Raw genomic sequence first — 67,367 nt, 5'->3', positions numbered from 1 at the left:
CAGAGAGTCTGATTTTTTAATCGGTGATCATTGTCATTTGTAAGAGAGTGCCATTGTTTCTGTAAAAAAGAGAGAGAGAGAGAGAGAGTGCCATTGTAAACGACCTTTTTTAGAAGTTTTTTTAAATCTCTCCGACCTTGCTCTGACGAGGCGCGATGCGGCACGTTTGTCTTGTCCTGCCACCTTCACCGTCGTCCTACGTAAACTAAGGGCTTTCACGGTGCTCCAGCCTGGAGCGTTCTTCATGCGTCCACGTAAGCTGCCTAATGGCGTGGAGGAAAAAAGTGTGGGCCCTTGTCCCTTAATTAAGGTCTTCGTAGCAAGGATGCGAGGAACTCACTTCAAAAAGCTAAAACAAACCCATACAGGTGCAGAGCAATTCATAAAAAAGGAAGCAACAACATAGGTCCCGGTGAAAGTAATGTTAGGTTGGGGTTTCTGTCAAAGCATTTTGCACTATGAGAGAAATATATTCGATGTGCATTTATCCTATGTGGCATATGAGGTAACTCAAATGAGATGCTTGCACTGCTACAGCCCTAACACATGCGTCGCTTCGGGAACTGCGGGCTCATGGAGTAGTAGAGTAGTGTACATTTGTGTTGGGTATGTGTGAAAACATCAGCTAGCTCAGTTGTGTAATTCTTGATTCAACTCCCATCCACTTCACAGCAACGGCAGACGCAACGCACAGCTTGGGCAACACCAACACACACTGCTCTAGGTTGGTGGAACTGTGAAAGCACGCGCGCGTGTGCCCGAAAAGAGCCGCATCAAAAGGTAAAGAAATCGAGCGAAAATGCAGTCACCATGCGTCCATGCCCCATCAAAAGGTAAAAAAAAAATCGAGCAAAAATGCAGTCACCATGCCCATGCCCATGCCCCGCTCTGATAACTGACCCGCTTTGCCTGCTCTTCCACGCCCCAAAGCTGGCCGCGTGCGTGCTCACAAAGTCACAGCCGGTCGGTCACGAGGTTCACAGACAATGGCCGGGCAAGGCAAAGCACGGAGCCGACTCGCCGTGTGGCCCCCCACCCGCCGTACGTCCCGTGCCGTTCACATCACACGGGAGGGATGGTCAGAGATCGTCCGTGCCGAGACATTACTGCGGCCGACGCACATCGCGGCACATGCATGCATAACCGTATGGACGTGTGGTGTACCTAGCGGAGACGAATGAAGGGAACGGGCTGTGAGCTGGTGTGATCGAGGCGGTGATGCAATCCAGAAACGGTTCATAGAGTGGGATGGAAGCTGGAAAGGTACACGCAGAGATTGCTTATTCATCACCATGAATGCTTGCAAAACGGTCTACACTCATAAGTTGTTCCTCCTACCACTCTCTTTGACGAAAATGCTGTGTTATCTGTGTTCTTTAGAGTAGGTACAATAAAAGACTATAAACTAGCTATAAACATATTTTAAATAGATAAAAGAAAAGAGGAAAAAACAGCGGGCTACAGATCTATAGCCAGCTACAGCACGGACTTCAAGACGTAATATGTGTATGACAAGTGTGATCATGTATCGTCCTCGAGCTCGAGGTCTGAATTTATTCATAATAGTACTCCTACCGACTTCAGCTTTAGTGATGAATAAATTTACTTTGTCGAAATCCCTATAATGAGTAGCATTTGCTGCTGCCGAATAAATCAATTTTAATAGTACAGTAAGCAACTATTGTATGAATTGGCTATAGATGATTTAGAGCTAGTAGTTGGCTATACTATTAAACTTGCTCTTAGCCCGAGTTCCAACTCATTTTCATAGTTTTCGGTGCGTATGTTTCCTAAACTAGTAAACATTATATTTTTTGTAAAAAAACTAAGAGAAGTTGTTTTAAGAAAATATATTAATTCATTTTTTTTATAATTAATACTTAATTAATTATGTGTTAATTTTATTTATCTCTTGTACGTGTGAAGAGAAGAGATTCCTAACCCTAAAAAAACACAAGAAGTTTGTTGTGGATAAATTTGTACCGGAACGCCTCGTCCAGTCTGCCACTACAACGATCCGCACCCTGCAGTGCAGACTCGATGGATTCAGCGGGTGGTCAGAGCTCTCACCCAAACGAGAAAATGGCCATTATACCATCGTCAAAAGGAGGCTTCACTCAAATACCATTCTATAATTAGGATTCGTCTAAATACCACTCTCAACTGGGAGTAGCTTGCTAAAATGTTATTTTCTTCCTTACTAGTAAATCAAAAGCATTTTATCCCTTTTCTCCTAATTTTAATGACCAAACTGCCCCTGGTTGTCCTAGATGTTTTATCCAGATACTTGTTTGCCGCGAGAGGACTGCCGCAGTGGGGTCACATGAGGGGAAGGCGGTGGCTAGGTCTGCGGCGCCAGAGGAGGGCCGCCGCGCGAGGGGAGGGCGGCGAGCCAGTGACCTGGTCGCCGCCAAGGGAGGGACTGTTGGAATTAATGAATGGACCTTAGCCCACTCGAAAATTAATTCTTTGGAAAATCACAAAAGCCCACCTCATGGGATGGCATGCATGTGGAGTTTAGTACCACCTTGCTTATTCTAGGAGAGGGGGACCTCCTTAAAAGGGAGGATGCCCTCCTAGCCACTTGAAGCATGTGTGGTGGAGAGAAGAGGGGAAACAAACGCGCGCGCTCGCTCGCCTCGCCTGGGCAGGGCAGGCGGCGCGCGTGCACGATGTACGCGTCGAATGGTCCGAAAAATTGGCTTCTCACCCTTGCGCAGATGCAGCCTCCTTTTCCAGTTTTGTTTTGCTGCAAATTCGGATTCGTTTTTGTTTTGGAAACGTTCCGAAAAATTCGGAAAAATTGGCTTCTCACCCTTGCACAGATGCAGCCTCCTTTTGCAGTTTTGTTTTGCTGCAAATTCGGATTCGTTTTTGTTTTGGAAACATTCCGAAAAATTCGGTGCGTGCAAACGGCGTGGAGTCCGGATAAGTTACGCGCGACTTATCCGGTTCGGTTACGCGCAGTAGAGATCGTGCGGGTGCCCTGATCAAGCGACCCTTCTCTATATAAACCGACCTGCCGTCTTCACGGAACACACGTGAAATCAATCTAGGGTTTGCCTCCTACTCTGTACTACACCGTCGCTCGTATACTACTCCATCTCGCTCGCCGGCGTGCACCGGCGATCGGGAGAGCAGGTCTCCGGAACCTCTGCCTTCGACGTCCTGCACCGGGAGAAGGCGGCAATAAGGTTTTTGGGAAGCGCTTCGCGCGACTGCTCCTTGTTCGTTCGCGACGGCTCGCCTTCCTCTTCGCTCGCGTGTTTCGTGCCTGCGTAGACGTCTGCGAAAAGTTTCGACCAAGCAGCCGGTCTTTCCGTCACCTCGGTACGTGTTCAATATGTTGCGCATATTTGATCTGTTCATGTTATACTGTGTAGTTTATATGTGTAGATCTAATGATGCGTTCATGCTAGTTTTCATCTGTAATGTCATGATTTATTTATGGAATAGATTAAATCATTATATGCCTATAATCTCAACAATCCAAAAACCTTATTATAGGCACTGTGATTTTACTATGGCTGGTTTTGCCGATGCACTGAGGCCGGATAAATTCACCGGTGTGCATTTTAAGAGATGGCAGATCAGGGTCACTCTGTGGCTGACAGCTATGAAATGCTTCTGGGTGAGTACTGGCAAACCTGAAGGAGTTCTTACTGCTGAACAGCAGAAGCAATTCGAGGAAGCCACTACTCTCTTTGTGGGATGCATTCTTAGCGTTCTTGGCGATCGTCTGGTCGAGGTGTATATGCATATGACCGACGCTAAGGAGTTGTGGGATGCACTGAATACTAAATTTGGTGCTACTGATGCTAGCAATGATCTGTATATCATGGAGCAGTTTCATGAACTGACAACCGTTCTGTAGTCGAACAGGCTCATGAGATACAAACCATGGCTAAGGAACTCGAACTCCTTAAGTGTGTCTTACCCGACAAATTTGTGGCCGGGTGCATTATTGCGAAATTACCTCCATCTTGGAGAAGTTTCGGTACTGCACTCAAACACAAGAGACAGGAATACTCCGTTGAGGGGTTGATAGCGTCTCTTGATGTTGAGGAGAAAGCTCGGGAAAAGGATGCCGCGTCTAAGGGCGATGGTGGGCAGTCCAGTGCCAATGTTGTGCACAAGGCCCAGAACAAGAGCAAGGGAAAATACAAAGCTCAGCAGACCACCAACTTCAAGAAGCAGAAGAAGAACAACAACAATCCTAATCAGGATGAGAGGACTTGCTTTGTGTGTGGCCAAGTTGGTCATCTGGCTAGGGAGTGTCCACAGCGCAAGGGGATGAAGGCACCTGTAGGGCAGACTTCTAAGTCTGCTAATGTGACTATTGGCAACACTGGAGATGGAAGCGGGTATGGTAATCTACCTACTGTTTTTTCAGTTAATCAGTCTACTAATTGGTGGGTTGACACTGAGGCCAGTGTACATGTTTGTGCTGACATCTCATTGTTTTCTTCTTATCAGGTCGCACGGGGTTCCACCGTCCTAATGGGGAATGGGTCACATGCTTCTGTTCATGGTGTTGGCACGGTAGATCTGAAGTTTACTTCGGGAAAGATCGTGCAGCTGAAGAACATGCAGCATGTCCCTTCTATCGACAGGAATCTTGTTAGTGGCTCCCGTCTGACTAGAGACGGATTTAAGTTGGTTTTTGAGTCTAATAAAGTAGTCGTGTCTAAACATGGATATTTTATTGGTAAAGGTTATGAGTGCGGAGGCCTGTTCCGCTTTTCCCTTTCCGATTTCTGCAATAAGTCTGTGAACCATATTTGTGGCAGTGTGGATAATGAGGCTAATGTTTGGCACTCACGTTTATGTCATATTAATTTTGGCTTGATGTCTCGGCTTTCCAGCATGTGTTTAATTCCTAAGTTTTCCATTGTCAAAGGTTCTAAGCGCCATAGTTGTGTGCAATCGAAGCAACCTCGCAAGCCTCACAAGGCTGTCGAGGAGAGAAACTTGGCACCACTAGAACTCCTACATTCAGATCTTTCTGAAATGAATGGGGTATTGACGAAGGGTGGAAAACGATATTTCATGACGTTGATTGATGATGCTACTAAATTTTGCTATGTGTATTTGTTGAAAACGAAAGACGAGGCTCTAGACTATTTTAAAATTTATAAGGCAGAAGTTGAAAATCAACTTGACAGAAAGATAAAAAGGCTTAGGTCTGATCGTGGTGGAGAGTTTTTCTCGAATGAGTTTGACTTATTCTGTGAGGAATATGGCATCATACATGAGAGGACGCCTCCCTATTCTCCCGAGTCTAATGGGATTGCTGAAAGGAAGAACCGCACACTGACTGACTTGGTGAATGCCATGTTGGACACCGCGGGACTGCCTAAGGCATGGTGGGGGGAGGCATTGTTGACCTCAAATCATGTGTTAAACAGAGTTCCTAACAGAAATAAGGACAAAACACCATATGAGATATGGATTGGGAGAAAACCATCACTTTCTTATTTGCGCACATGGGGGTGCTTGGCGAAAGTCAATGTACCAATAATGAAAACGCGCAAACTTGGACCCAAGACTGTGGACTGTGTCTTTCTGGGATATGCTCATCATAGCATTGCCTATAGATTTTTAATAGTTAAATCCGAGGTACCGGACATGCATGTTGGTACAATTATGAAATCTCGTGATGCTACCTTCTTTGAGAGCTTTTTCCCATGAAGGATACACATAGTGGTTCAAACCAACCCTCTGAAATAATTCCCAGTTCAATCACACCACCAGAGCAAACTGAACATACACATGAACATGTCTCTGAGGAGGATGTCAGTGAAGCTCCTCGAAGGAGTAAGAGACAAAGGACGGCTAAGTCTTTTGGTGATGATTTCACTGTGTGCCTCGTGGATGACATTCCTAAGTCAATTTCAGAAGCATATGCATCTCCTGATGCAGACTACTGGAAGGAGGCTGTCCGTAGTGAAATGGATTCCATTATCGCTAACGGGACTTGGGAGGTGACAGAGCGACCCTATGGGTGTAAACATGTGGGGTGCAAGTGGGTGTTCAAGAAGAAGCTTAGGCCTGACGGTACTATTGAAAAGTACAAGGCTCGGCTTGTTGCTAAGTGCTATACTCAGAAAGAAGGCGAAGATTTCTTTGACACTTACTCACCTGTTGCTAGATTGACCACAATTCGTGTGCTACTTTCCCTAGCAGCCTCACATGGTCTTCTCGTTCATCAAATGGACGTTAAGATAGCTTTTCTTAATGGAGAGCTGGATGAGGAGATCTATATGGATCAACCTGATGGGTTTGTAGTTGAAGGTCAAGAAGGCAAAGTGTGCAAATTGTTGAAGTCTTTGTATGGTCTGAAACAAGCTCCTAAGCAATGGCACGAGAAATTTGACAAAACATTGACATCTGCAGGCTTTGCAGTCAATGAGGCAGATAAATGTGTGTACTATCGCCATGGTGGGGGTGAGGGAGTTATTTTGTGCTTGTATGTTGACGACATACTGATATTTGGGACAAACCTTGAGGTGATAAATGAGGTTAAATTATTCTTGTCTCAAAATTTTGATATGAAGGATTTGGGAGTAGCTGATGTTATCTTAAACATTAAGTTAATTAGAGGTGAGAATGGGATTACACTCTTGCAGTCTCATTATGTGGAGAAGATTTTGAATCGCTTTGGCTACATTGATAGTAAGCCTTCTCCAACACCTTATGATCCTAGCTTGTTGCTTCGCAAGAACAAGAGAATTGCTAGGAATCAACTGGAATACTCCCAAATCATTGGCTCGTTGATGTACCTGGCTAGTGCAACTAGGCCTGATATCTCCTTTGCTGTGAGCAAGTTGAGCCGATTTACCTCTAATCCAGGAGATGATCACTGGCATGTGCTTGAGCGAGTAATGTGCTATCTGAAAGGTACTGTGGAATTGGGGCTTCACTATACTGGGTATCCTGCGGTACTGGAGGGTTATAGTGATTCTAACTGGATCTCTGATGTGGATGAGATCAAAGCCACTAGTGGATATATCTTCACATTGGGTGGTGGTGCTGTTTCATGGAGGTCTTGCAAACAGACCATTTTGACGAGGTCAACCATGGAAGCAGAGCTGACGACACTGGATACTGCTACTGTTGAGGCAGAATGGCTGCGTGATCTATTAATGGATCTGCCTATTGTTGAAAAACCGGTGCCGGCTATCCTTATGAACTGTGACAATCAAACGGTAATTGTCAAAATGAATAGTTCTAAGGATAATATGAAATCGTCTAGACATGTGAAAAGACGATTGAAGTCTGTCAGGAAATTAAGAAACTCCGGAGTTATAACGTTGGATTACATCCAAACAGCGAGAAACCTGGCAGATCCCTTTACGAAGGGGCTATCATGAAATGTGATAGACAATGCATCGAAGGAGATGGGTTTGAGACCTATGTGAGTTATACTATGCTGGTAACCCAGTCTATGTGATCGGAGATCCCGTGAATTAGACCCTGGGAAGAACAAATCATTAGTAAACTAGAGGAGAGTACCAATATATACCCTCTCCAAGTGAAGATGCATGTACTCTCGTGAGCTGCAAGGCAGATTGGCTATGCCTTAATGAGTTCTGTTGGCTTTAATTAGCGAAGATGTTGTCCTGCAGAGCATTCTTGAAAGAACTCACCTTTGTGAGCTTGACTGTTGGTCGCAGTCTATGAAGATTTTGGGTGAATCTTCTAGGAAGCTTACTAAAGACCTAGGAGTATGACTTATACGCTCCACCCGAGGGGTAGTCTACAAACGGTCTAGTACCAGATAAGACTTTGAGTGAAACTTGCTTGCACAAGACTTGCAATTCAAGGCGTAGTCCATTGTTCAAGTTGTGAGTAAGTGTAGCTTGGAGTTCTAGGTGGATGTTCAACCTTAATCGGTCTCCATCGAACCGCTGGTATATAAACAGTACATTGGAAAAGGCAAATCTCAGTGGGATTTTGAGATTTGGTGGGGGATTGTTGGAATTAATGAATGGGCCTTAGCCCACTCGAAGATTAATTCTTTGGAAAATCACAAAAGCCCACCTCATGGGATGGCATGCATGTGGAGTTTAGTACCACCTTGCTTATTCTAGGAGAGGGGGACCTCCTTAAAAGGGAGGATGCCCTCCTAGCCACTTGAAGCATGTGTGGTGGAGAGAAGAGGGGAAACACACGCGCGCGCTCGCTCGCCTCGCCTGGGCTGGGCTGGGCAGGGCAGGGCAGGCGGCGCGCGTGCACGACATACGCGTCGAATGGTCCGAAAAATTGGCTTCTCACCCTTGCGCAGATGCAGCCTCCTTTTGCAGTTTTGTTTTGCTGCAAATTCGGATTCGTTTTTGTTTTGGAAACGTTCCGAAAAATTCGGTGCGTGCAAACGGCGTGGAGTCCGGATAAGTTACGCACGACTTATCCGGTTCGGTTACGCGCAGTAGAGATCGTGCAGGCGCCCTGATCAAGCGACCCTTCTCTATATAAACCGACCTGCCGTCTTCACGGAACACACGTGAAATCAATCTAGGGTTTGCCTCCTACTCTGTACTACACCGTCGCTCGTAGACTACTCCATCTCGCTCGCCGGCGTGCACCGGCGATCGGGAGAGCAGGTCTCCGGAACCTCTGCCTTCGACGTCCTGCACCGGGAAAAGGCGGCAATACGGTTTTTGGGAAGCGCTTCGCGCGACTGCTCCTTGTTCGTTCGCGATGGCTCGTCTTCCTCTTCGCTCGCGTGTTTCGTGCCTTCGTAGACGTCTGCGAAAAGTTTCTACCAAGCAGCCGGTCTTTCCGTCACCTCGGTACGTGTTCAATATGTTGCGCATATTTGATCTGTTCATGTTATACTGTGTAGTTTATATGTGTAGATCTAATGATGCGTTCATGCTAGTTTTCATCTGTAATGTCATGATTTATTTATGGAATAGATTAAATCATTATATGCCTATAATCTCAACAGGGACGCGACGCGGCTCGGTGGCGCGAGGGGAGGCCCGCGACACGGCGCGACGGCGCGAGGGGAGGGCAGGACGACGCGGCGGCGTGAGGGGAGGGCCACGCGATGGGGCGAGGGGACGATGGCGGCTGCGGCTGCGCCCAGATACGATCCGTTCCCCTCGTTAATTTTGATGAGGCGTAATTTCATCAACTAATGTAAAAAAGAGGACTAAATTCTTTTAATTTTGGTGAAAATGATTTGGGATGGTATTAGAGTGGGTTGGTTCCAGTTGAAAATGGTATTAGGACGAATCTCGGCATTTCAGCGAAGCCTTGTTTTAATGATGGTATAATCGCCATTTTCTCCACCCAAACACCCCCTCACACTGAACAGTGCCCCACATTGGGCCGAGCCGCACTTTCAGGCTGACGGCCTTCAACCCGGCCACGCTAGAGGGGAGTGAGAGGTCCCGACTCCCGAGCCAACGCGCCGTCGCCGTCTCCAACTGTTCTCTGTTTTTCTCCATTCCACACTGCAATTCCCAGTTCACACAACGAGACACGGCGCACCGCACCGCACACGTAAAAACCGAAGATATTGTTTTGCCATTTTCTCTGCTGACGATGACGATGCTCACGAGTTGATCTGTTTTGCGGTCGATACGGCCAAGCAGTTTTGTGACAGTCGCGTGACCTCGTAGGCTACTACTTGGCAACAAGAAGCTAACCATGCTTTTAACAAAAGCAAGCGTTGTATTCTAGCTCTCGCATCGAGACACCGTCCGTTTGCCATCATCCACCAACCTGCCCATGCACGCACGGGCACGGCGCACAGCGAAGCGGACACATCTACACAGCCAGTCCACCACGGCACCCAGCACTCCAGCAGCCAGCCACTGACGTTAGCCAAAGGAAGCACACAATCCTGCAGCACATAAGCACATGCACCCGTGATTAGGCGAATAGCTAACTGTATTACTATAACATTTCCGAACGCTGTCAGCGGGTATAATATTCACAGGCCTTTCTTAATTAAAACGGTTGATGGAGCAATGGGAGGAGTTCATTATCTCCATATCTAATGGAGATAATAGTCACAGGCACTGAGGCACAGCACAAATTGGCTGGACCCATGGGATTAGCATGCAGCGTCGCGGTTAAACAATTCACAAGGTGGTAACTGTTGTTGACCACCACCACTACCAGTAGGGGCTTGTTGGCCGGTTACCACCTTTTCACAGTCACTGCACTGCAAAGTGAGCATCTTTTTTGGTCCTGAAAACGGTCATGTGGTGGTGGAGAGGCTAAAAAACCAGAGATAAAATGAGAGCAACGCCATGTGCTTCACCCTCTTCCTTCTTCTATCTCGCTCGCCTTCCCTTCGCTGAAGCATCCGTCCATCTGTTCGCTTTGTCCTCTTGCAATCATTCACTCTCCTTGCTCGATTCTATAAACACGCAGTGAGGCTCCGATCCGCCATCGGCTCACCGCCATTGCTGAGGAACACAGCTTTCTCTTTTTTTTCCCACGATGTGGCGCCATGGCGAGAGATGTGTGATCCTTGCTGTCGCCGCCGTGGCTCTTGTCGCGGCGGCGACGGCGACGGCGGCGGCGGCCGTTGGGGGTGAGAGGAGGACGTACATCGTGCACATGTCGCGGTCGGCGAAGCCGAACGATTTCGTGGAGCACGGCGAGTGGTACGCGGCGTCGCTGCAGTCGGTGTCCGACGCGGCCACCGTGCTGTACACCTACGACACCCTCGTCCATGGCTACTCGGCGCGGCTGACGCGCGCGGAGGCCGAGGCGCTGGAGTCGCAGCCCGGGGTGCTCCTCGTCAACCCGGAGGTGCGGTACGAGCTGCACACGACGCGGACGCCGGAGTTCCTGGGGCTGGACCGCACGGACGCGCTGTTCCCGCAGTCGAACACCGGCAGCGACGTCATCGTCGGGGTGCTCGACACCGGCGTGTGGCCGGAGAGGCCGAGCTACGACGACGCCGGGCTCGGCCCCGTGCCGGCGGGATGGAAGGGGAAGTGCGAGGAAGGCAACGACTTCAACGCCTCCGCCTGCAACAAGAAGCTCATCGGCGCGAGGTTCTTCTTGACCGGGTACGAGGCGGCGAAGGGCCCCGTCGACACGTCGAAGGAGTCGCGGTCGCCGAGGGACAACGACGGGCACGGCACGCACACCTCCAGCACGGCGGCGGGATCCGCCGTGCGCGGCGCCGACCTGCTCGGGTACGCCGCCGGGACGGCCAAGGGCATGGCGCCGCACGCGCGCGTTGCGACGTACAAGGTTTGCTGGGTCGGCGGGTGCTTCAGCTCCGACATCCTCAAGGCCATGGAGGTGGCGGTGAACGACGGCGTGGACGTGCTCTCGCTCTCGCTCGGCGGCGGCACCGCGGACTACTACCGCGACAGCATCGCTGTGGGCGCTTACAGCGCCATGGAAAGGGGGATCTTCGTGTCCTGCTCGGCGGGGAACGCCGGGCCAGGCTCGGCCACGCTGTCGAACGGCGCGCCATGGATCACCACCGTCGGGGCCGGGACACTCGACCGCGACTTCCCCGCCCACGTCGTCCTCGGCAACGGCAAGAACTACTCCGGCGTCTCCCTTTACAGCGGCAAACAGCTGCCCACCACGCCGGTCCCATTCATCTATGCCGGGAACGCGTCGAACAGCAGCATGGGCGCGCTCTGCATGTCCGGCAGCCTAATCCCGGAGAAGGTCGCCGGCAAGATCGTCCTCTGCGACCGTGGCACCAATGCCAGGGTCCAGAAGGGCTTCGTCGTCAAGGACGCCGGTGGCGCCGGCATGGTGCTCGCGAACACCGCCGCGAACGGCGAGGAGCTCGTCGCTGACGCGCACGTCCTCCCGGGCGCCGGTGTCGGGCAGAAGGCCGGCGACACCATGAGAGCGTACGCATTGTCCGATCCGAACCCGACGGCCTCCATAGTGTTCGCCGGAACACAGGTTGGCATCCAGCCATCTCCCGTCGTGGCCGCGTTCTCGTCCAGGGGGCCGAACACCGTGACGCCCGGCATCCTCAAGCCGGACCTGATCGCGCCCGGCGTCAACATCCTCGCGGCGTGGTCCGGATCCGTCGGCCCCTCGGGGCTCGCCGGCGACAGCCGCCGCGTCGGATTCAACATCATCTCCGGGACGTCCATGTCGTGCCCGCACGTGAGCGGGCTGGCGGCGTTGCTCCGCGCGGCGCACCAGGACTGGAGCCCGGCGGCGATCCGCTCGGCGCTGATGACCACGTCGTACAACGGCTACCCCAACGGCAACGGCATCCTCGACGTGGCCACCGGCCTCCCGGCGACGCCGCTCGACGTCGGCGCCGGCCACGTCGACCCCAGCAAGGCGGTGGATCCGGGCCTCGTCTACGACATCGCCGCCGCCGACTACGTCGACTTCCTCTGCGCCATCAACTACGGGCCGATGCAGATCGCCGCGCTCACCAAGCACACGACGGACGCCTGCAGCGGCAACCGCACGTACGCGGTGACCGCGCTCAACTACCCGTCGTTCTCGGTCACGTTCCCGGCGACCGGCGGCACGGAGAAGCACACCCGCACGGTGACCAACGTCGGCCAGCCCGGAACATACAAGGTGACAGCCAGCGCCGCCGCAGGCAGCACGCCGGTCACGGTGTCCGTCGAGCCGTCGACGCTGACGTTCACCAAGTCCGGCGAGAAGCAGAGCTACACGGTGAGCTTCGCGGCGGCCGCGATGCCGTCCGGCACGAACGGGTTCGGCCGCCTCGTCTGGTCCAGCGACCACCACGTCGTCTCCAGCCCGATCGCCGTGACATGGACCTGACCGTCGTCGCGCTCATAGCTAGATCTTCTGGATGATCCATCAATGGCGGGCGCAAGAGATTATCCGGGATAATTAGCGTGTAATCTGCCGATTAGTGTGGCGAAGTATCGTTTCAATTTCTTAGCTCCAGCCTTGTTTAGTTGTTCGAACTGTGGCATAGCGAGGAAGTGAGTGAGTGAGTGAGAGTGATCCGAGTTAGCTCCACTCCTAACAGGAGTCCAAAAAAATTAAAGGATAATGAATGGACCAGCAAAGCAAGTGGTTGCTCGTAGTAGTACAGATCAATCTCCGGTGATTTATATCTGCATTCCGTACACCATTAACGACTGCCAACAAATTGTCCGTTCCGTTCCCGTTCATCATCTGCGCCTCGAAACCGCGGAGAATCAAAGTTGTATACTCCATTTTAGCTGACAGTGGTCAGTCTTAGGTTGGACACAAAAGCATTGGATACTGTAATTAGGCACGAACTCCATACAGCACTCAGCGGCACTTTTGTCGGTCTTTGCAGGATGTTTAACTGACCAAAGCCTGAACCATGAACAAAATACGAATACTAGTACGGAGTAGTACAAAACCAAACTTGACCCCAGACAGTATCATCGTCGCATGCATGCGGCCATGAGTGAGTGAGAGCGACCTATCACTATCATCATCAACAACAACAAAAGGGAAAGGGAAACAAAAAAGGAGAAAATCTCCTCCCAACTCGCCTACAAATCTCACATTAAAACCTGCTAGAAACGCGGCAATTGATTGATGAGACGAAATCCCTACACCTTTTCTTCGCTGGATCATGGGCGAGTGTACCTTGTCCTTGCGATTACAGCATGTACAAAAGTAGACTATTAGTCAGCTATAAACATATTTTAATGAGATAAAAGATAAAAAAGAAGAGCAGCAGGCTACTCTTTCTGTATTCGTAAAGGAAGTCGTTCGTAAAGAAAGTCGTTTAGGACAATGTTTAAGTCAAACACTGGGAATATAAATCATGAATAACTCTCAAGTTATTGAGTTTGAAAATGTAAAAATTATATGAATAGATTGGTCTTGAAAAATACTTTCATAAAAGTATACATATATCACTTTAAAATAAATATTTTTATAGAAATAAAAAGTTAAAGTTGTGTTTTGAAGACCGTGTCGCTGTCCTAAACGATTTCCTTTACGAGTACGGAGAGAGTACAAATCTGTAGCCATCTGCAGCGTGGACTAGAAGATGCAATGTGTGTATAGCAGGTGGGACCATATATTAATAGTACAGTAAGCAACTATTGTATGAATTAGGGTATGTTCAGATTGTAGCCAAAATAAACCTTACCAAATTTTGACATTGGCAAGATGGTATTGCTAAAATTTTGGCAAGATTTCTTTATATTTACTAAATTTAGCAACAAACTAAACATAGATATTTTTTTGGTAACTTTGCTAATGAAAATGGTATGGTTGAAAATAGCATAAAAGTGAACAGTCCCTTAGTTATTACTCCTAAATAAATTAACTATAGATAAATTGGAACCAGTAGTGTGCTGTACTATTAAACTTGCTCTCGGCACCACCTGCTTGCCTGGATAGTACTCCTACACAGCTGCGGCCACCCCCTACCTAGTACACACATGTGAGTCCCTTTTCGCTGGTAGCATCCGTGGCAATCTGGCATGATGGACGTCAGGTTTTGAGCTTTTTTTTTTTTTGGTTTCAGGTTTTGAGCTCCCACATGCTCGTGGCGACCTCTTCACATGCATGTCCGTGCGGGCGCCGCGGTCCCAGGTTGGATGATGGATGGACCGTGGACGGACGGATCATAGATATTTCGCCGCTTTTCCTCGCCCAGCCCAAACGCGTGATTTGTGGTCAGTGGCTTTAGCATCGCTCGTTTTCGGTATCGGTTCCATTCATTCGACACTGTATCGGTTTCATTCACTCGACGCTGTCTGTGTGATCAGTTAATACTCCCTCACTAAAAAAAACCAATCAATCCATTCAGATTCATTATACTAGATTATATCTTATCTTAAATTTAGATTTAGTTTTTTTACAACGGAAGAAGTAGCAGAGAGTGAAAACGACATGAGAATAAAAATGGAGTTCTTAAAAAGAAGATTGAGATGTTTTTTTTTTGGTCTGGTTATGTTTGGGAAGAAACGCTATCATCGGATAGGTATATACTCTTGTAAACAAAAGTTGATATAGATGTTGGCATTTTTGGACGGTACAAGCGTTACGCATTGATGTGCATTGTGCACCCTGCATCCCAGCGCACGCAACAGTGGTGATATCATGCTTGGTGTGGCGCGGTGCAGCAGTGATAATCTGTGTCCTCGTACCATAGGGATTTGTTTTTCTTTTTACCTTTTGAGAACATCAAATAGCACAAATTTCTGCTTAAAAATGTTCGAAATGCTGGAGTTTTTTATCAGGTTCATTCGGACGGCATTTCTGCATGAAGTGAATCGGCCATCTCGTCGTTGAAGTCACGATAATGGCTACGAGGAGGCTATCCACTTTGATATTCTCCCCTGTGTATGGCCACAATCTAGGACAGCCAGAGCACACTCACCCACAAGCCATTAAAAGGTCCTCCTATGCCACCGTGCCGGCTACAGGAAGGAGACGGATGTGCGACGCCGCTGTGCTGTGCTGTGCTGTGCCCTGACCTGACTAGCCGTTGGACAACAGTACACTGTGCTGCTACTACTACTTTGGACCATCCGATCCGCATCTACTGCTGGTTTGGTTTGAGGGCTAAATTAAACTTACCAATATTTGGTAATTTTAATAGTGTTTAGTGTCTATTTGGTTTAAAGCCAAATTTTAGCATGCCAAAAAAATAGGCCATTTCAATAGTGAACTTAGGCTATTTTAGCTTCAATTTAAACACAACTTTATTTTACTAAAATTAGTCATACTAAAACTTACCAAAATTTAACATTGATAAAATTTAATAAGGGTTGACCACGAACCAAACCAACCCCTAGCGACGAACAATGCTGCCGCCCACAGTAAGCTGCGGTCAAAAGCTGATCCGGGGGGATCCCACTCTCCTCGAGCGGTCGGCACTGGCACCGATTGCCGCGCATGTCGCGCCGTGCTCGCGACGGGGCATGTCTTGGCGGGCGCCACCAGACCGATCCCTGACCCACCTCCCAGCTTCCCACCCATCCGAACCGAGCTTGAGAGCAAGTTTTACAGCAACTACTTCGTCCGTTTCGTAATGTAAATCTTTCTAGCATTATCATTATCTATATTAATATAAATATTAATAAATCTAAACATATATATGTGTCTAGATTTGTTAACATCTATATAAATATAAGCAATGCTAGAAAGTTTTACATTATAAAACGGAGAGAGTATTGATTATTAACTTACATTAGTGTTAATAAATGTATAATAAATTAATTATAAGGTTGATTCTATTTCTTCCCTCCTCTTTTTCTTTCAGGATAAATTCAATGTAAATATTTTAAAGCATGTGTATAGCTAGTCTTTTATAAGAACAAACATTGCTCACTTTTCTTTATCTTTTTCATCCATGTAAGGCCGAGTTTAGTTCCAAATTTTTTTTCAAACTTTCAACTTTTCTATCACATCAACATTTTTCTACACACACAAACTTCCAATTTTTCCGTCACGTTATTTTAATTTTAATTAAACTTTTAATTTTAGCGTGAACTAAACATACCCAAAAATAGTACGTAGTAGGTGGTTTACAGCGGAAATTTAATACGGGTGAGCGCAGCAGCCAGCACGGGATAGGGTGGCGCCACCGTTTTGACCTGTGTAACCGTTATTCGTCTTTGCTTTTGTCTCAAAGCAACGGGAACCGCCGGGGCGGTGGGCAGTGTCACGCTAAAATGAATGCTGCCACGGCCTGTTGCTGGTTGCTTGGTTGTGGCCTTGTGGGTGGGGTGCTCACGCTACTGTGAAATTTAGGTGAGCACTGCAACGAATTTCTGATCTGATCGTGGATTCGTGTGTTCTGAAAGAGGGGGTGAGCAGAGCAGGGAAAGAGATCACAATGCTTAGGGGCTGTTTGGTTTCCAGGGACTTATTCCAAGTCCCTGTCACATCGGATGTTTCGAGACTAATTTAGAGTATTAAACATACACTAATTACAAAACCCATTTTATAACATTGGACTAATTCGTGAGACGAATCTTTTGAGTCTAATTACGTTATAATTTTAACAATGTGATGCTACAGTAAACTTTTGATAATTATAGATTAATTAGGCTTAAAAAATTCGTCTCACGGATTAGCTCTCATTTACGAAATTAGTTTTTTTATTAGTCTATGTTTAATACTCTAAATTAGCGTCCAAACATCCGATGTGACATGATCTAAAAAATTTTAGCCCCATCTAAACACCCCTGAGTGTCTCAGTCGCTGTCCATTTTAACACTACATACTCTGTACAGTTGTTGTTTGTACTATCAAGTATATCAACCAAAAGTAGTTGCAGTACAGCTCAGAGAAGCAAATGTGTCAAATGAACAGACCCTATCAACCTAAATCCTTGATGCTACAAACAAAAATAGGTGTACTATACGTGGAAAACAGACAAGATTCATCACATCTCTGTTTCCTTTCGCATCATAGTGTGGACTAACTAATGAACTTCCACAAAATAAAACAGAACAAAACAAGCAGACTGCAGACAGATAGAGGAGCATCCATGAGCTCAGCATCACAGCAGAACGGGCTGGTTTGAGCCACGCATGGTCCACAACAGGCCAAGCCCGGCTGGTTAGCAGGATTTGCCTTCATGCGTCCATCACTTGTTGGCCCGTAAGAATAGTTAACTCCAGTTCTTAACTCCGGACGATCGATACATCATGATCTGCTCACTGCTATAGTATGCCTAGCAGTAACAAGCAAGGTTCATTCTGGCACGCTAAGATGGCGTGATGACACATTGACACTTATAGGAGTGCGAGCTAGTTTTGCACAACATAACAATTTTGTGTTTCCAGAAGCACAAGGGATAGTTTAAACTAGCATAATATCCCAGGTGACAGCACATCTCGACAATGTTAGGTATAGTTATATTTCTTGCACAATAATATCCCAGTTGTTTGTAACAACTCACACAGAAAGCAGTGAAGACATATGAAAAATTTTCTACTGTTTACCTTGCTTGTCAGCACATGTACATACTGTGCAGTGCCTAGCTTCAGCACAGGGTCAAATGAGCAATTGTCCCTTGTTATTTTGATGTCACCTTCTGCTCTATGAATTATAATCCTGCACTGAAATTTGAGCTCAATAATTTCCTTGCATAATTCTTAAATTCTTCATCTTGAGGTTCAACCGTTCAACAAATTCTCCAACTTTTCATGGACAAGGGTTCAGTTCTTCATGCTCCACTGATCATTTGTACAACATAGATGATATAGTGGATTTGTTATTCTGCAGTATGGCATGAAGACATGAATTGAGAACATCATCATTCCTAACTGACAAGTTCTTGCAGGATGCTTGCACCTAATAGCTCATTTGGATCAGCTAGTGCATATTGATCTCTTTATGATGACAAAGTCTCAATCTGATATTGCAGCAAGTAGTCACCTAGCTGGTTAGCAGTCAGCAGTTGAGCACTTTAAGCACAAACCTTGTGATCAGCAGACCACTGGTATGTACGTTGCCAATACGTTGTACAGAAGAGTTTGATGATGATACCATGGCCAAGCCTTAAGGTCTATTCTGGATGCAATTGGATCATGTCCAATCCCTTTCAACAGGGAAGTTGACTAAAATCCCTGTTGATCCGAATGGAATGGATGAATTGCAATTCCTTCCAATCCAAACAAGCCTTGATTGGACCTCCACTCATCCTCCTGCCGGGGACACACATATGTGAATAGCAAACATCTCAATGTGTTGCAGCACATTGGGACTCAATTCACATCACACCGGGCATCGACGACATCAGAAACCTACAACTTTTTCAGCGGCCAACGAACATCCCAGCAGCTCACCATCGCTCCTTTATTCTTCTTTGTTTGTGGGGTATTTGGAATCATTGTCATGATGTAATCTTCAGAAACCAGGAGCCCTCCTTTCAACGATTACTTCGGCGCTGCATAGATGACGCCACTCTCTGGGTCGAACGCCTGAAAATTCAAGACAGACAGGTTGCTTCCGCTTGGAAGCATGTACTCTCTTCCCCCCTACTTGTTTCTTCCTGATTAACTGTAATGGCAGTGTCGCTGCACTCTGCTGATCCATCTCCCTTTGTATCAGACTTGCTTGTTTATTTAATGGAAATTCAGGTGGGGAACCTCTCCCCTCCGGTGATCGTTCCAAAAAAAAAAAAGTGTTGCAGCACATCAAAATTTATGAACCCTGAAATTAGCAGCAAAATGTTTAGGAGTAGCATAAATAATGGACTAGTGCACAAAAAATAACAAATGAAGAAATAAAGTGCATAACATATTGAACATTGATATAATTTTAATGGCGTGTATGAAAACATATGACCGTGGATCAAGTGCTCATACCATTATAAGATATGAATGGTCAATCAAACAAAGGTTCCTGAATCAGGATGTTCATTTTCTCAACAAGAAAGTCAAGCACATCTTTCCTTCCTTCTTTCAAAAGCAGCTGCCTTAGCTTGCCAAATGTTGAACCGGGAGGTCTGATACCCTTCTCTATCATATCTTCAAGCAAAACACAAGCTTGACTAACCTCACGCTTGTCACACAACCCATTGATCAGTACAGAGAACGTGTGCATGCTTGGGAGAAACTGCTTCAACCTCATATACTTCCATACCTTGAGTGCCATCTCTACCTTGTCATTCTCACAGAACATTTTTATCATCATGGTGTAAGTATCACAGTCCGGTTGGCAACACTTAATCATGCGGCGGAATACCTTGTATGCTTCGTCATCCCTTCCAAGGCTAATCAGATGATTAAGGATGATGTTCCAGGTCCTTGAGTTTGTAGTGATTCCATGGCCCTCCATATCATTAAGGACTCTAAAGGCATTCTCAAATTTTTTCGCTTTGCAGAAGGCAGAGACAAGTGCATTGTAGACAACAATATCTGGCACAATCCCATCCTTCTCCATATCCAAAAATGTTGCCACAGCATCCTCGATCCTCATCTCAACGCCATAAGTATGCACTAAGACACTGTATATGTAAGTTGTCGGTTGGCATCCCCTGGAGGTCATGTCCTGCACCACACGGACAGCTTCCTCAACGCGGCCTGTCTTGCAGAGTGAGTCGACCATGATGCCATAGGTGACAATGTCCGGCTCACAACCAGCGTCAAGCATCTCACTATAGACCTCTCGCATCTTTGGGAGGTTAGGCGCTCTCCCCCATCCCTCAAGCAAGATGCTATAGGTCTTGGCATCGGGGCTGAACCGGCTATTCATCTTGTCAAAGATCTCCTGTGCTTTGCGCACGTTCTTTGACTTGCACAGCGCGCCAAGCAGGCTATTGAACGCGGCAAGGTTAGGTACCACGCCATACTTCTCCATGACGTTGAAGGTGTAAACTGCCTCATCAACCTTCTGCGCCCGGGCATACTTCCTCATGATGATGCCGAACGTCTCGACATTGACCGCGCCCTCCCGGCGCATGACAGCCACGACGTCCCACATGAGCTGGTACTGGCGGATCTTGGCGAGGGACGCGACCACCGTGTGGTACGACCGGACGGTGTGCGCGCAGCCGCCGCGTTTCTGCCTGCGCGCCCACTCGAAGAACCGGTACGCGAGCATCCCGGCGTTGTCGAGGCGCTCCAGGACGCGCTCGGCGACGTCGGGCGTGACGCGGACGCCGCTGTGGTCGAGCTCGTGCTCGACCGCTGAGGCCTTCCGGCAGGAGATGATCAGCTTGAACAGGCGCTTAGCAGGGTCAGCGGTGTCCACCAGGGCGTCACCGCCGCCTACACCGCTGCTAAGCATTCTAACAAACACCTTGCGTGCATCAAACAAGGTGGGGCGAACGCCTCCCATACCGCGATTACTTCCAACTTCCAACAGGCGGCAACGGGAAGGGTGGAGAGGTTGACGGCGACGGCGACCGTGAATGCTTAGATGGCGATGGTGCCGATGCTAGGGAGGAAGGGAGACGACGCGGCGAGCGACGGCGGCGGGAGGACGATGCGAGTTGCGAGTGGAGGCAGTTGGATTTTCCAGAGGCCCACGTAGACGAATCAGCTGGGACAAGCTAAATGGGCCGGAAAATGGGCCCAACTCCGGCTAAAACCTCAAAAAAAAAAATTCGAGGAGGGCGAGAGGTATCATCCAGTTGCACACCGAAAATGGCGGCGGCGGCGGAGAGCAAGGCGGGGAAATCGCCGGAGGAGCTCCTCTGCGCGGCGGCGGAGTCCGGTGACGCGGAGGCCATCACCGGGCTCCTCGCCGAAGGCGCCGACCCGACCCACTTCGATGCCTCCGGGTTGACCCCGCTGATGCACGCGGCCACCGGTGGCCACGCCGCCGTCGTGCAGCTTCTCCTCGACGCCGGCGCGCCATGGAACGCGCTCTCCCCCACGGGGATATCCGCGGGAGACCTCGCCTCCGATTCCGCCACCTTCGACCTCCTCCTCGACCACGCCCTCCGCTCCGAGCTCGTCCTCGGCACCGTCGCTCGCCGCCAAGCGGGGCCCGCGGACTCCCCCGCCGAGAGCTACCTCGAATCCAGGGTTTCATTCAGCGAGGAGAGGGTGATGGACGCGGATAGCAAGGCCGTGATGATGGAGTGGGAGCGGCCGCTGATGGAGGCGCACGCGCGGGCGGTGTGCTCCGGCGGCAAGGTGCTCAACGTGGGATTCGGGATGGGGCTCGTGGACACGGCGATCCAGAGGTACGAGCCCGAGGAGCACACCATCGTCGAGGCCCACCCGGAGGTGTACGCCCGGATGCTCAAGCTCGGCTGGGGCGAGAAGAAGAATGTCAAGGTCGTGTTCGGACGGTGGCAGGACGTGCTCCCGCAGCTCGGCTCTTATGATGGTATAACGAAAATCTTTCTCATTTTCTTAAGTTCAGCATTGCAATGTGTGAGCTCGGAGCCATTGCTTTGATTGCTCGTTTGGGCTGTTGGGGAACGCGGATAGATAGTTGAGACTGTTCTGTCAAATGTTGTTGGTGTTATTAGGATGAGTTGTCCAGGTTTAATCACAAATTCATAGTCCTGTCAGGGTTTATTTTCATAGTAGCATTTCAATGGTCTTGGTTTATGGGTTAGGAGTTGTAGCTAGAGCAACAATGTTCAAACGTGAAAGCTAGAAGCTGGTAGGATTCCTATGTAAATTTGTTGTGTGCATGCGCGCTAGTAGCTTGCAATTTATGCATGTGTGATAGCTCTTTTAATCTAGTAGTTGTGCATTGTGGACCGTCAGAGTTGTCGGTCTCTTGTTTTGAAGGGATTGCAAAGCAGGTTAGTGCATTAGTTTTGTTTTAGTAATTTGTTTCTTATGCAAGTTAGTATTCCCTCTGTTATATAAGTTGTGATATGGTTTTCACCGTTGAACAATGAACCATCAATTTCTTTTAGAGTGCATTATCAACAACTACAAAATTAGCATAATGTGAAATAACTGTCAAATATGAATCCAATGGTACCACTTGTATGTGTCTAAACATATGCCTCTAGGCTAATTCTAAGGCTCCGTTTAAAAGAGCTGAATTGATGAGCTTATATGTGGCACACAAAATGAGAACAGTCATCAGCATAAGATCAATTAAGTATTAGCTGTTGTTCTGTAAAAAAAGTATTACCTATTGCAAACTTGAAAAATGGATTTATTTTATTTTTAAAAGAAAGCTATATAGAAAATATTTGCAAAAAACACGTTGCTAGTTCATAAAGCATGCTAACGAAAAGCAAGGAAGTAGCTAAACCAACTAGCTGTTTAGAAATTAGAATGGAGCCTTATATCTATGAACAGAGGGTGCAAGAACAAAATGTGTTTTACAAGTTAAATAAATAAAGAAAAATGCTTTAAAAATGAGCCTAAAAAAATTCTAATCAGGTGATTATGTATTTTATGATTGCTGGGAATATGATATTTTTAAAGAGTTTATATCTAGATAGTTTTTTAGACCTCAGAAGTTAGTACATCTTTAGAGACTTCGCATTGGCAAAAGGAATTTCTGTTTATATTTTTATACCCAATATAATTGCAATACCATGTAAAAGAATTTCTCTTCGATTCATAAACATTTTAATATTTTATACTGTAGTCTGGAGTTAAATAAATTTTGAAATGGGGCCTTGTTTTTTTTTTTAACTGAGTGTAGTTATTATATTTTTAATATATGCCTATTTAAATTGCAATTGTGTTAGAATGACTATAACTAGTTGATATTTCAGTTGCTGATAAAAGCTTGTGGTACCGTTTGAGTAGTGTAGCAATCTATTCAAAGTTGGTGAGTACCTCTCATGGTCTCCTGGGAGGAAAATATCAAATATCTACTAGATGATACTTATGCATCTTCCCTTTTTTTTAAAAAAAAAAGAAATTGAGTGCATGCAAAAGGTGCATAGTGTCTTTTCATTGTCTTTTTCATCAGCAAAGCTTGCTAATCCTGAAAGTTGTAACCATAATTGTCAATGAAGACAATTTAAAGTTATCACTGCACTTTATGGCAATTCATTGAACTGTGAGCACTCAAATTGACAGCAGTGCGTGCCTCTGTACAATACAAGGTTAGCTATGTCAAACCATGTGCTGTTAACCATGCCTGACTCTGACCTGCACTCACGCAGGCTCATGTGACACACGCCCAAGCTTACTTTTCTTGGAGCTTTTTTTGACAATATCATGGTAAAGCAAGAAAGGAGTTTGCAAGTGACTGGGAAATTGCATTTTGCTATGTCTGTTGAAAAGGATCTGCAACTTGCTTACAGGATTTCTACCTTTTGGATTCGTCTCAGATTTCTGCAGCCAGTGATAAATATGATGCTATACTCAATAAAATCATTGCATTGGATAATTCAGTCCTCCTTATTCATTACTATCCAAAAATGTTTGTTCATGTTTATTTCATTACAAAACAGCATGGTAATCAACTTTGTGGTGGGCCACTATTATTAGTATTTTTGCCTTTTGGGGGAGTTTGATAAGCTGGTACACTTTTCAAATAGCATTTTAGTATATATTGATATGTAAACTCTAAAGTATTTGATCCCATTTGTGTTGATTGGTGAGTGAAAGTAATCTATAGAGAAATTGCTTAAACTATTTCTGTTGATTACTTAAGCTACTGAGATATTGCCAAGCGCCCAAATCTCGTCTAACGCCTTGTGATTCCTACAATGCGCAGGTATATTCTTCGACACCTATGGAGAATACTACGAGGATATGAGAGAGTTCCACCAACATCTTCCTAAGCTATTGAAGCCTGGAGGGATCTACTCGTATTTCAATGGCCTCTGTGGCGATAATGCCTTCTTCCACGTTGTGTATTGCCAGCTCGTAGCGTTAGAGTTGGCAAATCTTGGCTACTCGACACAGTTCATCCCGCTCCCAGTCAAAGATTGTCTTTCAGAGGAAATATGGAATGGGGTGAAGCAGAAATACTGGCAACTGGATACTTACCACCTCCCAGTTTGCCAAGCAGAATCAGAACCGGAGCAATAATCCAATGGATTGTCAGCAAATTGTGCTAAGCGTCAATGGCCAGCAAATTGTGCTAAGCGTCAATGGCTGGCTGCTTTGGCTGCTGCTACGTTTGTTCAAGCGTGTTTCTGAATTCCATACACCATCTCCGGAGCTGGAACTTCCATCGGGCATGTGACGTTTCCACTGCAATCGACTACTAATCTACTCCTGTAGATGCTTATCGGCTGTGGCCTGTAGCCAATGAAAGAGAACTTTCACCGAAACTTTGTTTTCTTGGCAGTGATGTTACAATCAGAGTTTGTTAGGTCTGCGAATGCTGCTGTTTTTTTTCTTTTTTTCGTTCCAAGCCGCCCGTGTCGTTGTTCTGGAAAGGCTGGAACAAAACCTAGCTTTCCCAGTTTTTTTTTCTCAATGTTCTGGACGCGGTTCTCTTCTTTTCTGCAGCAAACAAGGATAGTTCGAACTCGTTACTCCTACATTCCTTTGACCTTTTTTTGTTTGTATGGAGCGACACGGAGTTAACGCAGTCACGTATCTCACCAAACAGTCGCACCTCCATCGATCCCGTGAAATATGGCAGCAGTGTGCTAGTGCACCATCCACCGTAGCAAGTTTTTTCTCATGTGTGATAGTTCTAGGCCTTTCTAGAAACGTCCCTTTCCGTGTGGAGTGGTCCATGGAAAAAATGCCGACCTGGGCGTCGTGTACGAGCACCACTTTGGTCGCTTGCTTAGCCCGGAGAGTATCCGTGTCGCTGCACTCGGTCTTGTACTCGTGTTCATTGAATACTGCCGCTACTTGCAGATCTTGGTCGTGAACTTGTACCAAAATTACTCTTGTACATATTACAAAAATTAAAAAGAAGTACGAGTACGAGTACGACTACCACTACTACCAGTACAAGTACTAACAATAACCCAAGTTGTTCACCGATTCTTCTGCCGGCGGCAGCGGCACGCGAGGCCGGCGATGTGAATTCGCCGGGACGCACGCCGGCGGGCGGCGGGGACACCGCCGCCGGCGTCACGGGCGGCGCGGCGTGACGTCAGCGTTGGTGTTCAGCGAGCTCTGCCGCTTTTGCCTTTCTGGAAGCATCGGCGGGGGCGACAGCTGTCCAACGCTGGGGGCTAACCGGCGAAGCACGTAAATATCTGCCGCCACTCGCATGGCTGCCTGCCTGCCTATCAGGTTTTCAGGCGGCGGGAAGTCTACTTATCATCATATACAGCTGTTCGGCTAAAATTAAAGAAAAAGGAAGGAAAACCACGTCTGCTCCGGAATCTAAGGCTAGTGGAGGAGCAAGTGTATATTGCAAGTAATCAAGTCGAATCCCCGTACATTATTAACAACATGCTAATCTATTACTCATATCTTAAAAAAAGTTAAAAGCATGCTAATGTGTACACACTATTTCATCCGTCATCACACCTCCTAGATACAACTTCCTTATCGTGCTACTTGTGCGGCTGCGCTTTATCTTTTCATACGAATGATGTGTCGACGTTATCTCTTTAAAATTGATTTATCATCTAACTATGCTGTTGTCATGTACTACTACACTAGAATATTTTACTTATATTTTTAGAACGGTGATACTCTCGTGAAGTATACTCTGTATTTATATTATATTTGTATTATAGCATTAGAGGAAAATAAAAAAGAAATATACGTATAGCGGCAACCACCTATCACCCAACTAACTACACCTGTCTGAAACCAACAATTTTCTAAATTTCTAAAATACGAATCCAACGGCAAATATTCAAAAGCCTAAGAACAGCAAGTCAAATCGACCAATCCTATAAAGCGACACATCACCGGATAACCACCGTAGACTCCCCCCCTCTTCCCTCCGCCCGTTTCCACTCGTCCTCCTCTTCTTCCTCCAAACGCGCTTTCCCCACGCTTCGTGTACATAACCTAACCTACTCCTCGTCTTCTTCCTCCAAATCAAATTCCAATTCCAATTCCATTTTCTCGATCAAACACAGCACACAGGATTGGACGCCGAGACGAGGAGGAAGAAGAAGCGAGCGAAGCTTGTGTTGGATCGGAGTGGGGAGGAGATGTTGAGGGCGGTGGCGAGGTGCTGCGGGCACTGGCCGCCGGGGGCGGCGGCGGCGGACGGGATGCTGTGGCAGACGGAGCTGAGGCCGCACGCGGCGGGGGAGTTCTCGATGGCGGCGGCGCAGGCGAACCTGGCCATGGAGGACCAGGCGCAGGTGCTCGCCTCCCCCGCCGCCACGCTCGTCGGCGTGTATGACGGGCACGGCGGCGCCGACGCCTCCCGCTTCCTCCGCTCCCGCCTCTTCCCCCATGTCCAACGTACGCCATCTCTCTCTCTTTCTCTCGGGGTCTCTGCCCTTCTTGCGTTTCGTGGTTTACTGATTTTGCGATCGTTTTGACAGGATTCGAGAAGGAGCAAGGGGGGATGAGCACGGAGGTGATCCGGAGGGCGTTCGGCGCGGCGGAGGAGGAGTTCCTGCAGCAGGTGAGGCAGGCATGGCGGCAGCGGCCGAAGATGGCGGCCGTGGGCTCCTGCTGCCTGCTCGGGGCTATCTCCGGAGACACGCTCTACGTGGCCAACCTCGGCGACTCCCGCGCCGTGCTCGGCCGCCGCGTGGTCGGGGGCGGGGTGGCCGTCGCCGAGCGGCTCACCGACGAGCATAACGCGGCCTCCGAGGAGGTCCGGCGGGAGCTCACCGCGCTCAACCCGGACGATGCGCAGATCGTGGTGCACGCCAGGGGTGCGTGGAGGGTGAAGGGGATCATTCAGGTGAGAGTTTGATGAGAAAATACTACTTCTGTTTACTTAATTAATTTGATGCATGTATGCCAGGATTTGGTGGTGAAAATCGCCGTTTGTGGATTAGATTTACAGCTTTCTGTGGTAGAGTGATTTTGTGTATTTTGCAGCTTCTCATATGATGTATCAGAGCTTCATAGGAATTGAATTCAGAAATCCCTGAGCTTACTCCCGAAGGAGTTAAAATGAATTGGTCATTTCTGTCAATTACTCAACCGTTATAACTTGATTGGTGCAGCCTAGATTGTGTTAGACTAATTGTTTGGGTCTTTAGAGATCTTGCTTTGTAGATTTCACAACTTAAAAGTCGTTCTACACGTTTCCAGGACTTGGACCAGTTCAGCATGCAGTTGTTTTAGAAGATGCTCTGAGCTTGTGACTACTATTTTGTCATTGTTTTAGAACGAGCAAAAATGACCAAGTTTTAGTATTTTTGTTTTCACAATTTTTAGTGGCAACTGTGCATAGTATGACAGCTACTCTTGCATATCTTAGGAAAACTAATGAAAAATAACGAGTTATATTGTTTTCATAGTTTACTTTTCACAATTTATAGTAGCAAGTGTGAAAGTATGACAGCTACTTTTATTGTATCTTAGCAGAAGTAATGAACTTGGACATGGTTTGAAATTTTGATCAGGCTTTATCTTTCGGTTCACTTATCTAATTATCTTAAGATAACATAAGTTTTTTATTCTGAAGTTTCTCCCATCTTGCCAAATTCTAGAGACATGGGCTAATATTTGACTCTTCTACTGTCAGGTATCGAGAACCATTGGTGATGTTTACTTGAAGAAACAAGAGTATAGCATGGATCCCGTGTTTCGTAACGTTGGTCCCCCTATTCCTTTGAAGCGGCCAGCTCTTAGCGCAGAACCATCGATTCAAGTTCGCAAGCTCAAACCAAATGATCTGTTCCTGATATTTGCTTCAGATGGTCTCTGGGAGCATCTCAGTGACGACGCTGCGGTGCAGATTGTCTTCAAGAATCCAAGGACGGTAAGTTCAGATAACATCTACAGCATTCGATCATTCCATCACCGGGAGTATATATTCCCCGTGAATGAACGAGGAGTACTTACACAATGAGATAACACCAAGTTCGTGTGAATATTCATGCAGGGTATAGCAAACAGATTGGTGAAGGCCGCTTTAAAGGAAGCCACGAGGAAGAGGGAGGTCAGCTTCCGTGATCTGAAGACGATAGAGAAGGGAGTGAGGCGCCATTTCCACGACGACATCAGCGTCATCGTCGTCTACCTTGACCGCCACCGCGGTCGCCGTCACACAAGGGTCGTCGACTCGAGCAGCAACTGCACCAACGCCCCCGTCGACATCTACTCCTCCAACTCCGGCCAATCCGTGGAGACTCTTCAAGCTCATCGGGGCTCCGGTTGGTAGAAGAAGACTGGGACGCCTCCCTTGAAAAGATCAAGACGGTCTCTTGTTAATTAGTAAAAACATGTAGAGCCGCTGATCAGTAACACTAGCTGCAGTGGCATCATCGGAAGAAACGCGGGAATGTACATAAATTAGTAGCGGCGCGTGGCATTTTGATGTGGGGAAGAATATTTGATTTTTTTTCCTTCCTTTTTGGGCTAATTTAATTGCAGAGATTACTTTTTGCTGTTCTTCTTTGGTTTATATTTCTGCTGAACCAGCAGCTAACTGTTTGACTGGGAATTACCGCATTTATGTGCGGCAAGATAATATAGTAGTGGTATAATGGTATTACACTGTAACTTGCTGAGATTATATTAACTAAAAGGTGAATCTTAATGGAGATCTTACATACACCCTAAATTTGCATATACATGGATTATTTTGAGAGTTTTTTTTTTTAAGAAAGGGATTATTTTGAGATGTAGGTGTTTTTTAAAGAATAAATCCCACCAGTTAGTTCACCGAAACTAATGTATAAATTGAATGAAAATTCCTCCAACATTTCTGTGCTTGGAGGTCAAACATCAACATGGATGCCATACAGGACGACGAGGTATGTCGTTTCGATACTCTTTTACTGAGTCAGAATCCGCTTTCTGACTAAGAAGGCGGTTTCTCTTAGAATACGTTCTCTCCGTTCTTAAAACGCTTTCTTCCCCGTCTCCAAAACCCCCAGCAAACCCTCCCCGTTTCCCGCAGCCATTATCCAAACCAAAAAAACCCAAGCTTTCCTTCCTCACCGACCAAAAATGGCGTCCGCCTCCATGCTCAGCGCCGCGTCGCTGTCCCTCTCCCCCTCCCCGCTCGCCGCCCTCCGCCCGCCCCGCCCCGCCGCCTCCTTCGCTCTGCCGCGGCGCGCCGCCGCCGCCGCCGTAGCCGTGCGCGCGGCCGCCGCGGCGTCCAACTCCCCGGCGGCCGCGGCCCAGAAGAAGAGGGCGGCCACCGGGCTGACGAAGCCCCGGCTCGTGTCTCCGGCGCTGCAGGCGGTGGTGGGAGCCGCGGAGATCCCCCGCACCGAGGCGCTCAAGCGCCTCTGGGCCTACATCAAGCAGCACAACCTCCAGGTCTTCAAGCAAACCCCCAACCCTATTTCTTCCATGTGCAGTTTTTTGTGATTCTATTTGTAGGCTTGAATGTGATAAATGATGGTGAGCAATCGCAACTAAAGATGAAAGTATGGCTCTTTTTATTGCATAGAACAGGGACAGATCTGATATTTCCGTTTGGAATAAGTACAAGGGGCCGTATCAGGTGAAAATGTACCAGATGCTGATATGTGTAGATTGAAAATAGTGCAACGTTTTTGTTTATCGTTGCATCCAATGTGCGTGTGGCATATGCTGCTTATTAGCTTATAACATTTCCAAACACATTGCGCAATGCACATTGTCAACTAGAAAATAATAGCTGATGTATTGTGTAGCATTTGCCTGTAGCTATACTGCAGCACTTCTCCGTGTGTCCATGCTAATAATTTGAGACCGCCACTTACATGTTGAATGATTCTAATGGAAGTAAACGAGGAACTTGTATGTCCCATCTTGTTGGTCATTGGCTTCTTGTGATGCATCATGCATATAGAGTTTGCCTGCTATTGTCTGACTAAGTGCATGCTGGTCTGTGGGCTACTATGTAAGATAATAATGGCATAGTTTGTGGCATTTTGATTGGGGTTGGGTATGTTCTACGACAGTCAGTGGGCTGCATGGCAGATGTGAGGTGGAGCTGCGGTTCACTGCTAGGTGGTGGTAATAGAGAGATTATGATTCAACTGTAATTTCCATTTTACAGATGTTGTACTGCTACATGTTCCTCCATATAGTGTTTTATTGATCTCATGGTCATGAATTGGCACAATCACTCTGTAGTACACTCCCAGGGATTAGTATCCAACTCGAGCTTGTACAATTGTTTGTATAGAGAAGCGTTTCATCACCTAATACGAAGCTAGTTTAGGGGCTTGGAAAGACAATGAGGTCCATTCCCTCACCATAGATTGCTTGTGTCCCAAACGTAGTTGTAAATTTGGTAATGCTCGTAGACATCCCTGTGTCATGATTGCTCATGTCCCACATACCGTAATTTGCTTTTGTTCTTATGTTACTGGATTAACAATTTCCAGGATCCTGCGGACAAGAAGGTGATCGTGTGTGATGAGAAGCTGAAGGTCCTGTTTGCTGGGCAAGAGCGCGTGGGATTCCTGGAGGTCGCCAAGCTTCTGAACCCGCATTTTGTGAAGTGACTGCCCTCATCAGTGGAGTTGAGTTAGCTTAGATGGGTTTTAGTGATCTTGAAGGGGGTTCGTAGATTGGTTTTGTTGGCCTGAGTTAGCTCGACTTCGTAGCCTCGTAGGTTTACCTATTTCTCTGGAGACAATGGTAGGGTGCCTCTGGCAGTTGTAGTAACACTAGTACCGACGTTCTTAGCAACTTTAAGCACGTATCCGTGTTAATGTATTAGCAAATGGAGATGTGTTCTGGCTTGTGGGATCTAAGCTTGCCAGTCCCACTCCACTTCGGAATTCAGATGCTGAATTGCATATGCTTGCACCTCTGCTTTGCAGTGTTGCGTGTGGGAAATTTCATACTTCCTCCGTTTCATAATGTAAGACTTTATAGCATTACCCACATTCATTTAGAATTTTAGATGTTAATAAATCTAGAAATATGTATGTGTTTAGATTCATTAACATTTATATGTATGTGGACAATGCTAGAAAGTCTTACATTGTGAAATGGAGGGAGTAGCTGGTTGCTTTGCTGATGCAGCACTACTCCGTTTGTATGCTTTCGATGTTTGTATCTCCAAATTGCTATGCGCGGCATGTAATCAGAACGTGTTCTGGGCAAATTGGTGAATTATCACCCTGAGCAACCTAGTACAGCAGCTTAAGATCATCTCCAACAGCCTTTCCATGGCACTTTCCAAGCTAAATTTTAGCAACTTTGAACAAAAAATGTACTCCAATAACATGGCTATCCCACTAGCTAAAAAATAGCAATCGCCATACATGGGCTCGAGCTAGCCAAACTTGGCCAGCCTTTGGCCACCCTCAGCCACTAGCCATCTGTGGGTCCTACCATCTTTTCCCCCCTCTCTCCCCACCAGCCGCACCATCCCCTGACCCTTCCTCGTGCCCTTCCTGCCTCTGCATATCGCCACCGTGCACCAGCTCCCTACGCTCGTGCCTGCTGCCACCATGGGAAGGAGGCGCGTCGTCGCTAGCTTGCATCCTTTGCCCGAGCTCACCGTCGTCGTCGCCGTCAGAAAGGAGCGCCTTGGCTTTGTTGCCGCCGGCGAGATGGGGGACAGGTACTGGAGAGGGCCACCTCGGCGAGCGGAGCGAAGACCTGTAGCGGCCACCTTGGGCGGCCGATGCAGTGAGCAGAGCGGAGGGGGCCACCTTGGTGAACGTGGCCACTGCTGCCCGCCGCCGCCACGCGCCTCCTTCAGATCCCGCTACGCGCGTCTCTCCCGCTGCTCCAGCAACTGGAGGCTCTCCTCCGCCGCCGATTGTTGAGGAGGACAAGGCCGTCGACGTCTTGGCTTCGACGAGGTGGCGGCGGCGGCAGTGTGACCTCCGCCCCCGCCAGATTCGGCCGGTTGTGCGACGTTCACCCCCACCGGTTTCGGCCAGCCGTGCGGCCTCTGGACTGCGCGGCGTGGATCGGGGGCCGCGCAGCCTCCGCCTCCGTGCGACCTCTAGACCGGCGGCATGGATTCAACGGGTCGTTGTCGAGGTCGCCGTTGCCGAGGTCATCATCGCGAGCTGCCGCCGCCGCCATCGCCAGCCCCTGGACGGTAGCAGTCGCGTGCGAGTGTCCGAGAGAAGAGGAACAGTGAGAGAGGAGGAAGAGGGAGAGAAAGTGGAGGAATGAGTTTGGCTAGCCAAATCAATTGGAGAGCTGGCTATATGGGTGTTTAGAGAGGCTGTTGAAGATGCTCTAACAAGGTTGGAGTCAGCCCAATTGAGCAATTTAGACTTAGAGAGGAGTCCAAATGTTTACTCCCTCCGTCCAAAAAATCCCAGCCTAGAAGGGGATATGATCCCTCCCAGTACAACGAATTGGACATGGAGGGAGTACATTTTAACTGCGACGCTATTCACTGCTCGGGCTGTGGTGGAGGCTATTGGCCCAATCCGACGTACTCCCTTCGTCCCATAAAAAATCAATCTAATATTGAATGCAAAATATTCTAGTGATTACGAATCTAAATATACCTATATCCAAATCGTTGTAATAGGTTCGTTTTTATGGGTCGGAGCAAGTAAACGTTGAGCCGTTGACAATTCTTAGGAACAGTGAAGGGTGCCGCCTGGACCAGTTGAGAAGCGCCAACCTGAACGGAGACCACCACCAAATTAGCCGTCCCGTTCGAGGCAGAGGCTACTTATTTCGGCACACGGTTCCAGCCCATCCCTCGTACTACAACCACCCCTACTCCAAATCCCCCCCCCCCCCCCCCACCCCCACATAGATGAGATCCCGACGAAATCTCTCAACAACTCTTCTTTACCTGTGGGCTGTGGCCTGTGGACGCACACGCCCTTGCCTCCGATCCCCTGCGCCTCGGTACGTGTGGAAACGGTGGATGATTCACTGATTCACTTCGTGTGCTCGCGCTGTCTCCACACGGCCGCCGTGCTGCTACGTCCGCGAGAATCCGAGAATCCAACGGGGGAAACCGCGTCGTCTCACACACCACCACCGGCACACGCGGCACGCGGACCACCCTCCTCAGCGGAAAGCTCTCGCGGTCGCGGTACGGGGCTCGTCTCGTCGCCTGCCAAAGCCGACGCGCCCGTGCCTCCTGATCCTCCCATCCCATTGCCGGCTCCACGTACGCTCGGTCGACCGTGTGTGTCCGGCGCCGCGCGCGCCCGTGCCCGTGCAGATTCTCGCCGTGTGCCATCGCGTGACAGCTGCGATCCAAACGCGCCGAACAACAAACAGAAACCCACCCAGCACTGTCACCACTCCGGACGCTCTCTGTCAAGTCACAGTAAAAAAGAAAAGAAAAGAAAAGAAAGTGAAGTGTAGTGCCATTGTGCCAATCATGAGCTCGATATGTACCGGGCGTATCTAGGCCGACCTTATCCTGGAAAGAAAGAACATGCTTAGCTGCGTGAACAAAAAAACAAACGAGGTTGCCTACTTGCCTTGTAAGAACAGCATCAACTTTACTCTCGTCAACTCCACAAGCTACTGGTGTGGTAGTAGTCAGCGAGAGCAAGAAAAGTAAATTCTGGAAGGTTCGAGGCTATGATGGTTATGCGTCGGCAGCAGGCCAAGGCAGCCAGCTAGCGCACAGTACTGCGTGCTGTCTGCTGACACCTCTAAACATGGAAGCAGTCCGGCAAAGGCAAAACCAAAGCCATGCGTTATCCTTGATTGTGGGGAGCTTAGCTTGTTAAGCTAGCTCATCTTGATCCCGGGAGGTCGTCGTCGTCGACTCGTCGTACTCCAAACTTGGCACTCATTAGCCATGATGATCCACCGGTCCCCAACTCGATCACTGGACTGAGGTGCATGAACGCTGTGCTCCTCAACGAGCTGTTTGGGTCTGTTTCGTTGCCGGCTATAGTTTATCATCATTTATGAGCTGAAGTTGTCACACTTAATTAGCATGTATCTCTAAGGTTACGAACTTAAAATAAGAAACCTAAAAAAAATTATCCTATTTTTATGGGTCATTAAAAATATTTAATTAAAATAAGAATCTAATTATTAGAATAAAATCTTGCCATAACTATGATCAGTGAGAGAGCTAGCACCATTGTTATAACCAGATAACTAATAATGTTTTGTGGGATCAACTTATTTTAATAGACGTCAACAGCTATCCGAAGTCAATTTAGTTCCTTTGCAGCGGAGGAGAGAATGCAGAGGGAGCTATGGTGCTCTGCATTAGGGTGTGTTGTTTGCTGTTGGATTCACATCCAACGGCCTAAAACAAATCGCTACAGTAGGTCTAAACAGTAAATGGGAACAGTAATCAGGCAAACAGTAGAAAGATTACTGTTTACAAATTACTTTGCTACAGTACCGAAACACTGTTTGGTCCATTAATTCACTGTAGCAGACTCAGAATACTGTAGCTGCAGTTCTTCTCTGCTGAACTGTAGAGGACCTGGATCCATCTGAAGTGGAGACGACATCGGCAGAGTCTGGGCGGCCGTCCGACCGACCTGCGTGAGAGCTGTCTCTTCTGCTAACTATGACAATAACCAAATTATTGTCTAAATTCATCAAATATATCTAAAGTTAGAGATAAATAGTGGCCAGCAACCAAACAACCTCTTATCTTTCCTGATGTCATGGCCGGCCACTAGCTAACCTCTCTCCATTTTTTGGAGAGATGTTAAAACACACTGATTTTCTCATAGCAATGTTAAAACATCAGCCCTACTTGGGATTAGCAGAAAGCTTTGTAACTGCATGCCTGTGTTAGGAAGCAAAATTTGACAAGGAAAAAAATGCTTGGAAATAGTAGGGTGGCCACACCTAAGCCAATGACTCTCTTTAAAGAAAGGTCTGCCTTTTGGATGCCAGCTCACAGCTCATCAATACATCACCATGCCCTGGTGGTCTCCCCTGCCTGACTCTCCTCTGTGCTCTCTGGGGGTAGCTAGTGTTATCCCACAGGCCACAAGTGACAAGGAACAAATTAGCTTCTGCTTCTTGTTTTTCCCTTTCACAAAAAAGGGAGCAAGTTTAGCTAACACTCTACCCCAAAGCAAAAGGGTTAGAACCCAATGCTAGCTTAGCCCCAACCACCCTCTGCTAGCTTAGCTACACAAACCACTGAATCCTGAGTACTCCAACCTCTGCTCCTATAAATCACCCCAAAACCTCACTCACCAACTCACACTCTCCACAACACCCCAACTCTGAAGCTGCTTGCTTGGAGTCTAGGACCAGCATTCACAAGCACAATGAAGCTCAACACCACCACCACCCTGGCTCTCCTCCTGCTCCTGCTCTTGGCCTCCTCTTCCCTCCAGGTTTCCATGGCTGGATCAGGTCAGTTTTCACAGGCATTTTTTTTAGCAGAATAATCTGCACAAGTACACTGTTTTTCTTTCTTGGTGTTAACATGGTGAGCTGAAACAATGAATGTTTTGGTAGATTTCTGCGACGGCAAGTGCAAGGTGAGGTGCTCGAAGGCGAGCAGGCACGACGACTGCCTCAAGTACTGCGGCGTGTGCTGCGCCTCCTGCAACTGCGTGCCGTCGGGGACGGCCGGCAACAAGGACGAGTGCCCCTGCTACCGCGACATGACCACCGGCCATGGCGCTCGCAAGAGGCCCAAGTGCCCATGATCATTTTTGCATTATGCATGCTACATGATGCTTAGCCATCATCCGTAGTTGCTTTGCATGCATGATGCATGCTCATGATCGAGATGGAGTAGTAGATATATGCATATGCTTGCCATGATCGATCGTATGGACCATGCAAAGTATGCTTGTTTGTGTGAGGATCGACTCGATCTTGAGTCTTTCCATGTTCTTGGTTTTCTTTTTTTACTGCTAGTTAATTACTATGGAGTACATGTGAATATGACATCGGATATGTAATGTATACATGCATGCCTGGTGATAATAATGGTGTGTGTGCTGTAATAAAGTGTTGGCTTAATTGGTGTAGTACATGTTCAGTTTAGTGTGCCCAAATGCTTGCCGATTAGCGTGCAGATTTTAGTGGGAATGTGATTTCGGAGTCATTCGATGGGCGTCGGTGCAAGTGAGCTGGACTGGCCTACCCGAGTCTCTTTCAGTTACTCCTGAAAGACTGAAACTAGTGCAAACTGAATGTGACGCATCGACGATTTTTTTTTCTCGTCACCCAGCCCCCACACAACTGTGCAATTGATGAAGCCTTTTACTGAGTTTGTTGCAATTATTCCAAGTTGCAGTGATGTGCTCTGGATCCAATACTGGTTCTGAGCTCAAACTGGAAAATTGTGGCATCCAGAAGTATAATTTACTGTCAATCGTCAGCTAGATTGCGAGCCATCATTTTTTTCACCTCTTCACATCGAACACGGTGTAAAAATTTTCAGAAATGGAAGCCACAATGTACAGTATATGCTTGAGAGAACCAAACATCAATTTGGCTGCTATGTTTGCCACAGCTTGGACCATTGGTCAAAACTAGAACGAATGGCCAGATGAACCTGTCCGTCGTTCCAGGTCCTAACTTGGTCTTTTCGTTAAAAGATTGCCAGTGGCGCCCAAAAACAAATGGCATCTCTAGATGGTTGCAGATAACAATTCTACTACAGTGTACTACTATATTGCAAGATGCAGGTTAACGTGTGTTGAAAACAAAAGGCTGAGTAATTTCTGAGGCGAATACTGCTGGCCTCGCGTTGCTGTCGTTTTCTAGCAAAGGACACAAACAAGACGCAGGCACGGCAAGCACATGCAATCAACCTCTTGTGCAACTAATTTTAGCAGTAAAGGAGGGAAAAGATGACCTTTCAATGTCATCCGTATCTATATATAGAGCTAATGATACGAAGAACAGGACAAATCACTTAAATTCACTGAGTTGTAGCAGCACAAATACTCTTCTAATTCCCTATCTAGGAGTATCAATCAAGAAAGGTAACATTCCAATACAGGCACAGCAACACGTCGCTGACCATGAAACCACAAAAGACCAGTGGACAGAAGTGTTTCGCTCCAGCTGTTTGCTTTCAATAAAAACTGCACCAGGAACTTCCTGCTTGGAGGCGTTTTCCAGAGCTTTTCTAGTTCAGGTTACACCAGGCCCTAGCTTTGCACCCGAAAGCAAATCTGGTTGGCCTCTTTCAGCCTCCATTCCACCCAAAATTGAGATGAGCCAGCTAATGTACCAAGAAATTAATAAAAGCCTAAAGCAAAAGAAAGTAAATTGTAAAGATGCAACACATAGGATGAACAAGGGCCACACTCCAATTTCCCAATTTCAGATTTCTTCTACACTTGTGCAGAAGATAGAGCAAAACCGTTTTACATTTATTTCACTAGGAATATAGATTACAAAAGATGATCAAAATTGATCTCATACTAACCAGAGTACATCCGTCAAACAATGACTAGAGCAAAGAGGGGCAAGGAGAGAAAGGTACAGAAAAGAAAATCACTTGAGTAGCATTTCAGCAATCTGCACAGCATTGAGTGCAGCACCTTTACGTATTTGATCTCCACAAACAAATATGTCCAGCCTGTAAATGTAAACCTAATTAGTTAAGTCCATGGTGCTAATTGCTATCGAAACAATGCTTTTAAAAATAAATGTTTATCATGATATATCCAAATTGAAATTTACTAAACACGATTATACCCTTTGTTATCATCTTGCGACAAATCCTGACGAATTCTACCCACTGCTACATCATCTTTATCCGATACCTGAAAAATCAAGAGTTAACTCTCAGATGCAAAATTCATATGCTTCATCTGTAAACACAGAAACCAAATGGAGTGCACATGATGATTATTGATAACAGTACCTCCTGTACCCTCCAGCATAAGATGTTCATGAAAAGAAAAGCCAATTACCTCAAGAGGTGTGGGGAAGCGATTGGAAGCACGGTCATCAATAATGGTAACACCTTCAGCTGCCCTCAAGATTTCCCTTGCAGTATCCTTCAGAGTTTATACACAAGCAGTTTCAGAATTTGAATTAGTAGCATGACCATGACAATTGCCAGCAAAATCATTAACTAATCAACTGGACTCTAATGTTCTGTCATGGAGGAAAATAACCCAATCAATTATATTAACAATTAAAGACCCCACCCTTTTTGTCCCACCCTTTCCCATCTAACGAGTTACACAAGATAACTTTTACTGCAAGATGGTGCTTATCAATTTTTGCATTCAGTAAAATCAAATGACCAATCTACTGACTGATGGCAAAGAGGATGGTCTGCCAAATAAGGAATAATTCAATATTCCAATTAGGGCAATTGATGGTAGAAAATAATATGGACCTGATAAACATATTAATACCTAACAAAAGAAGGGTATAGGATTACCACAAGCAGAAAGGATTCTTCATGCTAACCAGAATTTATCATTAAGAAATATTTTATGCTAACCTCATCAAGTGGCTTTTCAAACTGTAGATTCACACTTTCAGCATGTGCACGCATCACAGGAACTCGTATGCAGGTTGCAGTTACCTTCACATCTTTATCATTCTAGGAATAGAGAAGCATAAAGTTAGGATGTAATTTATGTTTTCTTAAAGTTAAAGAGAAAAGTTGGATGGAGAGTAATGCAATGACTTCCTAGACATCAATTTGGCTTTCACATACCCAGATTTTTCTGGTCTCCTTCACCATCTTCATCTCCTCCTCATTGTACCCATTTTCAACAATTGGTGCATTATGTGAAAATATATTAAAAGCATACTGCACAAGGAGAAGCAAATTCAGCTGACTTGAAAATAATCTGGCGTGTGTCCAGGATATTATAGAATTAGAACCTGCTGACTGAAAATGTTGCATGTTGGTGCTTTCCCCGCCAAGACCTAAATAAAGTGTAAAATGGCAATCAAGTACTGAATTAGCACCAGAACTGGAAAGAGAAACATAGTAGGGAAAATATATTACCTCTTGAGTTTGAAGTTTGAGTTCTTCCATGGCCGCAGCCCCAGCACCACTTGCTGCTTGGTAAGTGCTGACAACCATCCTTACCACCTGCCACATCAATGCGCCAAGCAAGCAAACTTTTACACATCAAATATGCTTTGCACACCCTCAAGCAGAAATAAACATATTTTAGAAATACTCAATCTCACAGACTGCAAACTAAGAATTCAGCAGACAATGGGGCAGAAATAAGAATAATTATCTATATGAATCAATCTATCGTAATAAGGATATTACCAAATTTCATCTCTAGGAACTCAGTGATATCATAGTTCAGAAAAATGACATTTTAAATCTGAAATGCAGAAGCATGATCAATGCATATATTTGTTTACTCAAACTGCTATAATGGAATATTCACAAAGCTAACCACAAATGTTCTGGAAATGAAGTGGTTGTGGTGTTATCAAACTGCAAACCAAGATTCCCCTATCCAATGAATACATACACGATTCTGGTGCACAAATTTTAGAATTCATCCACACTGTTTTATTTTCTTACAAAGGTGTTGGTTTTTTTCCTTTAGCTTAAGATATCATTTGCATAAAAGATCGCACTTGTACTTTTGCGTTAGGCACTCAAATACCAGGGGTGAGATCAGTTTTGTTACACGCAAGTGGAATTAGATACTTTTCATTGGTTGAGGTAGTAGCACTTTCTGGAAATGAAATTGGGCACTTCTTTTTTCTGATTTATTGGCACCTTAGTTCTGATTTCTCAATGAAGAAGCATCCATTACCATCAAACAAAGATAAAGGTGGTTGTGAGATACCTTGGCGTGGCGGTGCAGAGGTGTGGCAGCCATGAGGCAGATGATGGTGGAACAGTTCGGGTTGGCCACAATAGCCCCCTTTCCCAGCCGGACGTGCGCCATGGCCTCGGGATTGACCTCGGGGATGACGAGCGGCACCTCGGGGTCCATCCGGAAGGCGGAGCTGTTGTCCACGACGACGGCGCCGCTGGCGACGGCCGCGGGAGCGTGGGCGCGGCTGACCCCGCCGCCGGCGCTGAAGAGCGCGATGTCCACCCCGTCGAACGCGCCCGGCGCGGCGAGGTCCTGGACGGTGTACTCCTGGCCCTCGAACGGGAGGCGCTTCCCCGCGGAGCGCTCGCTGGCGAGGAGGCGGAGGCTCCGGTAGGGGAAGCCCCGGGAGGAGATGACGCGGAGGAACTCCTGGCCGACGGCGCCCGTCGCGCCCACGATCGCCACCGACGGCCCGTCCTCCCGCAGCGCCATCCGCACGGTGGACGACGGGCGGCGCGCGCGGCCACCGCCGGGGTAGGCGCCGAGGAGGTGCGGGCGGTGGACGGCGGCGGCGGCGGCCTGCATTGTGGCGGCGCGGTTCTAGGGTTTTGGGAGTTGGGCGAGGTGGTGGTGGTGGGAGGCGGGGATTGGGTGGGGTTTTGTGCGTGCCGTGCGCGCGGCGTCGTGGAGTGGACTGTGTGGGCGGCGCGGCGCGCTGGCTCGGTGGGTGGCTGCTCGTTTCGGCGGCCCACAGACAGCGAGCTGAGCTGCCGGGCTGTGTTCCGCAGTGGGCAGTGGCTGTTCCCATCTTTTCTTCTAGTTTTTTGCACCCACGCTTTTCAATTACTGAAACGTTATGTTTTTTTCAAAAAAATTTATACGAAAATTGCTTAGATAAATTATATTAAATTATTTATAAGAAAAAATAACTAATATTTAATTAATCACACGTGGCTCCGTTTTAGGTGACAGGGGCCGCTGGTCATTTCGCCGATGCAAAAGTTGCAGAATTCAGTGGCCGCCGTCATCCACCGATCCACGGGTGCCGTTAAAACAGTCCCCCCTCCGATTGGATGTGTATAAATATAAATGCAGTATACGATTTTATATATTTTAAGTTATCATTCTGAACATGTATTATGAATCTGGATATAGGGTTGTCTAGATTCGTTGTAATGGATTCTGGACGAAGAGAGTATTCATATATTGGAATGAAGAAATTAGTGCACTGCTATTACCATGTGTTGTATTCTATACTAGGCCAAATAGCCCTCCGGAATCTTACTATTTAAGAGTATTAAATATAGATTACTGACAAAACCCATTCCATAACCCCTAGGCTATTTTGCGAGACGAATCTAACGAGGTATATTAATCCATGATTTGCTACAGTGATGCTACAGTAATCAGCCGCTAATTATGGATTAATATATATTATTAGATTCGTCTCGCAAAATAGCTTAGGGGTTATAGAATCGGTTTTATTGGTAATCTACATTTAATAATCCTAAATAGCAAGATTTCAGATGGCTATTTAATAGTTCGGAGGATCTAAACAATGCTTATATACTCGATCAATATTTTTTTCCTTCGGCTGCAAGCCTGCAACTTGCATTGTGACGGGCTGACGGCTAGTGCGTCGATGTTTAGCTTTGGGCAGCTTTCTGTGGAGTATCATAAGGTGAATCTAGACGTGTTTGTTTTCCCTTCTCATAAGAAACACCGCCAAACACCAGTGGAGCAATGAGCAATGCCATGAGCGACACATGCTGACCGCAGCACATTGTTCAGGGGCCTTGTACCGTGTACGGCACAGTCTGAATCTCTGATTTGTACTGGACACTCCTCTGATTCTTTTCTGGCGTTGCTTGTATCAAGAACGAGTGAAGACCAGCACATCATCGCTCTAGGACCCGGATTTCCATAACTAAATTACTGTGCTTTGCGTCACGTACGATAATCTCGTTTATTTGAAACCAAACAGTAAAACGTGAGCAAAAAAATGCAAAAAATAAAAAAAACTCCGTACGTTTACTGGGATGAAAATGCTGCTCGCCTCATGGGCCTAAACTTGCTAACCTCCAAACATTTCAGCCCATTAGCCCATGTAACTAATATATCACCACCTTTTGGGGAAAGCCCAGTACACCGGTTTCCCCTTCACGCGAGCCCATAATCAAGTCGGGCTCGCCTCTCGACCTCGGTGTTGCGCTCTCCTCCGCTCGGACCGCTCCTCGCCGGCGATCCCCCCGCCTCCACCGCCGCCGCCGCCGCCGCCGTCGATCTGCGCTGCCACGGCCGGGGGGGAAGCTTGTGCTGAGGCGCAGTCCTGAAGAGAACCCCACTTGGGAGGCTGGGGGGCGTCGAAGCTCCAAACAACCAAGCACCATCGTGACGAAGCACGCCACGGGAGATGACTAAGGCGGCGGAGGCGTGGGAGGGCCCGACGGCGGCGGAGCTGAAGGCGGCCGGCGCGGAGGCGATCCCCGGCGGGGTGCGGGTGAAGGGGTGGGTCATCCGGTCCCACAACGGCCCCATCCTCAACTCCGCCTCGCTCCAGCTGTACGATCCACTCCCCATCTTAAACCCTAACCTTTTTTTTCTGCTCTTTGTTACTTTGATTCGCTGGGTAGAAATTTTTACATTAATATTAGGTAGAACATTACAGTAAACTATTTATACTTATGTTTCGAAATTTCTGCGTTTATTATGGCACTGAATTGTGCATACTTCTAAATGGAACATATGGAACCTGAATTCTGTATCCGCCACAATATCTTCATCACTAGCTAAAAACTGGTACTTAAGCTCGTTTACTTGAGTGTAAATTGTGTATATATCGAAATACTCATGAGAAACGAGAAGGTGAAAACTAATCGAACTGGTGAGGAAACAGGGTGGAATGTAGAGATGGAACTATGAAAGAATGAGAATACACACATTGGGAATATTAAGTATCTGTGAACAAATAAGTATTCGTGAATTGAGTAAATGAGTAATGAATAATGCTAGCCTACCATTCATTCTGTTGGTATGCTTGGTCAGACAATCTCTGTAACATATTCCAGTTTATGTTGATTTATCATATAAAAGAGTTTATTCTGCATAAATACAGATATTGGATCTCTCCACTGGTTGTAAATCATTGACTTGCCAGCATAGGGAAGAATTTTACATGAATTAATTGAGATTTAGAGATAAAGAAAACTGGTTTGTAATATGCTTTCTTCTTTTCTTCAGCTTTGAAGATAAACTTCAGACAACACATTTACCTGAGATGGTTTTTGGGGAGAGTTTCTTATCTCTTCAGCATGCTCAAACTGGCATTAGATTATATTTCAATGCGCTTGATGCTCTGAAGGCATGGAAACATGAAGCACTACCACCTGTTGAAGTTCCTGCGGCAGCAAAGTGGAAGTTCAGGAGGTTCTTCTATAACTCTGTTTTATCACTTATAAAGTTATACTCGATGCATGCTAGGAAGTGTTTCTAGTGAAAACCGTTGGATTTTCCTGGTGTGACCTTTATTATATAGTCCCATGTATGAATGCCATAAAAAATTGAGATGACTTTGTTTACTTTTTACTGTACAAACTGCTAGGATGCTTGTATTATTTTTATGCCCGTTTTAGTCTGTCATAAGAGTTTTATAGAACATGCCTGTAATTTCTTTCCTTCTAGAATCATTTAAGGAAAGAAATGATGTGCTCTGGATTTATTAATGAGAAAACTAAGAGCAAGTTTGCGGTGGGTGTTTTCATGCAGTAAGCCTTCTGATCAAGTAATACTTGATTATGACTATACATTCACGACACCGTACATTGGGAGTGATGCTTTGGTTCAGAACCCAGATAGTGTATGTGCCTTATCTCTGTACTATATCAGTTTCACCTGTGGCCTTAAGTTGTCCTGTTGTCTTACTAGTTGGTATCACATTCAGACAAATACTTTCTTTTTCCCATGCCTTCTCCAGATTCAAACAAGTTTAGATGAACCCCGCAATTTGTGTTGGGAGGATTCTGAGGATCGGATTGACCTTGTTGCCCTTTCAGCAAAAGAACCAATTCTTTTCTATGACGAGGTATGAAAATGAAAAAAAATTATCCATGCTTGCTCTATAGTCTACATCTCACAAAATATATTTAGGTTATCCTGTATGAAGATGAGTTAGCCAATAATGGCATTTCATTCCTCACTATAGTCTACATCTCACAAAATATATTTAGGTTATCCTGTATGAAGATGAGTTAGCCGATAATGGCATTTCATTCCTCACTGTGCGAGTGGTAAGTATTTTTCTAACTAACCTTGTTTCTAATTGGACTATATGTATGGGTAAAGCAACTTTTAGTCAATACTAAATATGATCTTCGATTGCATTTCTACAGAGGGTGATGCCAACTGGTTGGTTCCTGCTCTTGCGTTTTTGGGTATGATCTGCTGCCTGTATTATATAACTTGTGCTTGTTTAGTACGAATATAATCTTTTGAGGACAATAGTAAGCAAATATCTAAACAGTGATTTTCTAATAGTCCAGTTTTTTAAGAAAGAAATTATGCAAACAAAGTTTAGTCCTCAGTGTAGTAGTAGTTACAAACTACTTTACTCTTCCTGTCGTGACAGAACTTTATTGACTCTGAAATCTAGGAGACACTTTTGAAAGGGCTCGAAATTCCAAAGCTAGTATTTATGCTCAAAAGACAACCTACAAGCAGCTGTAACTTTGGGTTGAAAGACTGCAATGGCACTATCATAACAGCGTTTTCCCTCCTTTGTGTTAACAGCTTAGGGTTGATGGTGTACTTATGAGATTGAGGGATACCCGGGTGTATTGCTCTTTTGGTAGTGACGAAGCAAAACCCATTGTACTGCGTGAATGCTGCTGGAGGGAAGCAACATTTGCTAGTCTGTCTGCGGTATGCTCTCTAAAAACCAACAAATTATTTTGAACCAGTTCATCTCAAGCATATTGGAGACTTGGAGTACATCCATTTAATATTCATCTTTGATGTAATACAGAAGGGATACCCTTCCGACTCTGCAGCATATGGAGACCCGAATCTTATTGCTCATAAGCTTCCAGTTGTGATGCAGAAGATCCAAAAGCTGAAATTACCCAATTAACCCGACAACCCATCTCGTGTACATCAGCGTTTTTTTTTTCCATTGACTGTTGGACGGTGTTCTCTTTCTGCTTATCATGTGCTGTGGTCTGTGGATGCACGTTCCTGTAGCTGGCAATAGTATAAAAATTCTTGTGGTAAAGGCTATTTGTCTACTGGGGCTTATCAGCTTTTAACTCTCATTCTCGCCATGCTTGAATAAGACGCTTCAACGGGGCTTTGCATGTTTCTGATACAGAACGAGTTTACAGAGTTCAGACTAAATAGAAAGCCAGCTCGATCTCATGAAAATATATTCGAGAACATGCAGTGGAAATTTACTCCCTCGGATCTAAAATATAGCTACTAATTTGAACCAGCAAGATAGGTATATTTTCGGATAGTGGTTATAGCTTCCACCAGCAGCTTTTGCGCTAAAATGATGTGTACATTGTTTGACGAACACTGCACGACTATCTTATTCCCTTCTGTTTAAATGACTAAGTATAGCTTCTGTCTTTCCCACTCCCTTTGTCCCAATAAATATCTAATCCTAGAGATAAATTTGGATACAAGATTAGGTTTTGTTTGGACAGAGAGTATATAGTCACCAGAACTTCATTCCCTGCTACACAGCCGTGTATGGCTTCACATGAATTTCCGAAGAACATCGCACATAGCTTCTCGTGGTTTGCACATGGCCTCCAACGGAATGACCTTGAGGCTAGTCAGTCCATTGCTCTGTGTCATATCAACCATAGCATCATCAACTCTGCCCCAATCAAAGCACTGGATCATAGTCCTCAAAACTAACCCAATTGTCTGCAATGCCAGCATCTCCCCGGGACACCTCCGTCTCCCCATCCCAAACGGTATCATGAACAATCCCTCGAACCTGCCATTCTCGAACCTCTCTGGCTTGAACTCACTTGGCTCTCCAAATCACTGGGTCTCTTTGGATGGCAGCCACGTTGACAAGCAACATCGCTCCGCTTGGGATGTGGTAGCCACCGACTTTGCAATCCGCAGATGATTCATGAGGTAGCAGAAGTGGCGCTGCAGGGTACATGCGAAGCGTCTCGTTGATGATGCACTGGAGATAGCCCAGACGATGCACGTCGACGACACTGATTAGGCGAGAGTTTCTGACGGACATGTCTATTTCTGCTTGTGCTTTCTTTAGAATCTCTGGATGGTTCAGTAGAAGTGACATCGCCCACTCTATTGTGGTTGATGTAGTCTCTGTTCCGGCACCAAACAATGGCTATTCACAAAAAGGAGACTATATAAGTACAATTCGAAACATGCCTATATATAGATATCATTATCATGGTTTCTGATCAAGCGTTTTAAAATTTATTGATACTTAAGTTTAACGTCCCACGAGAAACTAGAGTATTTACCATCAGAAAATGGGGGATTTAGCGAAGAGAGTACTCACCGCACAGAGAGTCATGATCAGAGTATGCGAGCCGAGGCGCAGCGAGAAGACCGGGCCGTGGCGCTCGGCGAGGCGGGACAGCGCGGCGTGGAACGGCTTGTCGATGAGGTGGAGGTGGCCGAAGAACGGGATGGCTGGAGGGCTCGGAGGCAGCGGCATGCCATTGCTCCTGCCGCGGCGGCGGAAGAGGAAGTGAATCAACAAGAGAACGGCGATGGAGAAGATGGCAATGTAGGCCTTAACCATGGTTTCGAATATAATGATGCTTGAGCCTTGAGGTAGGTTGCTAGCTAGCCAGTTTTATTGTGCATTTGGGTACCCACGATAATACTAGTATATTCAGATATTCTCCATGCCAACCGGTAGTTGCTTATATTTATTGTGCATAGTGGTACATCCGTACATGTGCTGCATTGGCCCGGCTTATTTTTAAAAACTTTCTTCTTCTTCTTCGTCTTTTTTTAAGATGCTGATTGTGTGGCATTACTAGCTCCGTCTCTTAAATAGTACTAATATCCTGGTGCGTAATAACTATAAAACACGTCTCTCACATAGTAAATATTTTACTACACGTTATATATTCTCAAATATCTGATTGTAAAAATTTTACTGTTAGACTTTGTACGGGGATTTATGATAATTGCACTCTCAATAAACAAATTTACTAACATTGTGTGCATTTTAATTATAACGCACCCCAAGTGTGATATAATATGTCTTTATACATATTAGGTTTAATATATAAAAACCGCATCGATAGATTTATCATGAAAAACATTTTATATTATTATATTTTTAGTAACTTTTCCAAATATGTAGTTAAAAGCAAAAAAGGGAACACATGCATTACAAACTGTGTCGGTGGCACAAATGTAGAGAATGTAGTAGTATATTATAAGTGTAAGGAAACTTTAGTCCCAACCAGGACAAAACAAATTGTTTTCTATTTTGCAAAAGAGACAATCCAACATCTTTTCTTTGAGTGTTATATTGCTTGATTTGTTTGGAGCTATATGTTCTTTACTTTCAATAACCCTCCACCTCGTAATGCTAAAAATATTTTTGGTGATTGGCTTAGAGGGATACCTAGGTCAAAAAAAGATGATATTAACTAGAGCTAGTGTTTTATGTTGGTTAATTTGGCATTGCCACGATGACAAAGTTTTTAGTGGTAAGCAATTGTCTAACCCGATGTAGCTTATCTTCATTTTTTTCTATTGGCTTCACTTTTGGTTTATGATGCTTTCATAGAGGAGTTGGATACTATGCACAATAGTTCGTAGTGAAGGATCTCTTGTTACACTACGGAATTACGGCTGGTGTTGTTCCATTAGAATTGTTGGTTGAATCTATATGGTTTAACAAAAGTTAATAATAAGGGAAAGTTAGGGGTTTCTTCCATCACCAATCGTCTCTTTTTTATTTGTTGAACAAACTTATGGTTGTGTATCTTAAGGCAAAAGCTGAATATATATTAATCATTTCCATAATTATGTAAGAAAAAAAAAGAGCTTATATAGTACGGACTAAACAAGAAGCCAACATTTCCACTAATTCCTTCCCTATCAATATAAAAGTGGCAAAGATTTACCTTTCCTTAAAAGAAAACATTTCACTAATTAAAGAACATGCGGATGGATTGGCTTTGTAGGTTCTCTAAACAGCATTTCTGCTAAAATATGATGCACACATTGTTTGAGAAAAACTGTAATAAATTCATTCTCACATGGTCGTATGTAATGCGTAAATTTCATAAAGAACATCCAGGCAGGAGATTGGATGATGACCGTGTTCCCCCTTGTGAAACTTAATCATACTTCCATGCAGTGGCGAATCCAGCTTAAAAATTAAGGGTGGGCTTAAAGTCGAAGTCGACAAGACTAAAAATCAACCACGCACCCTTATACAACTCAAATTTAACAAATATGCTACCCCATCTCTAATTTCAAAGCATAATTCTCTATGGTATTCGTTGGGTTGGATTGGCAAAAATTTCATTGGGATAAAATTCTAGCAGTTTTAACAATATATAGCCTCATCAGTGGGGGAGAGTTAGTAAAGTAATCAAGCAATGTTGTTTTCTTCTACATTTCAAATCCACCAACTAATAAAGAAACTACAAAACTTAAGTCTTAATTTCTCATAAATGATAAATCACCTGATTCAATATACAAATAGGATAGGACTCACTTTAGGTAGCAGCAGCACAACAGACTAGACGAGCAGCGAGAAGCGATATGGATTGCCAATTCAGTCACGTGTGCCTGTGCCTGTCGCGGCTCACAGCCAAGCGCCCAAGTGCCCAACACCCCTTCGCCCATCGTAACCGTGGGCACTCGGGTCTTGGGCTGCTGTTGTGGCACCGTGCGCTCACCGCACCTCGTGCCCACTGGCGCCGTCGCCGCCGCAAGCCCTCAATTACAGTGAGCCATCCCCATCGCCTTGTGTCCAATCTAATCCCTAAAGCTGAATACCCAAAGAGCTGGTGCCTAATGGGCCATGCAGAATTGGCCAATTGGGCCTTTAATGCATACCGCTTCACCCTCTCCCCAATCAGATCGCTCCCATGGGGCTCCTGTTCATCTTCCTCCTGACGCCCGACCTCTTCTCGTCTTCCTCCAACAGCAGTTATGAAAGATATCCTATGTAGTTGATATTTTTTTTGCAAAAATTGGAGGGTAGGCTAGAGTCTGATGAAGCCTACCTGGTGGATCCGCCCCTGCTTCCATGATGCTTCACAAGAGTTCCCGAAAAACATCAGACATAGCTTCGCGTGGTTTGCACATGGCCTCCAACGGGACAGCCCTAGGGTTGGTCAGTCCACTGCCTTGCGTCATATCAACCTCGGCGCCATCGACTCTGTCCCAATCGAAGCACTGGATCAGAGCCCCCAAAACCAACCCAATTGTCTGCAAAGCCATCGTCTCTCCTGGACACTTCCGTCTCCCCATTCCAAACGGTATCATGAACAATCCCTCGGACTCGCCGTTTTCGAACCTCTCTGGCTTAAACTCATTTGGCTCTTTCCAAACCATTGGATCTCTTTGGATGGCGATCACATTGACAAGCAGCATCGTTCCACTTGGAATGTGATAGCCATTAACCTTACAATCTGCGGATGATTCGTGAGGGATCAACAGTGGTGCTACAGGGTATAGACGAAGCGTCTCGTTGATGATGCACTGGAGATAGCTAAGATGAGGCATGTCGTCTCCATTGATCAGGCGAGAGTTCCCGACGGATGCGTCTATTTCTGCCTTTGCTTTCTTGAGTATCTTGGGATGATTCAGCAGAAGCGACATTGCCCATTCTATTGTCATTGCTGTAGTCTCTGTTCCAGCAGCAAATAATGCCTTCACGAAAGAGGAAAAGGGGTGTGAATTAAAGAACGTATGAAAAATTGAAGGCGAGTAAGTTGACAGAGTTTAATGAACAATATATCTCTATTAACACTTTAGTCTCACAATAAACATATTTATAAATAGATTTGGACAAATATTTTCTTCTTAAGTGTTGGTATTTATTATTCATGCCACCCATAAAAACAAACCTAGTGCTAAACGTGACACACATCCCAATACTATGTTTGGTTTTTTTATGGGATGGAGAGAGTAGTTTATATCATCGTATTTTGAAATATTAGTTGAGTGAATTATGTAATAAGTGATTGAAACTTCGTTGAAGCATATGCTGGGATTTGTTCCATTATAAAAAAGATGAAAAAAAAACTTGATGTTTGATTTTTTTTAAGGGTTCAATCCATTTATTGAGTGACTGGTTTATGTCTTATATATGTATAACAAGTTAGGATGCAGGTTAGGAGCAGCTAGTCATATCCAATGGTATTAAGATAGTAGAAGCCACAGCTGGTGGATTAGCCTGTTAACCCCTCACCACCCCTCTGAATATCAAAGCCTCCTATCCAACGTTTTCCTCTTATAAATCAAGAGACACGTGTTGAAGCCAGAAGATACATTAGATTATGGAAGTACTTTGTTTTTTCAAAAAGAACACGTATACATATCTTCTTTATGCATGATTTCAAATTAAGCGTTCAAAATTCATCATTAGTCAAAAGTTACGTAAGCTTAATTGGTTCATATCTAAAACTTTCAAGTATTTCAATTTGTGATCGAAGGGAGTAAAAAGAAAAGGTGAGATGATTTGAAACCTGGCGAAAGTACGTACTCACTCACCGCACAAAGATTCACGATCACTCTATCCGTGTAGACCTCTGGCTCAGTCTTTTGCAGACTAAGCAGCACGGAGATCACGCTCTTCTTCTCGCCATCATCGCCGCCGTCGACACCGTTGTCCATCCTCTGCCGCTCCGCGTCGATCAGCCGGCGCACGAACGCGTCCCTCCTGTTGGCCAGCGTCGCGATCTTCCTCTTCACGCCGAGCACGTCGAACACCCGGAGCGCCGGCAAGTAATCCCACAGGTTGGCCGCGCCGAGAAGCGGGTTGAGCTCGTCGAGGACATTCTTGAACTCCTGGGCCTCCACGGACATGTCCGTGTCCGCGTCGTCCGCCTCTGGCCGCGTCGTCTTGGTCTGCGCTATGGCTTCCATGAGGACGCTGAGCGAGAGCTCGAACAGCCTCCGCTTCAGCTGGACGCGCGCGACGCCGACGCCGGCGGCGGCGGCGGCGCGGTACATCCTCTGCACCATGGGGCGGATCTCGCCGGAGACGACGCCGGCCATGCCCCTGACGCGGTGCGCGGAGAGGAGGTGCACGGTGGCGATGCGGCGGAGGTTGCGCCAGTGCGCGCCGTAGTTGGCGAAGCCGAACCCGGCGCCGTAGAACGTCGCGGGCATCTGCGAGGGGAACTGCGGGCGGTTGGCGAAGCACACATCGTTGTCCGTGAAGCACTCCCTGGCGCACTCCGGCGACGACACCACGACGGCGTTGCGCGAGCCGAGGCGCAGCGAGAACACCGGGCCGTGGCGCTCGGCGAGGCGGGACAGCGCGGCGTGCAACGGCTTGTCGATGAGGTGGAGGTGGCCGAAGAACGGGATGGCTGGAGGGCTCGGAGGCAGCTGCAACATCCCCTTGTTTTCGCCATTGTTGCTGCCGCTGCCGCGGCGGCGGCGACAGCGGAAGTAGTCGACGAGCAAGAAGAGGATGGCAATGGAGAAGACGGCAATGTAGGCCTTATCCATGGTTACGGAAATAGTAAGTTGTATTACGCATAGCAGCTACTAGGCTACTAGCTATTCATATACTCCCCCGTTTCACAAAAGCTTCATTTTTCATTTTTTGATACAACGTATATCTCTTCGTCTTATTTAAAATTTTCTATGATTAGTATTTTATTGTTATTAGATGATAAAATATAAATAATATTTTATATGTGACTTGTTTTTTTATTATTTTTAAATATGAACGGTCAAAAATACGTTAGAAAAATATTGGAAAAAAACCCAAAAATGAAACCTTTATGGAAAAGAGAGAGTATATTGGGATATGGATTTTCATCTCTCGAAGGGATGTCCCTCGTTGGTTGCATGTAATCTAAATAGTTATTAAAAATAATTAAAAAATGGTAATATAGATTAATATAAAATATATCACTCCACAAACATACAAGATCAAATTCAACTTCTATAAGTTGCAATAAAAAGAACAAAATAAACTGAAAGTAGTTATGGTACACTCGCAGATATATTTGTTTTTCTTATAACTTGTAGAAGTTGAATTTTACTTTGCATGTTTGTGGAGTGATATATTTCATATTAATATATCTTATCAAATTTTTTAAAAAAACTTTTATGACTATTTAGATGCCATGAACGAAACGAGATGTTATTCTCACGAGGGATGAAATCACTTTCTCCAGCGGTAGATAGAGCTAGTCTATCGCTGTGGTACCGTGCTACAGTGTTGCGTGCGCCATCTGTGACGTCGTCTATGGAAGCGATCGGTGCATGCTGTCATGGAGTCCAATAATTGGATATCTGCATCGGATGGATCATGGAGTATGATGTTTTGGCCTCGTAGTTGCTTGGTTTTATTCAGAAAAAGAATCCGTGCACGTTTGTAACGTGAGGTGTCGATGATTGATCAATGGATTAGAGCAAATCCTCACCCCCGGTTAATTTGCTAGCAGAGCACAAAGGTCGGGTCTGGATCCCCTGAAGTTGAGTATAACTCTACTGGGTGGAGTTGGTCAAATCTGTGCTATCCATTGTTTTCTACGGCTGAGATCATTCCTTATCAATTTAACCTAATAAATTCTTTAAAGGTAATTTCACCTAATAAATTAACTCCTTAAATTAATGGTTATGACTTAGTTTTTTCATGTGTCTGCTCTATAATAGTGATTTAATTAAATTCTCACTCCCAAAAAATGTAACAGAACTGTTATTCCCCAAACAATAGATATAGTCCATCAACTCTAAAGCGGCAGTCAGTGTATATCAATATAGTGCTTTCACATATATGCAAACAACGAACCATATCAATATTAATGTGTATGATTTTTTAAATAATAGATGAATCTTGAATTTTTTTTGTGCTAATTATACAGTAAAAATGATCTCGTGACAAGCTGTTGATGCAAGTTTATTTGTTGCATGGTCAGTTACTGATTTTTAAGTATAAATTAATGTGGCTTAATCCCAACCCTTGAAGTATGCTGAATGGCACATATTTGGCCAACTCTACCCGGTAGAGTTATACCTAACTCTAGGGGATCTGGACCCACAAGGTCAAGGAACGCCGATGACGTCCGTCGAGAGGGGACGAGAGATGGTTGTCGCCGGCCACAATTCATCGGTGTTCGACGTGGGCCGTGGGGCTCGGAGATTTCTAGGCCGAACGATTGGAATTGGCGGGGTAGGCCTGTGGGCCGTGGGGCTCGGAGGTTTCTCTCCCCGAGGCCCCGACCCATGAAAGCATGCAAAAGATGAACGTATTTTACTTGGTTCACTTTAGGTCCCTCACAACAAGAATCGTGTTTGAATCGAGTCCCTCAAGTATAAAAATCAGATATGGAGCATCCGTAGCATGTAAAATCAGTGTAAAGTACTACCTTCGTTTCAGATTATAAAATGTTTTTGACTTTGGTCAAAGTTAAACTGCTTTAAGTTTGATCAAATTTGTAGAAAAAAGTAGTAACATTTTCAACCCAATACAAATTTATTATGAAAATATATTCAATTATTGATTTGATTAAACTAATTTAGTATTATAAATGTTACTATATTTGTCTATAAACTTAGTCAAAATTGAAACAGTTTTACTTTGACTAAAGTCAAAACGTCTTAAAATCTGAAACGGAGAGAGTATGGTCCTTGGTGGTTTTGGATGAATGCTTTTCTAGCTGACGGTGCTCTATATCTGGTTATGCGATCGAGGGACACAATTGAAACTTGACATATATTTGAGGGATGTAAATGAACTTTTTTCCCCTTTTGCTTGTGTTGTCTGCTTGTCTGCATGGACAGGAGCCAAAGAGCAGAAAGCCCTTCCTCCCAAGTTAGAAGTCGTTAAGAAAGTATTTGAAATATTCGATTATTGGATCAATATGTAATATGTGTAATATCCCGAAGTTGTTTTTTTTTTCAAACGATAGAAAATCAGGAATTTGTAAGACTATTTTTTTTTATTTTTAATTTTATTGACCATTGACTGGCTATTATTTTGAACACTGGTCGTATAAGCTCATAGTAATTTTGTTCTCTTTTGTTGACTGTATAGTATTCGAACGCATACATCACACAAGCAATATGAAATTGAAATACTTGGCGTGTACAATTATACTTTATACAGGATTATTGCACATTCATACAAATTGGTCCCTCACTAAAACTGTAAAACACAACTCTCAAAGAGCGATTGCTAGCGCAGTCACTCTCTTCCAAATCCTCTACGTGTAATTTATTCCACATTACAAGCTCACATGTGTTACGTGTATGCTCACGAGAAGCTTATTTGCTACTTACTTTTGGTGCTTTCAGTACATGAGTTCGTCCTGGAGATGCAAACGCCGCCAAAAAATATTCAGACGAGCTCGCGAAGAACACCACCCATGGCGTCGCGCGGCCTGCACATGGCCTCCAACGGCAAGACCTTGGGGATGGTGAGCCCGCCACCTTCAGTCATGTCGACCTCCACGCCGTCGACCCTCTCCCAGTCGAAGCACTGGATCAGCGTGCCCAGCACCAACCCCAATGTGCGCAGCGCCAGCGTCTCGCCGGGGCACCTCCGCCTCCCCATCCCGAACGGCATCAAGAGATTGCCGTCGCACCCGCCGTCCTCGAACCTCTCCGGCATGAACTTCTCCGGCTCCTCCCACACCGCCGGGTCACGGTGGATGGCGTACGCGTTGATGAGCAACATCGACCCGCGCGGGACGTTGTAGCCGCCGACCTTGCAGTCGGCGGAGGACTCGTGCGGGAGGAGCATCGGCGCGGCGGGGTACAGGCGGAGCGTCTCCCTGACGATGCACTGGAGGTAGCCGAGGCGAGTCACGTCGTCGGCGGTGATCAGGCGAGAGTTGCCGACGGATGCGTCGATCTCGGCTTGCGCTTTCTTGAGTGTGTCGGGGTGGTTCAGCAGTAGCGACATCGCCCATTCTGATGTCGTCGAGGTTGTCTCTGTTCCTGCTCCGAACAAGTTCTGCACGGCAAGAGGGTGGAACTAAGATTTCATTTTTTTTTTGGTCTAAAACTGAACTATAATAGTTCCAAGAGTTTGGTGAATTTTTGAGGAAAAAACAAAGAATACAAATTTGGGAGAAGGATTTTAATCGCCCGGGTTGAATAGTCTATCGTGCTACTACCATGATAAACAATAGTACTCCTGATAACTCGCTGACTCAACCATGTAAAAGGCTACTGATTGTTTTCCTTTTATACAATTATAATAAGGCAACTAGGCGATCTTTCAAAATATTCATTAAGTAAAGCTACACTGAAAGTGAGAAGAAAACTATTGATGATTCTTCATATAAAAGGCTAGTACTATACTAGGATTAGAGGGTTGCATAGAAGAAATAATTTAAAGCAATCAATAGACAGACAAACAAGTTGTACTAAATGAATAACTAATTCAGTTCCTAGAAAAGATACTGCTGACTCAAACCATGTCAAAAGCTACTGATTGTGCTGACTCAAACCATGATAGTGATTAGCAAACAACATGAATACTGCTGAATGCTGATAGTGCCACACTGCTACTGACTGACTCAAAGCATGTAAAAAGCTACTGATTGTTTTTCTTTTTATAATTGCAAGGCTACTGAGTGCTTAAGAAAGCTATACCGATGACAGCCAAAAAAAAAATATTACGCACCAATGAGAGAATTCAGATATCAGAAAGGTAAAACAGCAGAAGATGAACTCACCGCCGTTAGAGCTGTGATCATGTTATCGGTGTACACCTCCGGCTCTGTCTTCTGCAGAGTGAGCAGCACGGCGATCATGCTCTTCTTCTCGCCCTCGTCGCCGTCGTCCAGCCTCCGCCGCTCCGCGTCGATCAGGCGGCGAAGGAACGCGTCCCTCCGGCTTACAGCGGCGAGGATCTTCCTCCTGACGCCGAACACGTCGAACCACCGGAGCGCCGGCAAGTAGTCCCACAGGTTGGCCGCGCCGATGTGCGGGATGATCTCGTCGACGACCTGCTTAAACTCCTGGGCTTCCACGGACATGTCGGTGTCCGGGTCCGTCTCGGGGCGGGTCGCCTTGGTGTGGGCGATGGTCTCCATGAGCACGCTGAGGGAGACCTCGAACAGCCTCCGCTTCAGCTGGATGCGCGCGGCGCCGGCGGGGGACGCGGCCGCGGCGCGGTACATCCTCCGCACCATGGCGCGGACCTCGCCGGCGATGAGCCCCGACATGAGGCCGACGCGGTGCGCGGAGAGCAGCTGCACGGCGACGATCCGGCGGAGGTTGCGCCAGTGCGCGCCGTAGCTCGCCGTGGCGAGCGCGGCGCCGTTGAACGAGACCCGCAGCTGCGACTCGAACCTGGGCCGGTTCGCGAAGGTCACGTCGTGCTCGGTGAAGCACTCCCTGGCGCACCCCGGCGACGACACCACCACGGCGCGCCGCGACCCGAGGCGCAGCGAGAACACCGGCCCGTACCGCTCGGCGAGGCGGGACATGGTGGCGTGCATCGGCTTCTTGACGAGGTGGAGGTGTCCCAGGATCGGGACGGCCGGTGGACCCGGCGGCAGCCGCGCCGCCCCGCCATTGCCGCGGCCGAGGAGGTAGTAGTGGAGCAAGAAGAGGATAGCTACAGAGAGAATGGCAATAATGTAGGCGTTATCCATGGCTAAGCTGAGCTCACGAATGTGTGATGTGTTTCTGTGACTCTGGTGCACTGCAGCTATTTGTGACAATGCGTCTGCCTTTATACCGAGCGGCGCTTGTGCTTCTAGAAGGAGATGAAATGGATCAGATCTTGCGGAGACAATCCAGGCATCTCTGCAGACGCCATGGCTGACGCCTGAAACGCAGATGCGATCGTTGCATTACGGGTCTCGTTGCCTCTCGTTGCCTCGTTGGCGAGGCTGGGCGATTACTTCTACTCACTCCGTTGCATATTACAAATTGTTTGGCTATTTTTCTAATTAATCTTCTTTAAATTTGACTAAGCTTATAGAAAAATATAGTAGTACTTTTAACATAAAACAAACACATATTATGAAAGTATATTCAATGCTAGATTTAGTTATACTAATTTTATATTTAAGATGATGTTATTTTTTTCTATAAATTTGATCAAATATAATAAAGTTTGATTAGAAAAATAATCAAACGTTTTAAACGGAGAGAGTATTCCGTATTCAATTGCTACGTACCTGGAAGGCGTTGTCGTCTTCGTCGTCGTGCTGCTTGGCATTTTCTTGTGGTGGATCGAGATCTCTTTCCAGTTTCCAGAGGCCAAATCGCAGTGCGACTCTGCGAGGACCGAGACCTGTTGACTATCAGGAGACTTTGCTTTGGAGACAAGAAATGAACTCAATCGTTGGGCGATTATTCAATTGCTTCCAGCAAGATCCCTGGATTCGATTATAATAGTCCTCATAACCTGATTAGTTGGTTCGTTTAAAACGTAAAGAAAGGTTTGAAGTGCTAATAATGAATACTAATAGAGAGCAATTTGACTTTTGTGCGACACGGAGGAAGAAACCGAGCAGGAGTACGTGTGTTCGTCGTTGAGTCAGCAGACAGCTCGAACCAGTGACGAAGCTGCCCGCCGTCGAATGCGCGCTGTGGCTACAGATGTCGTCGATTCCGTTGCGGTTCGGAGATTCCAGTTTCCGGCCCACCATGCGTGCAAACTGGGCCGAACGGCCCGAGTTGGCGGGCTTAGTCTGTGGGCCGTGGCGGGTTTAGCCTGTGGGCTCACGAATAAGTCTATTCTTGCTCTCTCAACTCTTGCTCCTGGTTGAATCACATCTCTCGATAATAAAACAGGGTATAACGTCTCCCCCATCTATCAAAATCGGTGCATATCGCCTCCTTTAGTGGTTTGGGTGGCGGTTTCGTCTGACGTGGAAAAAAGTACTAGCCACTTACATGTGGGGCCCGCATAGCTTCCACGCTAACTCAACTTGACACGTCAGTTAAAACCGGACATAATACTATCTACAATCTTGGGTGATTGAGTTTTGTAGATTGAGGGATCCGTTGTACCTGCTATTTTGGTTTAGGGATAAATTTTAGACTTAGTGATAAATTTAGGAACCTAAAGTGAAGGTAACCTAAACTTAGGAACCTAAAGTGAAGGTGACGGGAAAGTTGGAAGTTTGTGTGTGTAGGAAAGTTCGATGTGACGGAAAAGTTGAAAGTTTGTAAAAAAAAGTTGGAATCTAAACAGGGCCAAAGTGTTGTCGTCGTGCAATTTTAGTGACAAATCAAACAGCTACCAGCCTACCACAATCCATAAATTGATGAACGCACCACTGTCCCCATGTACTATGGTTTAAATACAATGTACTATATAATACAGGTAAGAACTCACTCTCAACTGCATTGTTTGATGGGAGTCATATTAGTCTCAAAAAAACTGGTAACGAAGAATTAGGATAATTCAGGCCATGAGGATCGAGAGTCCGAGACGGTGGCACGAGATGCAGCGAGCACGGGCGGAGGGCACAAATTGGAGCGTGAGGTTTTCGTGGTTGCCGGAATCGCGTCGAGGTGGAGCCGGATTGTGGTACCCCTTGATTGTCCGTCTTGTAGAGTCGGTACCAGTGCTCCGCCACCTCCAACCGGCGCACAGATTGCTTCGAAGTCGGTGGCCAGGACAACACCTGCAGGCAACCAAATCAGGCACACACGCTCACAACACAACAGGTTGATTACATAGGTCGTGATTGGAAATAGAAATACCGTGTGGTACCTTGGAGTATTTGAGGCCTCTCACAGTGCACACAGGACCGGTGCTATGGGGTGCCACGTAGGACTCGGGCTTGCGTGGAGGGAGGGTGCGCGCCAGTGGAGAGCACCTCGTCGCCAAACTGAGCCGCGCGCATCCTTCTCTCGCGAGGTGAGGAAACGGCCGCTTTTCTCGCACTGTGGAGCTCGTGCCCTCGCGCCGCCCGTGCCCGGCAACAAATCGACACATGGCGGCGGTGTCCCCGGCGAGGCGAGGCGCACGGCGGCGTGCCCGTGCGAGGCGAGGCGCACGGCGGCGGCGTCCCCGGTGTGCCGCCGCGGCGTGGGAGGCGAGGCACGGCGGCGTGGGAGAGAGGAGGAGGCAGCCGGGGACGTATCCCGCCGCCAAGAACCGCTGGCCGCCCGCGCACCGGCCGCAAGCACCCCAACCCGGTGCTCACCTCGCTCGCTTCCTCCTTGACGCCCGTTCTTGAGCCGCCGCCGCCAGTGCCGTTGGCCGCCGCGAGGTGGTTGGTGAATTGTGAGCGCTGCACGCAGACGTCCGGGAAACGCGGCAGCGGGAAGCCGTCGTCGGGGGAAGCTGTCGCCGGAAGTGGGACACTGTCCCACGGCGAGAAGTAGAGCACCGAGCCGTAGCCGTCACAGGTGAGCACGACGGAGCTCGACGCGCCGGAGTCGCGGGCGATGTCGACCGCCCATCCCAAGAACGCCATGCGCATCGAGCCCGTCGACGCCGAGCTCCGCTGCTCCTGCCTTGGTCTCCTCAATCCACCGCGTCCCCAGCCTCACAGCACCGTGGATCTGTCGTCGCCTCCCTTCCGCCGCTCGCGAGACGTCGAGCTCGTCGCGAGCCACCGCCTCGGTCTTCTCGATCCGCCGCCGCGTCCCCAGCCTCCTTCACCGCCGCCGCCGCCACCGTCCACCGCGCCGCCGTCCTCCCACCGCCGCTTCTTCGAGGACGCCGTCACCGCCGCATGGCATGGAGGACGCCGCCGCTTGGCCCAGAGGAGAGGAGAACCGGCGCCGGCGGAGGGAGGAGGGGAGCCGGCGCCGGTGGAGGGAGCAAGGGAGAGCCGGCATGGTGAGGATTGAGGAGGAGGCGGGAGTGGTGAGTGAGGAAGGAGCCAGAGAAATCGAGGGAAGTGGGAGGAGTTTGGGGATTGATTTGGTAAAGCTGTGCACTGTGGGTCCCACTCGGTGCTTGCACTGTGAGCAGAAGGTCTTCATCCTAGCTGTCATCCTGAGGTAACTCACAGTGGGTGCTTGCACTCCGAATGGCCTGAGGGCAACGCCGACGAGGCGACGAGAGCCCTGCCGAGCGCAGGACTTCCTGCAGTCCCTCAGCCCATTGAGCTGTACAACATATGGATCAGAAAAATAGAATGTTCAAAGGGGTGGCCTGACGGACAGGACAAAGGACCGGGAGACGGCTTGGGAGGGAAGAAGGAGGCAACCTGTGGGCCGTCTGTAGACAGGATTGGAGGCGATGGGATTTGGGCGTCGCCGTCAAGAGGAGTTGTTGCCTATTGCGTCATTGAGGAGAGGAGCGGGCGGCTTGGAGCGACGAGGGAAGGGTCGGTGTTGAGGGAGGCCATCAATTCCGTGGCTTGGATGGGGCTGCGGCGGCTTGGAGTGACGGGGGACAGCGGCGGATGGACGGTGTGGCGTAGAGAGGAGCGCGTGAGAGGGCGTCAGTTTCGGAAGAGGTTAGGTGCGGAGGCCGGAGGAGGAGTGCGAAGAGGGAGATACACGAACTGATCTGAGTTGTTGGATCTCACGATCGTATGGTTAGGATGAGATGTGTCTGCCTGATGCGTCTGTTGTGTCAGGAATCAAGACCACCACTATCAATTTTTTAAGTAGTAAAGATAAATATAGAGATAAAAGAAGATGTGTAAGAATCAGGAATTTGTAAGACTACTTTTAATCTAGAGTTTACTGACCAGCGACACTGACTTGTATTTCGAACTGGTCGTATAAGCTCATGTTAATTTTGTTCTCTTTTGTTGACCGACTGACCGTATTAGTATTTGAACGCATACACCACACAAACAATAGGAAGTATATAATTATATAATTATACTTTGTACAGGATTATTGCTCATCGATACAAATTGGTAATGCTAGAGCAGTCGTTCTCTTCTAAATCCCCTACGTGTAGTACTGTAGTTTACACATCACAAGTTCACAACATGTGTATGCTCACAAGAAGCTTATTGCTACTTACTTTTGGTACTTCATCAGTATACATGAGTTTGCCCTGGAGATGCAAACGACGCCAAAATGTTCAGAGCTCGCGAAGAACACCACCCATGGCGTCGCGCGGCCTGCACACGGCCTCCAACGGCACGACCTTGGGCATGGTGAGCCCGCCACCCTCAGCCATGTCGACCTCCACGCCATCGACCCTCTCCCAGTCGAAGCACTGGATCAGCGTGCCCAGCACCAGCCCCACCGTGTGCAGAGCCAGCGTCTCGCCGGGGCACCTCCGCCTCCCCATCCCGAACGGCATCGAGAGGTTGCCGTCGCACCCGCCGCCCTCGAACCTCTCCGGCACGAACCTCTCCGGCTCCTCCCACGCCGCCGGGTCACGGTGGATGGCGTACGCGTTCACGAGCAGCATCGTCCCGCGCGGGACGCTGTAGCCGCCGACCTCGCAGTCGGCGGAGGACTCGTGCGGGATGAGCATCGGCGCCGCGGGGTAGAGGCGGAGCGTCTCCCTGACGATGCACTGGAGATAGGTGATGCGGGGCACGTCGTCGGCGGTGATCAGGCGGGAGTTGCCGACGGACGCGTCGATCTCGGCTTGTGCTTTCTTGAGCGTTTCTGGGTGGTTCAGCAACAGCGACATTGCCCATTCTATCGTCGTCGAGGTTGTCTCTGTTCCTGCTCCTAACAAGTTCTTCGCGGCAAAAAAATTAATAGAGTGAAAATTAAATTGTTTTTTTTTCGTCTGGGTCATGAAGTAATAATAGTTCCAAGAGTTTGTTGGCTTTTCTGAGGATAAAAGTAAGAACAAAATATGTGTGGCACGCGACAATATTCAGTGAAGCTACAGTAATCCCCAGTCTCCGTTGAGAATGACTTTGCATGCTGAATAATCTATCATGCTAGCGACCGTTGAGCCCATACAATTACCACGATTACACTACCTCCTTCCATATTTATCATCATATAACAAAAAAATAAAAAAAATTAAATTAATCAGCATATAACCCTTATCCTTTCGTTTGACGTGTAGTATTATTATATATGTGCATGCAAATTGTGTATGCATGTATGCTTCTCGAATTGCTAAACGATGATTTTTTTAAAAAAAAATTCTAGAACACTTGCCACAATACACTACAATAACTTTATGCTCTTAATTTATTAGTCTTTTTCTTTCATCTCTCTTGGAGTTTGGGTAAAGCTTGCTGCTCCCTTACGTGTAAGGGTGGCTCTTCTCTCTTTTCTCTCTTCTCTTATCCACATCAACATGTGAGGTTACATGTTACTATAAAAAAACTATACCGATAGTAAGAAAATGATACACCATTACTTATTGATATTTCTTCATATAAAAGTTACTCTGGTGCACCAGTACTATATCCAGGATTGCATAGAAGAAATAAACTAAGTTATATAACAAAATCAGCAACATCAACAACACTTGTTTCGTTAAAACTAGTATGTTTGTTTTTATTAAAATATTATTATATTTTTATATAAACTTGATCAAACTTATAAACGTTTGACTGAACAAAGTCAAAGTAATTTATAATATAAAATAATATGAAGCAGAGAGAGTAAAAAATAATTTATCGGTGAAATTTTTATATACATGTCCTTAGCAATTTAAAAAAATAATGTAAAATAAATCACTGTTAAAAATCATAAAATCAATTTCAAAATTAAACTTTTTTATTGAAAAAGTTAGCTTGCAAGTAGAAGCAAAATCGAAACGATGAGGCGTTCCTACAAAAGATACTTTGGTAGTGATAAGCAAACAGCAGGTATAGATTATGGCAATCAATACTTCAATAGGCAGGCACATAAAATGGAAGTGGAATTTTTCCCTCTAGGGGACATCCTGTTTTTTTCACGTCATTAAAAAAATTAAAAAAATATCAAGATAGATCAATATATGATATATCTTTTCACAAACATGCGAGTTAAAATTCAACTTATTCAATTTGAAAAAAAAAATTTGACCGTGAATTACAAGTTCTATTGATAGTTAAATTTATTTTTTTTCTACTTATAAGTTGAATTTGAATTTATATGTTTGTGAAGTGACATATCACATATAGATCTATCTTACTAAATTTATTTAATTTTTTTATAAACTTTTAAGTGACATAAAAAAAATCCTCTTAAAGGTTGAATTGATTTTTCCAGATAAAACCTCTTCAAACCCGGGCTGGGCCGCTTCTCGCGTTACCCGCTGTGCCTAATTTACTGTTTAGCTTTCTCCCGATTGACCGTCAAGCTTAATCAATATTTTTTAGCCGTTCGATCAACCTGTGATCAGTTGTACGGTCCCGATCCATCGGAGAGCAGACTTTTAGACTTGTACTCACCGAGCAAAGAGCCGTGATCATGTTGTCAGTGTACACCTCCGGCTGTGTCTTCTGCAGAGTGAGCAGCACGGCGATCATGCTCTTCTTCTCGCCGTCGTCCATCCTCCACCGCGCCGCGTAGATCAGTCGACGGAGGAACGCGTCCCTCCGGCTCACCGCGGCGAGGATCCTGTTCCTCACGCCGAACACGTCGAACCACCGGAGCGCCGGCTGGTAGTCGCACAGGTTGCCCGTGCCGATGCGCTCGAGGATCTCCTCGACGACCTGCTTGTACTCCTGGGCTTCCATGGACATGTCCGTGTCCGTGTCCGTCGTCTCGGGTCGGGTCGCCTTGCTCTGGGCGATGGTCTCCATGAGCACGCTCAGGGAGAGCTCGAACAGCCTCCGCTTCAGCTGGACTGGCGCGGCGGCGGCTGGGCGGCGGCACAAGCTCCGCACCATGGCGCGCACCTCGCCGGCGATGAGCCCCGACATGAGGCCGACGCGGCGCGCGGAGAGCAGCTGCACCGCGGCGACCCGGCGGAGGTTGCGCCAGTGCGGGCCGTAGCTCGCCATGGCCAGCGCGGTGCCGTCGAACGACATGAGCAGCTGCGACTCGAACCTGGGCCGGTTCGCGAAGGCCACGTCGTGCTCGGTGAAGCACTCCCTGGCGCACCCCGGCGACGACACCACCACGGCGCGCCGCGAGCCGAGGCGCAGCGAGAACACCGGCCCGTGCCGCGCGGCGAGGCGGGACAGCGTCGCGTGCATCGGCTTCTTGACGAGGTGGAGGTGGCCGATGATCGGGACGGCCTGTGGACCCGGCGGCAGCCGCATCCCCTTGTTCTTGCCATTGCTCGTGCCGCCGCCACGAAGACGACGAAGGTAGTCGACGAGCAAGAAGAGGATGACGATGGAGAAGACGGCAATGTAGGCCTTATCCATGGTTACAGAAGTGGAGTACTTCATTGGATACGCACAGCAGCGGCTAGCTGCTTACTTATATATGAAGAGGTAGATGTGCATACGTACAGAAGCTAAGCATGGCTGTAGATATTTCCGACGAGACTAGATATTTTTCTAAAGAATCGGGCCTATCCAGTGATAATCCCTATCTATTAAAGATACTTTTATGCATACTCACTTTCCTAATACTTGTGTGCATGCTCACTTTCATGACACGGACGAAAGGGTGCCCTGACACCTGATTAAGGGTGCATGCATGTATGTACGATTGTATCTATCTCTCGCTTTCATACAACACCTTTAACAAAGCTTTAAATCCCCCGACAAAATAACAAGCTTTAAATCATTTCCTCTCCTAAATTAGTAATCAAATTATAATCTGCACCATCATATTTGTTTTAAGAGTAAATTGCATAGACGGTCCTTAAACATGTAGGGTTGTGTCATCTAGATCCCCAAAGTCTCAAAATACAGATTCAGATCCTACAACTTGTCAAAATGTATCATTTAGGTCCCAAATCGATATAGCCCCTCTAGGATCCTGCGTGGTGCTGATGTGGCACGCCACATGGATGTGATGTGCCATTTTCTCTCTTTTTTTTTCTTCTTTTCTTTTTCTTTTTCCTTTTTTTTTCTTGTCATTCTTTTGTTTTTCTTTCCTTTCTTCTGCTCGGGTAACAGAGAAAGGAGAAGAAAGGAAAAAGAAGAAGAAGGAGAAGAAAAAGAGAAGAAAAAAAGAAAAGAGAAAAAGGAAAATTTTTAAATGGCTTCCATTTATCACGTCATATCAGTGTGGCATGCCACATCAGCGCCACGTAGGATCCCGAATGGGGCTGTGGCGATTTGGGACTTGGATATGCATTTTGAGAGTTTAGGGACCTAGATGACACACCATTATAAGTTTAAAGACCTCCCGTGCACTTTACTCTTGTTTTAATTAAATCTTTTCAACAACATGTCAATGATTATATTTTTCAAACAAATATATGATTATATTTTTAAGGGTTAATTTGATATGTGCCATTGAAAATGTGTATATTTAGATAAATATCATTACAATTCATCTATCGTAACCGTACCATTTAAATTTTACAAAATTAGAACCATGTTATTGTCGTCACGTTTTTCATCTTCTTCCTCATCTGCACGTGGAACCCACCCGTTAGATTTATCTCCTCCCTGCATCTTCCCCTCATCTCCGTGGCGCCCCCTTGCTCTTGCTCCTGCCATTGCCGCGGCCGATGAGGTAGTAGTGGAGCCAGGGGCGGAGGCAGGACTAGAACAGCTAGGGTTTGAGCCCTAGACCTGCCTCCAAAAACATGGCTAAATTATCTTAAATCACCATGTAAATGTAAGAGAAAATAAATAACTCGCTAATTAAGTCCCACGTTAGTCCTACTCTTTAATAATTTTTGGCTACGCCACTGAGTGGAGCAAGAAGAGGATAGCTACAAAGAGGACAATAATGTACTCCCTCCGTCAAATAAAACTCAACTTCTGGAGTTTGAATTTTGTCCCACAAAAAACCAACTTCTACCATCCTACCTAACCTTGGCACATAAAATAATAAGTTTTCTCCCTTAAATACCCTTTACCTACCTATCAACATTACTGGTTTTTTCAATAATGATGATCATTTTGGTTATTTTTAGTCTTCACTAATCTCTTCTTGGGATGTTAGAAATGGACTTTCTGTGGGGACGGAGGAAGTAGGCGTTATCCATGGCTAGCTGAGCTCACGAATGTTTGATGTTTCCGTGACTTTGGTGCACTGCAGCCATTTGTGACATTGCGCCGGCCTTTATACCGAGTGGCGCTTGTGCTTCTAGAAGGAGATGAAATGGATCAGATCTCGTCGTCGTCGTGCGGCTTTGGCCTTTTCTGGTTGATCGAGATCTACTTCTCCACCAATTTGTCCGCAATTCACTTCGATTCCAGATGGCAAATCGCACCCCTACTCTTCGTGAGACCGAGACTTGTACGACTATCACGAGACGTTCCCTTTTGGAAAACAGAAAATCAACTCGCGTTGGGCGTGCGATTATTCAATTGCTTCCAGCAAGATCCGTGGTGTAGTTTATTGTCCTCGTAAACCTGAGGAGAATATTCAGAATCGGTCGACCGACTCAGCGAATGAAAATCGGGATCATGCGGAAAAATACAGCTTGCTAGTTTATTATCCTTTCTTACTTCTCTGTTTAAATCTTTTATTTCCTAAATAATTATTCGATCCATGATTCTAACTTGAACGGTTTTGTTAAGACTAGTAATATGCCCGTGCTAACGCAACGGTGATAATTGATAATGTAAAAACCAAAAGGTAATATTTAAGATTCACGAATAAAATAACGATAGAGAGATTTGTATTGTTCTCATGAATATTATTATACTGTTAATAACTTCCCAAAGTTGGCTATGAATAGAGTTCTACTATATTTTAACATTTCAAAACACAAACAATAGCTCACGGTGTCTAACTTTCTATACCACATATAGATACAAATATCACCTACAAGTTCTACAGATGCTATTTTTTCAATACATGCATCGCCTGGAAACATTCTGCAACTTCTGCTCCTCACTGGTCACCTTCCTCCTTATAGAGCACCTCAAGAAGCCACATGAACTTCTCTATCGAACGCATATCAGTAGAAGCACCATATTGAAGACAGTGTGTTTGCCTACCGGCACACGCTTATAAAGACATATTCATCACTTAGCTGTAGTAATTTAACTCCCAAAATATTTGGCAAAATATCCTAGATTCTATTAAGGCAAAAATATGTATGAAAGCAAATATATAGGCTTTTACATGGCTTCAATTTTGTTCATGTAAATGAGTTGAAAAAGGTAAAATAAACATGAATATTTTGTTAAATCTGTAGATAAACTTTTCGGATCATGGAAATGCATGTGTCAAATTTCATATGTTCAGATCAAATTTCATTATACCCTACGAATACACAGGATGCGTAAATCAT

The 67,367-nt window shown here is 46.4% G+C and overlaps 13 protein-coding genes across 13 annotated transcripts; 6 read left to right on the top strand and 7 right to left on the bottom strand.

Annotated features, from left to right (window-relative positions):
- Positions 1–10,234: 10,234 nt before the first annotated feature.
- On the top strand, positions 10,235–13,024 carry LOC127767142 (subtilisin-like protease SBT1.7). The gene has a single exon (XM_052292371.1). The coding sequence runs from the start codon at positions 10,459–10,461 to the stop codon at positions 12,751–12,753; it is 2,295 nt and encodes a 764-aa protein (XP_052148331.1). The 5' UTR covers positions 10,235–10,458; the 3' UTR covers positions 12,754–13,024.
- Positions 13,025–17,702: 4,678 nt separating this feature from the next.
- Positions 17,703–20,750, bottom strand: LOC127768412 (pentatricopeptide repeat-containing protein At1g77360, mitochondrial). Its single transcript, XM_052293994.1, has 2 exons — positions 19,257–20,750; positions 17,703–19,101 (listed from the first exon to the last, which is right to left on the bottom strand). The coding sequence occupies exon 1, from the start codon at positions 20,728–20,730 to the stop codon at positions 19,276–19,278; it is 1,455 nt and encodes a 484-aa protein (XP_052149954.1). The 5' UTR covers positions 20,731–20,750; the 3' UTR covers positions 17,703–19,101; positions 19,257–19,275.
- A 118-nt stretch (positions 20,751–20,868) lies between these two features.
- On the top strand, positions 20,869–24,648 carry LOC127768413 (protein arginine N-methyltransferase 2). The gene is made up of 2 exons (XM_052293995.1): positions 20,869–21,729; positions 24,046–24,648. The coding sequence occupies exons 1-2, from the start codon at positions 20,949–20,951 to the stop codon at positions 24,360–24,362; spliced, it is 1,098 nt and encodes a 365-aa protein (XP_052149955.1). The 5' UTR covers positions 20,869–20,948; the 3' UTR covers positions 24,363–24,648.
- A 1,526-nt stretch (positions 24,649–26,174) lies between these two features.
- Positions 26,175–28,892, top strand: LOC127768273 (probable protein phosphatase 2C 34). The gene is made up of 4 exons (XM_052293821.1): positions 26,175–26,669; positions 26,753–27,120; positions 27,913–28,149; positions 28,273–28,892. Exons 1-4 carry the CDS (start codon positions 26,411–26,413, stop codon positions 28,549–28,551), a joined length of 1,143 nt encoding a protein of 380 aa, XP_052149781.1. The 5' UTR covers positions 26,175–26,410; the 3' UTR covers positions 28,552–28,892.
- A 378-nt stretch (positions 28,893–29,270) lies between these two features.
- LOC127765086 (upstream activation factor subunit UAF30) lies at positions 29,271–31,134 on the top strand. The gene is made up of 2 exons (XM_052289892.1): positions 29,271–29,657; positions 30,716–31,134. Exons 1-2 carry the CDS (start codon positions 29,343–29,345, stop codon positions 30,833–30,835), a joined length of 435 nt encoding a protein of 144 aa, XP_052145852.1. The 5' UTR covers positions 29,271–29,342; the 3' UTR covers positions 30,836–31,134.
- Positions 31,135–35,260: 4,126 nt separating this feature from the next.
- LOC127765704 (peamaclein-like) lies at positions 35,261–36,247 on the top strand. Its single transcript, XM_052290647.1, has 2 exons — positions 35,261–35,618; positions 35,724–36,247. The coding sequence occupies exons 1-2, from the start codon at positions 35,531–35,533 to the stop codon at positions 35,915–35,917; spliced, it is 282 nt and encodes a 93-aa protein (XP_052146607.1). The 5' UTR covers positions 35,261–35,530; the 3' UTR covers positions 35,918–36,247.
- Positions 36,248–37,514: 1,267 nt separating this feature from the next.
- Positions 37,515–40,635, bottom strand: LOC127765287 (uncharacterized). The gene is made up of 8 exons (XM_052290152.1): positions 40,016–40,635; positions 39,205–39,291; positions 39,078–39,122; positions 38,908–39,003; positions 38,689–38,790; positions 38,147–38,233; positions 37,929–37,996; positions 37,515–37,809 (listed from the first exon to the last, which is right to left on the bottom strand). Exons 1-8 carry the CDS (start codon positions 40,571–40,573, stop codon positions 37,725–37,727), a joined length of 1,128 nt encoding a protein of 375 aa, XP_052146112.1. The 5' UTR covers positions 40,574–40,635; the 3' UTR covers positions 37,515–37,724.
- Positions 40,636–42,127: 1,492 nt separating this feature from the next.
- On the top strand, positions 42,128–45,292 carry LOC127766572 (TIP41-like protein). Its single transcript, XM_052291651.1, has 8 exons — positions 42,128–42,550; positions 43,229–43,414; positions 43,754–43,844; positions 43,962–44,069; positions 44,215–44,274; positions 44,377–44,418; positions 44,774–44,905; positions 45,009–45,292. Exons 1-8 carry the CDS (start codon positions 42,402–42,404, stop codon positions 45,111–45,113), a joined length of 873 nt encoding a protein of 290 aa, XP_052147611.1. The 5' UTR covers positions 42,128–42,401; the 3' UTR covers positions 45,114–45,292.
- A 114-nt stretch (positions 45,293–45,406) lies between these two features.
- LOC127766573 (cytochrome P450 81F3-like) lies at positions 45,407–48,861 on the bottom strand. Its single transcript, XM_052291652.1, is given in 3 exon segments — positions 45,407–46,028; positions 46,030–46,355; positions 46,533–48,861. Coding segments are annotated over 3 exon segments (861 nt in total). The 5' UTR covers positions 46,779–48,861; the 3' UTR covers positions 45,407–45,739.
- LOC127766571 (cytochrome P450 81Q32-like) lies at positions 46,605–51,709 on the bottom strand. Its single transcript, XM_052291650.1, has 3 exons — positions 50,729–51,709; positions 49,237–49,885; positions 46,605–46,701 (listed from the first exon to the last, which is right to left on the bottom strand). Exons 1-2 carry the CDS (start codon positions 51,692–51,694, stop codon positions 49,268–49,270), a joined length of 1,584 nt encoding a protein of 527 aa, XP_052147610.1. The 5' UTR covers positions 51,695–51,709; the 3' UTR covers positions 46,605–46,701; positions 49,237–49,267.
- Positions 51,710–54,249: 2,540 nt separating this feature from the next.
- On the bottom strand, positions 54,250–56,956 carry LOC127765108 (cytochrome P450 81Q32-like). Its single transcript, XM_052289938.1, has 2 exons — positions 55,882–56,956; positions 54,250–55,154 (listed from the first exon to the last, which is right to left on the bottom strand). The coding sequence occupies exons 1-2, from the start codon at positions 56,803–56,805 to the stop codon at positions 54,537–54,539; spliced, it is 1,542 nt and encodes a 513-aa protein (XP_052145898.1). The 5' UTR covers positions 56,806–56,956; the 3' UTR covers positions 54,250–54,536.
- A 1,426-nt stretch (positions 56,957–58,382) lies between these two features.
- LOC127767828 (uncharacterized) lies at positions 58,383–60,020 on the bottom strand. Its single transcript, XM_052293280.1, has 2 exons — positions 58,884–60,020; positions 58,383–58,794 (listed from the first exon to the last, which is right to left on the bottom strand). The coding sequence occupies exon 1, from the start codon at positions 59,596–59,598 to the stop codon at positions 58,927–58,929; it is 672 nt and encodes a 223-aa protein (XP_052149240.1). The 5' UTR covers positions 59,599–60,020; the 3' UTR covers positions 58,383–58,794; positions 58,884–58,926.
- A 955-nt stretch (positions 60,021–60,975) lies between these two features.
- Positions 60,976–64,389, bottom strand: LOC127767782 (cytochrome P450 81Q32-like). Its single transcript, XM_052293225.1, has 2 exons — positions 63,442–64,389; positions 60,976–61,781 (listed from the first exon to the last, which is right to left on the bottom strand). The coding sequence occupies exons 1-2, from the start codon at positions 64,387–64,389 to the stop codon at positions 61,167–61,169; spliced, it is 1,563 nt and encodes a 520-aa protein (XP_052149185.1). The 3' UTR covers positions 60,976–61,166.
- Between the last annotated feature and the right edge of the window lie 2,978 nt (positions 64,390–67,367).

Source organism: Oryza glaberrima, chromosome 3 (assembly GCF_000147395.1).
Source record: "Oryza glaberrima chromosome 3, OglaRS2, whole genome shotgun sequence".
In the NCBI taxonomy this organism is placed as follows: Eukaryota; Viridiplantae; Streptophyta; class Magnoliopsida; order Poales; family Poaceae; genus Oryza; species Oryza glaberrima.
Note: the sequence above shows the minus strand (reverse complement) of the source record. Positions and strands in the feature narration are given on the sequence as shown.

Bases quoted from the DNA above. Each gene is read 5' to 3' on its own strand.
- LOC127767142 (XM_052292371.1), top strand. From the start codon at position 10,459: ATGTGGCGCCATGGCGAGAGATGTGTGATCCTTGCTGTCGCCGCCGTG.
- LOC127768412 (XM_052293994.1), bottom strand. From the start codon at position 20,730: ATGGGAGGCGTTCGCCCCACCTTGTTTGATGCACGCAAGGTGTTTGTT.
- LOC127768413 (XM_052293995.1), top strand. From the start codon at position 20,949: ATGGGCCGGAAAATGGGCCCAACTCCGGCTAAAACCTCAAAAAAAAAA. The intron at 21,730-24,045 runs GTATAACGAAAA...TACAATGCGCAG, and splicing joins GCAGCTCGGCTCTTATGATG to GTATATTCTTCGACACCTAT.
- LOC127768273 (XM_052293821.1), top strand. From the start codon at position 26,411: ATGTTGAGGGCGGTGGCGAGGTGCTGCGGGCACTGGCCGCCGGGGGCG. The intron at 26,670-26,752 runs GTACGCCATCTC...TCGTTTTGACAG, and splicing joins CCTCTTCCCCCATGTCCAAC to GATTCGAGAAGGAGCAAGGG. The intron at 27,121-27,912 runs GTGAGAGTTTGA...TTCTACTGTCAG, and splicing joins GGGTGAAGGGGATCATTCAG to GTATCGAGAACCATTGGTGA.
- LOC127765086 (XM_052289892.1), top strand. From the start codon at position 29,343: ATGGCGTCCGCCTCCATGCTCAGCGCCGCGTCGCTGTCCCTCTCCCCC. The intron at 29,658-30,715 runs GTCTTCAAGCAA...AACAATTTCCAG, and splicing joins TCAAGCAGCACAACCTCCAG to GATCCTGCGGACAAGAAGGT.
- LOC127765704 (XM_052290647.1), top strand. From the start codon at position 35,531: ATGAAGCTCAACACCACCACCACCCTGGCTCTCCTCCTGCTCCTGCTC. The intron at 35,619-35,723 runs GTCAGTTTTCAC...ATGTTTTGGTAG, and splicing joins GGTTTCCATGGCTGGATCAG to ATTTCTGCGACGGCAAGTGC.
- LOC127765287 (XM_052290152.1), bottom strand. From the start codon at position 40,573: ATGCAGGCCGCCGCCGCCGCCGTCCACCGCCCGCACCTCCTCGGCGCC. The intron at 38,234-38,688 runs GTTAGCATAAAA...TAAACTCTGAAG, and splicing joins TTGAAAAGCCACTTGATGAG to GATACTGCAAGGGAAATCTT. The intron at 37,997-38,146 runs GTAATTGGCTTT...TTGATTTTTCAG, and splicing joins GCTTCCCCACACCTCTTGAG to GTATCGGATAAAGATGATGT.
- LOC127766572 (XM_052291651.1), top strand. From the start codon at position 42,402: ATGACTAAGGCGGCGGAGGCGTGGGAGGGCCCGACGGCGGCGGAGCTG. The intron at 44,070-44,214 runs GTATGAAAATGA...AAATATATTTAG, and splicing joins CAATTCTTTTCTATGACGAG to GTTATCCTGTATGAAGATGA. The intron at 44,275-44,376 runs GTAAGTATTTTT...GCATTTCTACAG, and splicing joins CATTCCTCACTGTGCGAGTG to AGGGTGATGCCAACTGGTTG.
- LOC127766571 (XM_052291650.1), bottom strand. From the start codon at position 51,694: ATGGATAAGGCCTACATTGCCGTCTTCTCCATTGCCATCCTCTTCTTG. The intron at 49,886-50,728 runs GTGAGTGAGTAC...TCTTTCGTGAAG, and splicing joins TGATCGTGAATCTTTGTGCG to GCATTATTTGCTGCTGGAAC.
- LOC127765108 (XM_052289938.1), bottom strand. From the start codon at position 56,805: ATGGATAACGCCTACATTATTGCCATTCTCTCTGTAGCTATCCTCTTC. The intron at 55,155-55,881 runs GTGAGTTCATCT...CTTGCCGTGCAG, and splicing joins TGATCACAGCTCTAACGGCG to AACTTGTTCGGAGCAGGAAC.
- LOC127767828 (XM_052293280.1), bottom strand. From the start codon at position 59,598: ATGCGCATGGCGTTCTTGGGATGGGCGGTCGACATCGCCCGCGACTCC.
- LOC127767782 (XM_052293225.1), bottom strand. From the start codon at position 64,389: ATGAAGTACTCCACTTCTGTAACCATGGATAAGGCCTACATTGCCGTC. The intron at 61,782-63,441 runs GTGAGTACAAGT...TTTGCCGCGAAG, and splicing joins TGATCACGGCTCTTTGCTCG to AACTTGTTAGGAGCAGGAAC.